Source organism: Callospermophilus lateralis, chromosome 8 (assembly GCF_048772815.1).
Source record: "Callospermophilus lateralis isolate mCalLat2 chromosome 8, mCalLat2.hap1, whole genome shotgun sequence".
Taxonomy (NCBI): domain Eukaryota; kingdom Metazoa; phylum Chordata; class Mammalia; order Rodentia; family Sciuridae; genus Callospermophilus; species Callospermophilus lateralis.
In genome coordinates this window covers 69,407,399-69,468,346 of record NC_135312.1, presented here as the reverse complement: position 1 = coordinate 69,468,346, position 60,948 = coordinate 69,407,399, and the positions used below count along the sequence as shown (strand labels likewise).

The window sequence follows — 60,948 nt, the reverse complement described above, 5'->3', positions numbered from 1 at the left end:
TAGCTCCATATTTCTTATAATACTTAATAGAATAGGAATGCTATGTATGTATTTTATACCATAGATATATAACTTATACACACTAAATAGTTTAGAGAATAATGAATAAAAAATTGTGCAGACATAGTACTTGTTTTGTAAGTTTTGTTTGTCGTCAATTGCATCTTATAATTCATAAAGTATGTATTTGAAGGGCTGACTGTACTCACTAGTCTAATTATATCTCTACCATATGTTGCCCCTAAAAATCTTAGAAATCTAGAAACATATACAGAACATTCCTGAGCAACACATATCCCTCTTTACTTCCATACATCAATAAGTGTTGTTTTTTACAAAGTTTGCATGTTGTATCCATGATGTTAATAATAATTTGGGCTTCAGAATTGCAGGTTTCAGGTTACCCAAAGCCTAGAACTGATAAACAGCAGAATGCAGTGTAGTACACAGAATACATAATGAATCTTTTCATTTTAAGCTATAAAAAAGCAGCAGTGTAATGCTGACTCAGGAAGGAATGCTGGAGATGAACTAGAGGGACTGCTAAGGAATCCACACAACACTTGTCCTAGCTTGTACAGGGTGTGCTGGGATATGCATAGCAATGATAGTGTTGGTGTACCTGCATATATCAGAATTGACCTAACATGTGCCTGATACATAACATGGCAATCCTGAGTGAAATGCAATTTCATGACTATCTTTTAAAATTATACATGGAAACCTTTAAATAAAAAAAACAATCAAGTATCAAAAAAAACAAAACATCTTTTTTTATTGAAATACATTTTTGTTACAATAGATGATATAAAAACAAGACATCACTTTTTTAATGATATTCATATTCATATTCATCTCCAAATTCAGAAACAGAAGAACACAACTTTGGCAATAGTATGTGCTCAGCTATGCTGGAATAGTTAAACCCAAATGAATCCCAATATTATGGATAACTATAACTCAATAATAAACAATTCTTTTTTTTGAGATTAAATTTATTTGCAAACCCTCAAGTAATCCAATTGGATATGAATAAAGTTTTTAATATCAAGTTTTTAAATAAGTCATTTGAATATCTGCCTTTTCCCATGGGATAACAATAATATTACTATCATATTTTTCTTATTTTTATTACAATTAGTTCTTTACAAGATTATTATTAACATCCTGATTTTTAGTACAGGTCGAGAATTCCTTATCAAAAATGCTTGAACCCACAAGTATTTTGGAGTATTTATACATATATAATGAGATATTTTAGGGATGAGATCTAAGTCTAAACATGAAATTCATTGATGTTTCCTATATTTTTACACATAACCTGAAGGTAATTTTATACATTTTTATTTTAACAAATTTTTATTTTTTGCAGTAATGGGATTTGAGCCCAGAAGCTCTCTACCACTGAAACTATATTCCCTTTATATATTTTTTATCTTGAAAATAGAATTTTGCTATTGTTTAATTGTCCTGGAACTTGCGATCCTTCTCCCTCAGTCTCCCAAGTCACTGGGATTATAGGTGTTTGCCACCACACATGGCTTATATATGTATTTAATAAAGTGGAAGAAACAAAGTTTTATGGTATGGAATTTTCCACCTCAGGTGGCATATTGGTGCTCAAAGTTTTGGATTTGGGGGCATTTTGAATTATTTTGGACTTTTGAATGAAGATGCTCAACCTGTACTTTGCTAAGGCAAAAGAGAAACATGATGCTTTAAAATTATTTTTAAATTTCCTACGAACTATTTTATAGTACAAAACTATTTGATATTAAGTATTCTTATGTTCAAATACTAAAAGTAATCTTTACTTCCCAAATTAAGTTTATACTCCAAGATTTTATTTTTAAAATATTTACATAATAAATACAATTTTAATCACTAAGTTCTTCCTCATCACTGAAATATGTACTTTTCTTTAGCCTTGGGCGTCCTGAATCATCTGATGTTGAAGGACCCCCTGCACTGGGTTGCCATTTGTTTTGTTCTTCTTCAATTTTGGCTTGCTGAAATGCAATGGCCTGACTGAGACTGTCAAGAGCAGGATCTTCCCCTTCATCTTCACTTTCTTCTACTTCCTCAATTTCTTCTTCTGGTTCAGGAATTTTCTTTTTTTTTTCCTTTCTTCTTTGGAGGCTCCTGTTTTCCAAGCATATTTTTAGTACAGGCATAACTTAAGGGTCCACTTTCCCCACATTCATAACACTTAGATTTATCAAAGTAGTTTCGCCTCCTGATGAACTCCGCTGCTCTTCCATTGTCAATAGCAATGCTTGCCTTTATCACTCTACCAAACAACTGTTTGTTGTTTATTGCCCTTGTGCAGTTTTGTGCAGAGTCTTTATCCAAAAATAAAATAAATGCAACCCCTTTACTTTTCCTGGTATCATTGTCTATCATTATAGTAACCTTCACAACTTTGCCATACTTGGAAAATATCCATTATAAATCATTGTTTGTCAGGGAAAAGGGCAAGTTGGATACATACACTGTGCTCTTACTTGGAGCTAAGCCACACTCATTTCTTCAGGTGGGGCGAGCCTGGGAGACCAGAGGACCACCAGCCTGGGCTCGGCTGGGGCTCAACCCCCGAGTTTCCTCGCTGTGGGCAGTGGATTTGACATCACCTGTTCCTGCAGGGGTCAGAGGAAAATGATAATAAACAATTCTTAAAAAGAATATGTGCTCCATAAATGTCATTGAAAGACATCGTTTCCTTCTGTAGGTTGAGCATGTCTGCATAACTGACATAGTAGTGGAGGGAATGTGATCATTTGTTCTGTTTATCTGTTGATTCATCTAAGTGAGGGCAAGATTTAGGAGCATGATAGATTAAGCAACTTTTTTTAAAAGCATAAAACAGAAATACATTATTGTAAGAGGATTCTCAGTAACCCACACAACAGGTGACCTAATACTATGGACTTTAGAATTTTCCAATAAATTTTAAAACATTTTCAAAGTGCAAGAGGCATCTGATTAGACACCCCTAATAAACTTCTCAGGGAGCTTACTTTCAGCTTGGGCAGTAGTGAATCCAACCAAACCACCTCTGCTGCTTACACAGCTGGCAGTTCTCTAACACCAGCATGAAAGGCAGGCAGAGATCTATGTTTTTTGTAAGGGAATCAGTCAATTTTTCTGGGTTTTGAAATCCCAACTTATGAAGGACAAGAAGTCCCTTTTAAAAGCTCATTAATAAGTACATGGGGCTGATGTTAAATAACTACATTAGAAACTATCAAAAAAAAAAGACTGGATAAGAGGAAGAAGAAAAGTTGCACATTCTCTAATGTAAACTGTTTCAATATATAACCTCCTTGAAACATCAGAGACCCACCCACACAATCCTCAAACCTGGTTTTACATGACAGAAGGTGAAGGGACAAACAAGGGGAAAAATTCTGTCCCAGAGAAGCACAGTTCACACTCACCAGCATAAATGTAAAATAGGTGTCCACAACATTTCCTTGTATAGAGACTTTACTATAACCTGCTGCTAGAGCCAGGGTCATGAAAATGGATGAAAAACCAAAGATAAGGAGGGTAACGGTTATGACAAAGAAAGTCTCCGTCTGTGGCTTTGATCCTTAAAGAAAAGAAGGGATGAGTCCAGCTGGTGTGTACTTGTAAATATTTATTGTGCAAATATCGGATAATATTAAGCAAACAGTAAGAGAACAAAAATAATCATCCTCTGTCCTAACGCCCTGGGTCACCAATTGCATTATTTCCCTCCATATAACTGAGAGGAAGTATCACTAAGTCCTCATAGACAAATTGCCACATGGCTCTGTGATTGCGAATAGGGCTGTTAAGTTCTTAAAGTAGTTTATAATTATCATGAGCTAATGCTTTGTGTCATATGATCTGAAGATTTGGGGACAGTTGCAAAAACACTGATAGGAGTTCAGGGCTCCAGATTCCATGAATAATTCTTATCACATACATATATTTCTAAAATGGAAAGTCTAAGCTCTATTAATGATTCAAACTCTATAGTGGGTTGTTAAAGAAACTTTTGATGTGTGTGAATGTACGTGTTTGTGTGTGTGTTCGTATGTGTGTATCAGTGAAAATTATGGAAATGATAACTCAATGAGTCTGGGGTAAACCCAGAGTATAATTCACAAATGATATTGTCTACTTCATCAAACAAGTAATTTCATTAAATCAATAAACCCCAAAGTTATCATCTTTATCTATTTAGAAAAGTAAACAGGAAGAGAATATAAGTGTATAATGATTTCTTATCTCTATATATATGTCTCTACAGATATTAGAGGTAACACTTCCTATTGATATTTTATCTCTATATTGAAATATATACAGAGAGAGAGAAAAAAACGTAGAAAAAGGCAATAAATATCCTGGCTCCTCTAACACAGTTTCAAATAATTTTATAAATTTGGACCATATTTGTGTTAAAACACATAGCATCTGTATAATTTTATAAGTGGTGATAGGTAAATTTCTATTTTATAAGTCGTTTTAATAGTTCAGTTTGGAAAAGTCTAGAAAAGAGTGTCCACATTAACCAGCTATTTATAGAGAACCCAATAGACACATGCTTTCTCCCTTATAGATTGCTTTTCCATTTGGGGAACAAAATACATGTTTGCAAACAGAAGTTAACTTCTCCACATATCCAAAAGTAAAGACATATTCTCTTTGTTGTGTTACTTACCGGCCATGAAGTATAGTGTATAAATAAATATAAAACTTGTCAATATCATCTCGAGTAGTAAATCAAGCAAAAGACTTCCAAAGAAATAAGATGACACTCTGTAATACCCACTGATGAACTCATGTCTATAGAATAAAAACATACACCACACAGGCCATGTTAGTTTAAAAAGGCACAGTCCAGATAAGATGCTGTTTAGATACCTGCTGCCACCAGGTCTAACCCTGCAGCTGCCCACAAGCTCTGTGCTCATCCCCCCATGTCCTTCCCCATCGCAGGTGCATCCTCTCTGGGACATCAGCCCCATACTATGAACCTCTCTCATGGCAGCACCCTTTCTGCTTCCATCCCCTCTGGTCCCATATCACCCCTCCAGGAACACAGAGTCTGCATTTCCTCACTCTCCTCGGATCCTCTGCTTTTCCTCTGAGGTTAGCTCACTGGAAAGGGGTAATATTAGTGGTAATAGAGGCTTGGTAAAAGAGGCTTTTCTGGCTTGGCTTGGCACGCTGGTGCATGCCTGTAATCCTAGAGGCTCTAAAGGCTGAGACAGGAGGATTGCAAGTTTAAAGCAACCCTCAGCAAAAGAGAGGTGCTAAGCAACTCAGTGAGACTTTGTCTCTAAATAAAACACAAAATAGGCATGGGGATGTGGCTCAGTGGTCAAAAGCCTCTCAATTCAATCCCCAGTACCCCTTTCCTCCAAAAAGGAAGCTTTTCTTCTTCCCACCAGTGAATATGAAGGTGAAGTTGTTATACACAAGACAAAGAAAGTCTCCATCCATAGCTTTGATCCTTAAAGAAAAGAAGGGATGAGTACAGCTGGTGTAGCTCCCTGTGTACTTGTGAATATTAATTGTGCCAATATCAGTATAATATTAAGCAAACAGTAAGAGAACAAAAAAATCATCCTCTGTCCAACATAGATGAAGATCCCAAAACCTCTTTTCAAATCTATTCTGATGTTGAAGCAAGAAAATGATCATGCCTTTCAACAAGATACCCTTGTCAGATACCAAACCTTAATCTTTGCTATTCCTAATGCCTCTCTTTCCAAATTCCAAACTCTTTCACCACTACCTTCATTCCTTCCCTCTGTGGTGATCCCACTCCTGGGCATGTAGGCATGGGCAAATCTCCTCCATCTTTGAAAACTACAATAAACAAAACCATCCTGCTCTTTCCTGTAAGGCTGCCCTCTGGCTCTCTCCATTCTTTGATCTACTCAGGGCTGTGCTTGGCCACATACTTTGTAAACTTCATATCCCATCTCCAATTTGTTACTTAACACTTAAATATCTACCAAAGCTCCTGAATTTTCCTTGAGAGGGGCTTTATGACCTATTACTTTCTCAAAACCAAAGACAATTCTCAACGTTTTTATTCCTCACTTTCTCTGCAAAATGGGGACTTGCTGACCACACCCAAACCTTGATATTTTTTTCCCTTAGTAGCAGACCTCATATGCTCTTGGTTTTCCACTCCATTGAAGACTGCTTTTCTCAAATAATGTTGGTAAACTATATATACTTCAAAAGCTTTTGATGTACAAGATAAATAGACAGAATTTAAATATGACAATTTTAAACATAAGATATGGGAAAGAAATGAGAAGAAAATAAATTTTCCAGTTATCCCCATTATGAAATCCTTGGCCCAATTCTGGATGTGAGCAGTTTGCCCACCAGGCTGCAATGCCCCTTCCCTAAACAGAGTCCAACTCACACAAACCGCTTCTTCTTGATCGTGAAGAGATCCACTGCCAATGTTCTTCTGTGACACAGGTAGACCATCAGGAAGAAGAGCATCAGTGCTCTGTCAAGAGAAAATGGGAATAAAAGCAGCTCAGTCAAATCAGAGCTCTTAGGGTGGTTTTGTCCCTCAGAACTCCTTCCAGAATTAATGTAAAATCAAAGACTTTTTTTTTACAAAGTGGAACTTTTCCATTTAAACAGACAGGAAAGCATCAGCCCATCAGGGCTCTCCCTGAGTGTCCTCAGTGGTGCCCTGGTTACTCCACACTATAGTACATATTGAAATTTCTGTGTGGACTGCTGTGCACTGACTTGTATTCACTAAAATTCATATGATAAAGAAATAACCTCCAATGCAATAGTACCGAGAGGTACATATTTAAATTTTATGTATTTATTTATTTTGTAAGGAAATGACAGTGGAATGCATTACAATTCATATTACACATATAGACCACAATTTTTCATACCTCTGGTTGTATATGAAGTATGTTCACACCAACCCGTATCTTCATACATGTACTTTGGATAATGATGTCCATCAAATTCACCATCATTTCTAACCCTATGTCCCTTCCTTTCTCCTCCCACCCCTCTGCCCTATTTAGAGTTCATCTATTCCTCCCATTCTCCCATCCCTACCCAACTATGAGTCAGTTACCTTATGTCAGAGAAAACATTTGGCACTTGTTTTTTGAGATTGGTAACTTAAGTAATGAGGTTTAGGCAAGGTCATGAGAGTGGAGCCCCCATGATGGGACCAGTGCCCTGGTAAGGGCAAGAAACCCCAAAAACTCTATGCCATGAGAGATGCAGGGTGAAGGCGCCATCTATAGGCAGAGCGGGACCCTCCCAGGAGCCTACTGCTGGAAGTGAGTTCTGAACCCAAACTCCCAGACTCTACAAATAAAACAAAACAAAGCTTTGTCCTGTAAGTCCCCAAGTCTGGTGCATTGCTATGACAGCCTGTGCTAACACTTAGGTTATAAAATACTTTCACCTTGAATTTAACTCACAAAAATCCTGAGTATCATTGCTAATGTATGAAGAGAAACTTTAAGTTAAATAGAGCTCCAAAGGGTTAAGGTATTCAATTCAATTTGGTTTTGAAGTGAAGTAACAAAAGAGTAAAGGCATGTGGAAAGAAAATGCCAGAACTACACAAGACCACCAGAAAGCCTGGACACCATCCTTGATTTGGAACAACCACCTTCCTATGGGGTTTCCAAAGTGATAAAAAAATCAAACTGATATTTATTCATAATAAAAATCAATTTGATCACCTGTGTGAAGACTATTAATATGTATATCAATAAAATAATTGAGGGTTAGCAAGAAAAGTGTTCAGCTAGTTTATATTTCAAGTGAAATAAGGATTTCATGGGAGTTTGTCAACATCCTTAAAACATGGGCTTCCCTGCCTAATCAGACAACTAAACTGATATTACTATAAACATGTAAAGAGAGGATATATGTACATCATTTAAATTACTTAAAAACAAGAGAAAGTTTTTCAAATGTAAACACAAGTGAACAATTCCAACTGCCTTAAAGAGTTTATAGAAAACTTTTTATTCATGCACATGAGAAGGTTTATTTGAAACCTATACATCATCATGCTTTCCCAGCCTATATCTATGTTATAAAAACAGCTATCCTCCCTACAAGCAGTAAGCACACTTTACTTCATTCAGATGTGTGTGTGAATGTGTACTTTCAATTTAAATAAACACTCTACATCACTTCAAATCACCCACTTAAGTCCATCCTTTTCCACAACAGCCTCTCATCAACAGAAAATTATGGTGCAGCCTGGCTTCTCTAGACAGATATTTATCACACCTAAGAAATGAAGAACTAAGAGGGCAGGCTGTTTTAAATATGAAAGTTCATCAATAATTAAAAAGAATGGAAGAGACAAACAGCCAAATAAGTTTTAGTACCTAGTAAACCTAGTATCAAGCTAAAGGTCCATGGGGAAACAACGGAATAGAAGAAAAATTCAATTAAATTTTTTCTCACATTTAACAATACAGTAATATTCATAATTCTGAAAAAGAAAACAGTAAAAACCCTTCTAAGACAGAAGATGATTTACGTCATAATAAACAGGTTTTTATTATGAAAAATGTTTAATGCACTCAATGCTTTTTAAGGGGGCAATTCATGTGCCATGTATAAATACAGATCAGATTTATTTTTATTTATAAATTGACAAACTATACTCAAACATTCGTGGGGCACAAAGTGAAGTTATCCTTCAAGAATACGATGCTAGTTGGGTATGGTGGCTTATACCTGTATTCTCAGGCACTCAGGAGGCTGCATTAGGAGGATTACAAGTTCAAGGCCAACCTCAGCTATTTAGGGAGGCTCAAATCAACTTAATGAGACTCTGTCTCACAAAATGAAAAGGACTGAGAAAAAAACATCCCTAGAGAGTAAACTGTCAAAGAATAATAAAATGAATCTATTATGGAGATCCATTGCTTTTAAAGTTCATATACTTTAATTTTCATCATTTTTATGGTGAGAACATTTGGAGTTTATGCTCAGCAATTTTGAATTCTACACTATTATGTACTGCATTCACCACCCTGTTCAATGTATCTCAATAGAAAGAAGATCCTATTCTTCCTGCCTTCCTAAGATTTGTACCTTTGACCTTCACATACTCCATTCTGGCATACACCATTCTACTCTGTCTTTAAAAGACTAAAAGTGTCAGAATTTACATATAAGCAAAGAACATGTGGCTTTTGTCTTTCTCAGTCTGGATCACTTTACATAGCATAACGTTCTCAATTTCGTCTATGGTGTCACAAATTGTAAAACTCCTTTCCTGTGGCTGAACAGCATTCTCTGGGGCATTCACCCATTTTCCTTATCTGTTTGTTAGCTGACAGACTCTTAGATTGATGTCCAAATTGACTGTTGTGCACAGGACTACAATGAACACGGGAGCGCAGATCCCTCTTCAACTAATTGACTTCAAATATTTTGTGTGAACACCCTGAAGTGGGATTAATAGATCCTTTAAAAAAAATCATTTTCCTAATTTGTTTAGCTGTCAAAACAACACATTAAGGCCCTAAAGTCAAAGTGGCTCATGCTCTACACAGGATTCAAACCCAGTTCCTCAGTTACATAGGTAAGAGGAATTGCTAAGACACCACTTGATTCCAAGAATAGTCCTAAACCAGTGGCCTTCACAGCAATGTCAAATGAAGGATGGATATTCCTGCCCAAAGAAAGTTCTAACCCCGTGGTTCCAGAGAAGAAGCTGAGACTTCATTTTCTTACCCAAACAGTCATCACTAATCACCTGATCATCCAAAGCAGAGGTAGATGAGCCACACACAGAGGCTACTCTCACATAGTCCAAATATTCTAAATAAAAGTAGCTAATGATAGTAAAAAATGCAAATTAAAATAAGGTTAATGTCCAATTTCTCCAGAAAACATCTGAAGAAATGACTACACTCATGAATTTCTCTGAAGTTTTTGACGAAAAGCTGTGGTGGTCAGCTTTTCACTTCTTTCAAACTGCAGTTGATGACAGATTCCTCAATACAGTCTTCTTGCTGCACCGTATACAGGTTTCATGGACTCAAAACCCTGTGATTCTGCTGAGCTTTGTTAAGAAATAGCATGTACACAGGGCACAGACACTAACAGTTGTAAAAAAACAAATCCAGAGATCTCTTCCTGAAGAAGGTAAAAAAGTGACTTAACTCTGGAAAACAGCTGTAATAGTCATCTTTTTGTAAGAAAACACCATATACTTCAACAAAAAGGAAAATTCACTTTAATAAATAAATTTAAAGAAAGAATTTTTATGGTTATTTTTCATTTAAAAACAATTTGCCTGTATCCAGAGTTCACTTCAGGCTTTTGGTATGCATCTTGCTTCTCAAACACAGGAGGCTTTTTAAAAAACTGAAATCTCTTCCTTTTCTTTTTCTTAGGCTTTTCCTTTCCTTTTCTTTAGTCTTTTCCTTTCCTCCTTCCCTACCTGTGGGGATCAAGATTAACACTGTTTCTCCCCCAGGACAGTTGTCATGTCCTTCAATTCTTGGGTTCAATTCCCAGTACAAAAACAAAAACAAAATAAAACAACAAACAAAACACCATCTCATTATTTGGATCAGGATCATCATCTGGGACAAAGATCAAGCTCCACTGTTCTCAACAGGAAAATGGGGATGAGACCACTCACTCCTCTGACCCTTGGGAGTTAACATTAGCCATAGCTGTCAAACATGAAGCTCAGTGCCTAGTGAGAAGTGTTTCTGTATATATGAATTGTGATGAGAACCATGAATTCTGGAATGTTGAGAATCTATGTTTAGAACATGAGCCAGCTGTTTAAAATGACACCTAGGAATAAGAGTTTTAAGGGCACATTATGACTGAAACTATAAAGGAGCAGAACACTAATGTAAGTGCTTTCCATGCAGACTTAGGAACAACTGACTCCCATCCATAAATCTTAAACTCCCAAGTCATGCAAACACCAAAATTGAGGAAACTCACAAACCACCAAAGAAAACACAGCAAAAGTATATTTGATAATCAAAAACATCTCAGCATAAAAGGCATTATGAACTGAGTGCAAAAAAACCCCACAAAATGGAATAAAGTATTTGTAAATCATATATCTGAAAATGAATGAATAACCCATAACTATAAAGAATTCCAATCATCATCAACAACAAAACATCCCAAAACCAAAGAATGCAACTTAAAAATTGGCAAAGGAATAAAAACAAACATCTCTCCAAAGATCATGTGGATCTCTGTTATTTGAAAACAAAGTAAGTTTTTGTGAGAATGAGAAGATATTGTAACTTTATGTGTTGCTGTTAAGAATGTAAAATGCAGTAGGAGAGGCTTTGGCAGGTATTCAAAAAATTACCACATGACCCAGCAATTCCACTGCTGGGTATCTGCCCCAAATGACTGTTGAAAGAAAGATTCAGACAAGTGTGTGCCCACCCATAGCAACATGACTACAATAGTTCAAAGGTGTAAGCAACCCTGATTTTCAGCAATGGATGAGTGGATAAATAAAATGTAGTTTCTACACATATATTATTTAGCTTTAAAAAAAGAATATAACACATGCTACAACTGGAAGAAACTTAAGGACTTTATGCTGAGGAAAATAAGTCAGTCATGAAAAGACAAGTATTGTATGACTTCACATTGATAAGTTTCCTAGAATGGCCACATTCAGAGACAGAAAGTTGCAGATGGTTGCAGAGGTGGCAATGATGAGTATTGGTAGTTACTCTGAGGTGGGTTGAAGATTGCACCTGAGAAGATAAAGAAATGGTCAGCAGTTGGATGGTGTTGACAGGTGACAACATAAATGGACATTTTGGCACTAAACTGTGCACTTCAAAATGGTTAGGATATGTCCATGATGTGTAATTTACACACGTACATACAAATGTGAAACCGAAAATTAACACTTCCATTCACGTTTCAATACACTATCTGATTCTACCCCATAATAAAACAGCAATGTTTACCCTGTATTTTCATAAATTCAAATTCTGAATGGATTTTCATTAGTTTCATCAAAGTAAGAGCATTTTCCCAAAACTGAGATTCAAATTTACTTACCTATTTCGGATTTCAGTACAATCATCTCTCAGCAAAAGGATAATGGTGCCTGTAACCAGTCCCAAAACCATTGTGACAATTATCTTTTCAAAGAGAAAAATGAAAATTAGAAAGAAAAAATTTCAATTACAGGTAAAACTTTTTATTACCTAATCAAATCTCTCCACTGAAATACACACTTTAAATGGATTGGCCAGAGTCACTGGGGAATTATCAGACAGTGGTTATTATTACAACATTTTCTAAATTAAATTCAGAATGTCAGGATTCTGTGTTTTGGGTACTGACAGGACAAGAGAGCAGATGACCTGATGAGATAAGTTTCTTCCCTGTGTCTACCAATCTCTGTCCACAGATACCATACAGGGTAGCTGTGTGAGGAAGGCATATGAGGGAGATGTTTTGGGAACAAAATAAGAATGCTGACTTAAACTAAAATTTCAACTTTCATGCCAGTGAACGTGTACAGCTTTAAACTTCAAGAGATTCAAATTAAAACAAGATGACTTCACTCTAATTGTGAGAAATAAAGGAAATTTGAGGGCTGTAGATGTAGCTAAGCAAAAGACTGTTGCCTACCATGTGCCAGACCTGGGGTTTGATCCCCATCACTGCAATGGAAAGAAATACATAAAATTTTAATGTCACATCCAAATTCTAAGAATGGAATTTTGAATGATAAGGAAGAAGTGGAATGCACCTAGCTAACATGTGGGGAATCCCAAACTACACAGGAAAAGTGCATTGTCACTGTCACCAAAGTACTTGGCCAGATGGGGTTACCCAAATCCTCCCATTACCATCTCTGCTCATATTTCTGGTCTTTCATTCCCAGCCAATGAGGCTTACAGATAACTTGAAACACCTGAGCTGCCAATTCTTTGCCTTTCCCACCCATCTTCACCTACTCAGTCTATATACCTCCCAGAGAAAATGGAACAATGTTACATTTCCTCTTAGAATAAAAACTCTTTTAAAGGTGCTTAAGTTGGCAAAAGATCAGGGTTACATGAAGACATATTTTATGTAAAGAATTCTTATAATTATGTGAGTTAAATATAATAATACAGGAGATAGGAATGTAAAGAAAACTAAATACCTACCAGTTATCTTGCAATAATCAAAGTTTAAGAAAAAATCTCAATATTACAACAGTATCAAGCCATGAACTAATTTGTAAATGGCAAAAATGCAGGCAACATGCAAAGAAAAGAACAAAAAAGAATTATTTGTGAAGACCAGACTCTGGAAAGAAGATTAGTGAAATGTTTCACCTATGAAATGTCCTTTGCTAATAATACAGAAATTTGGGGTGAAGGTAGGAATCCATTCCTCTGCTATAGCCCCCAAGACCCTCAGAATCTGCTCTTTATTACTAATCAAGTTTCCAAAATCTATGCTAATGGCTCTACCAACATGCAGCATGCACATATAAGCAAGAGTCTATGCTTTCCCATTGTATAACTGTCAAGATATTCGGACTTCAAATTAGACACTCTGCATCCTTCATTTCTCTTGCATTCACTCTTCATTTCTTTCACTGACTGAATATTATCATTTGGATATTCCTTAGTGATTTTTAGCCAGTTTTCAAATATAATGACAAAATGATGAATCCATGATCATTCCATGCTTTTAAGAAGCTCACATGTGTTGTATCTTCTTGCATGAATAAAAACAAAGCCATTGAGTAAACTGAATATTTCACAACAGAGTAGATGAACGTAACTATGAGCTTTTTGTATATGTACAAATGGTCTCTGTTCAAAACAGATCAAGATGAGAAATTCTTCAACTATGTCATTCTCCCTTTTTCCAGAAGTATTTAAACAACACATCTCAAGGTATGGATTGATGGATATTTGTAGCTTGCACTAAAAAAATTAAAAATTGAATGCATAATATTTAGCAAGAAGACTGAAGCCGGTGGTATTACTATTCCAGACCTTAAACTATACAGGTAGACAGAATAGAGGACACAGAGACAAACCCACATAATTATAGCTATCTCATATTAGACAAAGGTGCCAAACACTTATATTGGAGAAAAGATAGCCTCTTCAACAAATGGTGCTGGGAAAACTGGAACTCCACATGTAACACAATGAAATTAAACCCCTATCTCTCACCATGCACAAAACTCAAAGTGGATCAAGGACCTCGGAATTAAACCAGAGACCTTGTGTCTATTGGAAGAAAAACCAGGCCACATCTTCATTATGTTGTATTAGGCCCCAACTTTCTTAATAAGACTCCTATAGCACAAGAATTAAAACCACAAATCAATTATTGGGATGGATTCAAGCTAAAAAGCTTCTTCTCAGCAAAAAAAAAAAAAAAAAATCAGTGAGGTGAATAGAGAGCCTACAGAATCGGAGCAAATATTTACCACAAGCACATCAGATAGAACACTAACTCTAGGATATATAAAGCACTCAAAATCTTAACACCAAAAAAATAAATAAATAATCCAATCAATAAGTGAGCCAAGGACTTCTCAAAAGAGGGTATACAATCAATCAACAAATATATGAAAAAATATTCATCATCACTAGCAATTAGAAAAATGCAAATCAAACTACTCTAAGATTTCCACTCACTCCAGTCAGAATGGCAACTATTAAGAATACAAACAACAGTAAGTCTTGGTGAGGATGTGGGGAAAAAGGCACACTCGTACATTGGGACCTCAAATTTATGCAGCCAATATGGAAAGCAGTTTAGAGACTCCTTGGAAAACTTGGAATGTAACTACCATTTGACCCAGCTGTTCCACTCTTCTGTTTATACCCAAAGGACCTAGAAACAGCATACTACATAACCACATCAATGTTTATAGCACCACAATTCATAATAGCTAAATTGTGGAGCCAACCAGATGCCCTTCAGTAGATGAATGGATACGGAAACTTTGGTATATATACACAGTGGAACATTATTCAGCACTAAAAGAGACTAAAATCATGGCATTTGCAGGTAAATGGATGGAGTCAGAGAATACAATGCTAAGTGAAGTAAGCCAATCCCCAAAACCCAAAAGCTGAATGTATCCTTTGATATGAGGTTGCTGTCTCATAATGGCAATGGCACTCAGAGCATGGGAGGAATGGAGGAACTTTAGATAGGGGAAAGGGGCAGGGGAGGAAAGGAGGGGGTTTGGGGGTAGGAAAGATGGTGGAATGTGTTAGACATCATTACCCTAAGTACATGTATGAAGACACGAATGGTGTGAAAATATTTGGGTACAACCAGAGACTTTAAAAATTGTGTTCTATATGTGTAATATGAAATGAATTGCATTCTGGTATCATATATAACAAATTGGGATAAATAAATAATTTAATTTAAAAAATTGAATGCATAGTCAAATATTTAGTATGCAAATATAGACAATGAATCTCAGAGAGATTAAGGAGAATGTTTTCAAAGTAGACTTAAATGAACAATAAACCTTTTATTTTCAGATAATCCATTCATTCCTATACCTTCCCAACATATCTGGTTAAATGTCAAGTCTGAATCATGTCAACAAATAACTAGTTTGCAACAAAATACAAAAAATCAGGCAATAAATTAAGGAATGTCACCAGGAAAGCATTAGTTTTGATTTGAATTTTTTCTAATTGCTAGCGATAATGAATAATATTTTTTCATATATTTGTTGATTGATTGTATATCTTCTACATTTAAATAACTCCATTTCACAAAACTTACAAAAATGAAAATCATACAAGATTAAGGACTCAATGTCAGAGCCAGGCATGGTGGCACATGCCTGTACTCCTGGTGAATTGAGAGACTAAGACAAGAGGATGGCAAATTTAAAGCCAGCCTCAGAAATTTACCAAGGCCCTAATACGCATAGCATCACCCTGTCTTAAAAAAATGTGAAAAGGTGTGGGAATATGTCTCAGTGGTATAGCCCCCCACTGTTAAATCCTCAGTACCAAACAAAACAAAACAAAACAAAACCCCACTTATATCAAGGATCAGCAAACTATGGGCCAAAACCCAATAGTTTGGTTTTTCCATTTTTTTTTACTTGGGAGGTAAAAGGTCAAGAATAATATTTCTTTCAATATAAATTTCAAAATCAATGTCTTTAAATAAAGTTTCTTGGAATGCTGCAATGTTCATTTTCTCATATGTTAGCTGTGGCTGCTTTAATCATGAAATGCCAGAGTAGACTTTGTGAAACAAATGACATATGTGACCATGAAAGTCTAAAACAAATAACTTCTGAGGTTTTACCTAAATGGGTTTGCCTGCTCCTGAGCTAACATTTCAACATTTAAAATCCTGAACAAGAGTTGTTCCACTGAGCTCAGGGATCTACAAGGTTCTTCCCTTATGGTAGAGACTATTGCTTCCCTGAACATTGCTGGAATTACTTTTGGAGAACCGAGTTCAATAATGAGACAAGTAGGCTGAATGTGCTACCTGGAGGCTCTGGGCCTGCTGTTTGACTCTTAAGGAAGCCAAGGCTCAAAACACTCATAATCCTGATGTAAAAACACCTGTGTTCTAATAACATCTTGCCCAGAATACCATATGTTTCTTGGATAAGACACTTAAAAATCAGTTTTAGAGACAAGAAAAGCCTAATGAATAAATCACTCTGAAGAATCAGCTTATTATACTGCATCTTCCTGTTGAAAAATGGGCTGCCAAAGTTAATGCATCTAATTGGCCTGACATTTTTCCAAATGATGTCAAATTGATGATCTAAGAATAAAATATTGTCCTTGAACAATGGGACACAAAAGTGCTTGAGAGAAATGCCAAATCACATAGACTAAAGAAGTCTGAAACAATGAACATCATCACTGAAATGGGGATGCAGGCCCTCAGGTACAACTGGAGAGCAACAATACTTAAATATGAAAATGTGGTGCTTATGCTGAGAAGTCAATTAATTAAGCCAACAACATGCCATATCTTAATACACAGAAATGCAATGATTGACAATGAAAATGTCAATAAAATAATAACCAGCTAAATTGATTTCCCTACAAATGTTGGACAATAATAACCAGCTAAATTGATTTACCTCCAAATGTTGGACAAATTTACTGAAGGAACAGTGTTTTGTGTGACATAGGGATTAAGATTAACTAATAAATAGGCCAGAGATATAGTCCAAAAGCAGAGCACTTACCTAGCATGTGTGAAGTTCTGAGTTCAATCCTCAGTATTGCAACAAACAAACAAAATAAAATAAAAACCTGGAGGACTGAAAACACCTACCACAAAGTAGATCAAAAGGAGAAAAGAACACCATCATATCTTATTTAAGACAATGAACCCCACCATGAATATTCTTGTTGCATCTGGTTACTTCCTGTGCATAAACCACACGTACTTTGAGTTATCTATTGCTTTGCCAATATTAAAATCTCTCAATGAGGAGGTTCAGTCCTGAGGAATAGCATTCTGCCTACAGTCTCCTCCCTCAGACAGTGGACAGGAGAAACTACCTTCAGGAATATAAATGACACTGGGTTCCTTCAACACCTGATTTAATGGCAAATCAATCGTCTTCTCCCCATTTCAAGCCTTCTCTCTTCTTCATTTCTACGATTGCTCTCTTTCCTTCTGCATAGTTCATTCTACCATCTGACATAGTCTGTATTTTATTTATTCATCTATCATTTCCCCTCCCTCATATGGAAAAAAGGTCTACACAAGTAGAGATTTTTATGTTTACACATTTCATTCACTAGTGTAGTAGAGTCTCCAAATGGAACACATGATATTTCAATGTATCTTTGGAATTAATCAATAAATGACAATGGACAGCTCTCAGCAAATTCCATATGTGGTTGATGTTATCTGTCTGAGCATTTTTAATAAATAAAATTTTGACTAACATTATCCATTATAGTGTATATATATATCATCAACATTTTTGAGTTATATAGTACAGAAGCCACTTAAAGAGCTTTACATGAGTAAAAACTCAATTGCTTTTTACCTGTTGTGTTTCTCAACTTTTATCACTGTGACAAAAATAAAAAATTAAAATACCAAGAAAGAACATGTTATGGTTGGACATTAGGTGTCCCCCCAAAGCTCCTATGATAATACAGGAAAATTCACAGGTGAATGATTGAATTGTGTAATCTAATTTGTCTGTCCTAGTTTGAATGGATTGACTGTGCAGTAACTGCAGGCAGGTGGGCTGTGGCTAAAAGAGATGAGTCACTCAAAGTAAAGCAGAGGGTGCCCTGAAAGCATTGTTCTTCCTGCAGCCCTGCTCCCTCTCTCTGCTTCTTGACCCCATCATGAGCTGGACAGCATTTTATGCTGAGCCCTTCCTCCATAATGTGCTGCCTTATCATGGGCCCAGAACAATACAGTCACTTCTCTATGAATTGAAACTTCTGAAGCCATGATCCCCAAATAAATGTTTTTTTTTCTCTAAGTTGTTTTTGTCAGGATACTGGTCACAGCAACATGAAAACCAAGTATGAGAGAAATTTTATTTTGACTCACAGTTTTAGACATGTCAGTTCAGATTCTGCTGGTTTTTAAGAGTAAGGTGGGGCAAAACTTCAAGGCATGTGGGTGTGGAGGCTGAAAGCTGCTCATCTCATGGCAGTTTGGAAACAGAGCAAGGAAGATGTCAGGGACAACATAACCCTTCCAAGGCAGGCAACCTTGACCTACTTCCTCTCACTAGATCCTGATTGGTACAGTTTACATCACCTCCTATAATGTCATGAAATTATGAATCCATCAAAGGATTAGTCCATTGATGATGTCAAATGATACAGCCACTTCCAAAGAGCCCAACCTCTGAATATTGTTCCTTTGAAGACAAGCCTTAAACCATGAGTTTTGGGGGACCATTTATATCAAAGATAATACACTAGATTGATTGGCTGTTTCTAAATTCCAAACGGAGGGGGTGTGACAAATAAATGGAAGGATGGGTAGAAGAAAAAATAATCCTGCATAAGTCCATATTAGAAACAAATAGCTCTCACATGGGTATTTCACAGCATAATTGAAAGAATTTGTCACTTACCTCATTTATGCAAAGCTTTGGAATGAACGCTTGGTGAGGCTAATAAGCTGATGACCAAAGGAGGTAACATAAGGAATCTCCTTCCTGACCTCTTATTCTCACCTCTTATTCTCATTCCTTTTGAATTCATGCAGTTCAGTTTTTATGTCTTTGTAGAAAGTGAACTTGGCAAAATTATTAGCTAATTCTTTTATCTGTGAATCATCTGTCTTTGAAGGCATTTCAGTCTTGTTAGCTTTGGAATGGAAGAGGATAACAGGTCACAGATTGCTGCATAGAGTACTAACTCATTATAAACAAATTACTCCTGATTTCACAAGTTTTCTCTTGACCTTTTATTTGTACAACTCCTATATTTTGAAGCTTGAGTACAAAAAGGAATTAGCATGTACATTCACAAATAAAAATGCCCACAGCATTCACTGACAAAGTCTATTTGTTTATCACATTAATATGTAAATTCACAAGGTCATGTTTTCATGAATCACCTCTTTGCTAAACCTCTGGCAAAAAATGTGAAAATGTGAAAGGTTCACATACCTTCATGTTCTTCTGACTCTCTCTTTATTACACCATGAAAGAAGTCCAGGAATATTTCTGCAGGATTAGTGTAGAACTCACAGGGAAAACCTGCAAAATAAGACACCCCAAGAACTCAAGCTGATAGTCTTGGAAGGTAAAGAAGACATACATGCAGAGGATGCTGGAGATGAGGGGTAGGGAAGGCAGACTGAACAACTTTTTCCTCATCTTCTTGCTCTCTTCTGCCCTCTCTAATTTATCCTTTCCTCTTCTTTATTCAATCACATAACTTTTCAACAACTTTCTCGGGCAAAAAAAGAAATAAAACAAAAAAATGTATTCCAAACTATTCTTGGACTCTTTAGTACATCTTAAATTAGGTCTTACCTCTCATAAAAATTCAAAATCCAAGCAGCTATCAATATGCTCTACTGTGTATTAGTACTTCTTCAAAAATCTAAATGTAGATCCTAGAACGGATATTAATTTCTGGTGAACTGTGCTCTCTGAGTTCACCTAGAGAATACTGGAACAGCAGTAGCTATGTTAGCAGATGTTGCTTTGCAACCTACTAAATTTAGAGTTTCAAATGATCATCTCTCAAGCTGCCATAATTCCAAATAGACATCAAATTCTCAGAAAAGCATTATTGAGAGAACATGACCAGCACAGCAAACCTGACCTCTCACCTCAACATCTAAATTTGGCCTGAGCTCTGACTCTTTAGTTCATATTCCCTGGATTCCCAACTCACATGTGTTTGATGTTTTTTTAAGTGACAGATATTTAATAAAAACAAATTAAGAAGGAATGCTTATTTACAACTTCATTTGGGGTCATGGATAAACATCTATCATCATATCCACATATCCCTGAAGTGAAACAGATAGGTAAACCATTAAAGAAATCAGAGTACTCAGTCTGAAATAGAAAGAACCAGACAGACCAAAAATTTTGGCCCATTATATCAGTTTCAGGGAAAACCATTCAATACTTAAATATTTAATTTAATGTTTCTAAGAAACATTTCCATGAGCCCTGAAGAAGGCAGAGCAAGATTATGTGTCAGGGGAAACACTGCAATATCACAATCTGTTACATGTTTAAAAAGGCAATAGTTTGGAACTTTTCAAAAGAATTCAACTGACAGAATACTAAGTGTGAGTCCAACATGTTAATTACTGAACTTTCAGGGAAAGGTCAACATAACTGAAAAGGAGAAAACAGTCCCATGAACACACACACACACACACACACACACACACACACACACACACACCATGCATAGTCAAATAAGACAGGAAAAGGGGAGAGGCCTGAAAAACAAGCAAATGCTGCAAAATGAAAAAATATTCTGGCATTGAACTGACCAAAGATGTTTTAGAGTGGAGTCACCCCAGTTAAGCCTATGCAAGATCAAAGAGCATTCCCATAGCACTCCTAGGGACTCCTCTGCTTTGCCAGGAGTCTATGAATGAAGGATCTAGGGTTTAAAATGTTTAACCACACCTGCAGACTCAAAGTACTCTAAAGTTCTTTGGGCAGGACCGTGATGCATTAGTTCTCCTGAGGCCAGTATGGTAAGGCTGTCAAACAGCTGGAAGATCGAATAGCGAGGCAGATTGATGGAGAAGATGATCGTGCATCCCTGCTCAGAAATCCTAAGTGAAAAAGGAAAATAATAAATTATTAATCATCTGAACCTTGCTGGTACGGTGATGTGCGACTATAATCCCAGTGGCTCAGGCGGCTGAGACAGGAGGATCAAAGTTCAAAGCCAGCCACAGAAAAAGCAGGCACTATGCACTCAGTGAGACCCTGTCTTTATAAAAATACAAAATAGGACTGGGGTAATGGCTTAGTGGTCAAGTGTCCCTGAGTTCAATCCCCCGTATCCCCCATCCAAAATATCTGAACCTTGCAATATTTTGTAAAATAGCTATTTCTTCCAGTAGAGCTTTTTCTCTCAGTTCAACTTGATTTTCTATTACAAATTTCTTATCTCAACTCATTACATACATGGTAGTTGAGAATATTTAAATTCAATGCTTTTATTAAAAGACTAAAGAATCTTAAAGTTATTGCTTTAGCAGTCTATAATTGACTAAAAATTGGTGAAAATGCAGTTTCCTAGAGAGTTTTATGAGACAGTGAATTCAGAGAAATTGGTATACAATCTCTGGTGGTTGGAATAGAGAGTCCATATTATTAACAAGTATCTTAGATTATCTTTGAGTATACTCAATTTGAAACTAGTTATCAATGAAGTATTAAAAGGATGGTCATATACAAATTTTCATTGATCTTTTAAGTATCCTGGCTCTTTAGTAATTGCTTTTCATCCTACCTTGAATATATTAATACTGTTAAGCACTTTGAATATTATTTAGCATTAGCTATATGTTTTAGAGATAAATTGAGTTTCCACAATGTTTTCACAAGGCTATTATAATATTAGCATTTTCTTCTTTTGACATATAAAGTTCAAAGGTAAAGTAACTAACCAATGGCTCACAGTTACTAAATGGCAAGGCTGGAATCTGAGTCTGGTTTGATTTTACGGTAGAAACATTTCTCACCTACCTGTTATAGGAATTATTACTTATGGGTATAAGAAACAAAGGCAAAAAAAAAAACTTTCCCAAACTGTTTTGTAAATATTTTATGAGGAGAATCACTTCAATTTAAGAATTTGACAAGCACCTAGTATATCTAATATATCCAAAGATGATCTTCCTCAAAGAGAAACAAGAGATAAGATCTATAATTTCAATATGATTGGATTTGAAGAAGTTAATGGCTCCTTGTAAACAAAAAAGGGAAAGTGATAACCCATTCTGGAGGTAATAAAAGTAGAATATCCAAATTCCCAATGATAGTGAGCTAAGAAAAGAGATACAAGGTGAACAAAGTGTGAAGGGAACAGGTCTAAAATTCAGAACTATAAGAAGTGTTTCTGTGTAACACAACAAGCAGTGTCTATGTGTGTGCTTGTGTTGCTGTTGTTTTGGGTGAAGAAGATAACTAATAGAGAGGACCAAACAGGACCATGTTGAACCCTTCCAAAAGAAACTGGAAATTAAGTCAACACAATAAGAAGCTGAGAAAGGACTGGAAGATGGACATGGGATACCTGAGAGTTCTAACACTCAAAGTGGGGCCTGAGGACTGAATCAGTGTCAGTAATTCCTTAAAACTACTGTAGAGAACTTTGATTCCTTCCAGGAACCTAGAGAAACAGGATCTGCATTTCAACAAGTCCCCAGGTGATGAGTATGCTCAGCAGTGCTCGGGAAGGACTGACCAAAGCTCTGGGCATGAGGAAAGAGGACTGTGTGCTAAGCAGAGCAATCCACAAAGAAAGTGTCTGTGAATAAAAATATCCTACATATGTTCTGTAATGGGGCCTGAACTCCAGACCCATATCTTTGCATCTTCACTTATATGTGTAAATGACATCTTAAACTTAAGAACTTTAAATCCATACATATCTTCAATTCTTGTTGTTTCCTCTCTTGTAGCATAGAGACTTGCTCAAAGAGTCATGGGTATCAGAGGAAGCAAGGTTGTGACAGAAGGGAGGCCTTGAAAGTAGTGTGATTGGCAGCTTAAAACAATGGGACAGAGGAGTTCCTAGAGGTGGTGGACAAAGGGAGAGACCATAGCTACCAGGAGATTGGCTTCCTTAAACAAATAAATTACTGCATAAGAAAGTAAGTACATATTTTGAGATAATGGGAGTTGAATATCTCCATGTCTGAAGTCACTTACAAATGTGAAAATAGCAAAGACTAAAAGTGAGACAGAGGTGTCAGATTGGCATCAGAAATGTTGTTATGAGTTCCTGGCCTTTTCAATGTATTCAATAACAGAAATAGCAATAAATATAGATATATCTCTGCTCATGCATGTATTTTTAGGAAGCATCTATGTATACATATATGTGCACCACAATTAGATGATAAAGGCTCTGTAGGTTGCATGCCCAGGTGTGTTTCACCGAGAACTCAGCATCCTTTCATGCCTGAGTCAGCTCATACAACATGCACTGGCATAACCCTGTAGTGTGACACACCATTCATTTTCAGATTGAAAAAACACAGGAAAAATATATTTCTGTAGAGGATACCAAAAAGGCAGGAAACAGAGACAGTAGGGAGAGCTGGGGAAGTCTGAGTAGCCCTGATTGGATATTGGCAAACCAATATCTGTGGCGTGAACTGTGGAGTGCAGATGATGGCATGTCCTCCCTGATTGGAGGTTGCAGTAGCACATGATGGCAGAAAAGTCTGTGTAAGAAACAGCAGAGAAGAAAGCAGGGGCTGCATATGGAATGACATGTAACACAGGGGAATCCAGGTGAGAAGAGTAGGATTTCATCTGTATTGTTCTTAGATACTTTTTGTCAGTTTCAAATATGTTTATATTTTTAAAGATGATGTATAAATCTCAACTATTGAAAATTTTCCTATAAACATCTCTTCCCCACTTTCTTCCTTCCTTCTTTCCTTTCTTTCTTTTTTTTGTGGGGGAAGGGGGCAGAGATTGAGGATAGGGGCACTCAACCACTGAGCCACATCCCCAGTCCTATTTTGTATTTTATTTAGAGACAAAATCTCACTGAGTGCTTGGAGTCTTGCTTTTGCTGATGCTGGATTTTAAGGTGTGATCCTCCTGTCTCAGCCTCCAGAGCTGCTAGGATTATAGGTGTGTAGCACCCCACCTGGCCATTTTTCTTTCTTGATAAAGGAAATCCCATTTATTTAATTTCATTCTTCCACTTCTTCAAGCCCCAAATCTCAGCAGTCATTGTCTTAATCCTCCCATCCCAGGTGCAAATACTGACCTGATCCTATTGGTTCCCTTGAAAACAGAAACCACCTTCTGCTCACCAGGACCATTCTGGTTGAAGCTCAGCAGCTTCTTCACCGAGTCTTCTCGCATCCTTGCATAACTGCGCAGTCTTCCCCACAGCCATTACTGTGCTCTAAAACTCTCAAAATATCACTATGTCCCCTAATGACAGGAGAAGCCATACTTCTTTGATACTCTATGAGATCCATGAAATCTGCCATCAGTCCAACTTCACCTCACATGATAAACACATTTCATAGGCTGAACTGTGTTCTCCCCAAACTCAGATGTTGAAGTCCTATTCCCCAGTGCCTCAGAATGTAACCACATTGGACCTAGCACCATCAAGGTGGTCTTTAAGTTTAAATAAGATCATCAGGGGGTTCTCATCTGACTACGTCCAGTTAGGAGGAGATTAGGACACAGACACACAAGGGAGAAGGTGCCATTTACAAACTAATGAAGAAATGACCAGAAGACACAGTAGTTTCAACTTTCTGTCTCCAGAGATATAAGAAATTTTTTTGTTGTTGAGCCCCCAATCTGTAGCATTATTGTGACAGTTCATCAGGCAACCTCCACTCCCCTTAGTCTCTGGGTCTCCTTCTGGCCTTGCTGATATTCCACACATATAAGACATGCTCTATCTCAGGGCCACTGGCTGCTTCTTCCAACCAGAACACTCCTCTGATTTATAGCACATCTCACTCTCTCCCAACTCAGGTATAACATGCTTGTGGTCTTCTCTGACCTTCCTGTTTAAAACAGCTCCCTGCCCTCACCATGACCTTACTTCCCCTGTATTTTTTCATCATTCTTGATATACTTTTTGTTTATTGACTGTAACTTGCTAAAAAAGAAAGAACACTATTTTTTTTAGCTTCTGAATCTCCTGCACCAGGAATACTGGTAACTGGAAGTGATCAGATAGTAAACAGATGAAATGTGTAAATTATCAAAGTTGCTGTTAGAGTTATTTATAGTAAGCCATGCCAAGGTAAAGAACAATGATGCTGAATCTTGGTTTGGATTTCAGAGGGGTTTGGACCTGTAGCAGATGAACATCGTTCCTTGGCTGTGGATCTCTCCTGAGTTACAGTGGTGTAGGAGCCACCTTTCACCAGTTATTTTTGTTTGCTAAGTGATTGAGTCAGGTTTACTTTGGGGCTGCTATTTTTACCTGATTTTGTCTTTTTAGGAAAGCACTTTCTTTACTCTCTTATTTAGCTGCAAGCCAGCACTTCCATTAGTTGTTTGCTCAGATTTCCAGGGGAAATGTACAAAGTTTTTGGCTTCTTACAACCATAAAGTCTCATTGATTGAAATAATTCATTTTTTAGTTCTTTATGATCTGAACATAACAGAAATGTAAAAAAAATAGTTTGATTACTCTAATGATATGAATAATTACCTAATAATTAAAGTATTAATGCCACTGTATTAGTAATAATATCATTCACTTCAATTGCTCATTTTCCCCCTTTTCTCCCATACTAACATAAGAAAATAAGCACATTTCCTTACATTACCAATATCAGTATCAGTGAAAAAATGGACAAGATCTCTGTATTATCAACTGTTTTATGACTACATTTATATCCATTCACATTTCCATAATTTTTCCCAAAGGCCTTATTTATTGGTTTATAATAATTATAAAGAATAATAGATTTCATTGTGGTATATTTAGACATTTATATAATACATTGAATTAGGTACCCAAATATCTTTTGTAGTACAATTGTTAATGGAAACCAATCAAGGGCCATAAGGAACATTCAATGATGATATGTTTAGAGATTCAAAATTCTAGATGTATTTTTTACTTCCTACCTCCCCCAGAGCTTCTTTTTTTCCCTTTCCACACATATACTGATGAAAAGATTGGGCCAGATGCCCTGTGAAATATCCCCTCTTCTGGGATTTTCTGAAAAGATGAATGAGCAATTCTGAGGTATGTTAACTTGTAGAAATAATTATTGTGAAAAAATTATGAAATTGAAAATATGTAAATATGGAATGATGGGTAGCATATGTTTCTTGCTCCAAGGTGATTCTCTTTTTTTTCAATCCAATTGGGATCCTTTGTGGAGATGGTATGTCTGTAGGAAGTGGTCACAACACTCTAAAAGATCATTATAGTTAGTGTCCTTTATATTTCCTCCTATTTTATTTGTTTGTTTGTTTGTTTATTTTTGGTACCAGGGATTAAACCCAAGGGTACTTAAACATTGAGCTATATCTCCAGTCCTTTTTTGATATTCTATTTAGAGACAGGGTCTCACTAAGTTGCTTAGGGCCTCACTAAGTTGCTTAGATCCTCACTAAGTTGCTCAGGCTAGCTTTGTATTCATGTATTCCTACCTCAGCCTCCCACTGAGAACAACTCTTCTCCTATCTTAGCAGTCATTTCCCCATTTTATAGGCTTTTCTTTTTTTAGTGTTTAACTTACTCTCTTAAAAAAAAGTAAATAAATATTTGGATATTCTATCAATCCAGGGCTCTTAAGAGAAAGAAACTCACAAGTAGTCCCTCCATTAATAAAGAAGTGAGAACTATACCAATAGATGGGTAGTCATAGAAATGGTATGAAAAAGAAAGTGAACAAATCAACCCCAAACCAATAATGCTTCAACAACCGACTCCATGGACACTACCATGGAGGATATGTAGAAACATAATTTAGGAATTTCATAGTTAAAATGTTCTATTACCTAAAAAGATGTAAAAAGCAAAATTGGGGGGGTAAAATACAGGAAGTGAAAGATCACTTCAGTAAACATAAAGAAATTCTATCTAAAGATAAATAAAAAATAAATGATATTCAAGAAATCTGGGATATCATTAAAATACCAAACTTAAGATTCATTGAGATAGATAAAGGATAAAGGGATTCATGATCTTTTCAATGAATAATATTGTAAAAATTTTCAAACCTTAAGAATGAGATAGAAATTCAAATAAAAGAGACAAAAGGAATCAAATTATACAAAAATCACAATGCATCCATACCTAGAAACATTATAAAAAATGCACAACCTGTAGATTAAGGATAGAATTGTAAAAACTTCAAGGGAAAAAGGATTGGTCGCATTTAAAACTAAACCAAGGAGCAAAGATGGTGGAGTAGAGGACATACTGCTTCTGGTGGCTCTGTGCACGAATCCGAGAAAACTGTCAAAATGCTTCTCCACAGGGTCCTGCCTCAATGAAAAACTACATCTCAGAGCATATGACAGGATATCATTCAGGGAATCTTTTGCAGATTCCACTGGATCGGCGAGCGTGACACAGAATGCAGAGGCTTTGCTTGCTGGTCAGACTCCAGACTCTGGCCCCAAAGCCCACAGTCTGAACAAACACACATGTCCACTAGCAGCACTTCTACAGAACTGTAGATCACCAGACTATACTCCGCTCCCATGTGGGTCACCAGACTGAGTTCTGGCCCCAGCACAAGGTCACCCCAGCACCCCACACCTCACCAAACACCCAATGGAGGAAATAGATGGAATCCATCTTGGAAAACCTTTCTCGCCATCTCTTGGTGGGCATGGCTACCAGCATAGTTCTGTAGCTAGTCAGGTACCAGGTTTCCAATTCTACCACCCCCAGATGTAATAACTCAAAACCTTTCTCAAAATCTTTTGGGGGGCATAGCTATCAACATGGAACTGCAACTGTACAGAGAGTTGGGGGGCATGGCTATTAACATGGAACTACAACTGTACAACTTCAATTCAAGAGAAATGAAGAGCAGGGAGGCTCCAGGAAGATGCTCAAGCCCTCTCACACTGGTTACTTGAGGGAAGAAACACAAGCTTGGAATAGACAATGCCACCTACTGGAAGAAAAGAAAACAGAATTCTAAGAGTTTTTTTTTTTTTTCTCTCTTCTCATCCATTCTCATCTACCCTTCCCTCACTGGTTCTTACAATCCCAACATATGTGAATCCAAGTAGTTTGCATGAAATAGGACTTTAAGAACTGAATCATGGAAGTAACCACCACCACTCTCCGACACATTGCAACAAGAAAAGAGGTGTGTGCCCGCCCTGTGGCTACAGATGGCGGGGCCCCACCCGAGAAGCATCCAGCAAGCAGAGAGAAACATTGCTGCAGATTCTGTGGAATCCTGCCAGCTGGGCCCGCACTGAGCCCCAAGCTGAGTTCGGGATTTCAGACGGGGAAAGAAGCAGTACAGTTCTCTCCCCCACAATGGAAACTCCACCAAGGAAACCAGCTGCCACCATCTTGGAGAGCTGAAGTAACCACTGCCACTCTCCGACACATTGCAACAATAAAACAGGTGCGTGTTACTCAGCTCATCTCCCATACAGCGGGGAATTCGCATAAAATCTCTTCTAGGCTTTCTGGGGGAGGGATTATCAGAGCGAGCCTGCATAAAGATGCGGGGAAAACTAGAGACACCTGACCTTCAACTCCCCCTCCCATCAGGGCAAAAACGAAACCTGTCTTGCCAGTGCTGGGGGAGGGGCAAGCAGAAAAAATCAAAACAATAGAGTGCCGGGGTTCCCAATAGCCACCCTCCACACCCAACAAAGGGCAGGCCCAGAGTACAGTTTGAACTGCCGAGAGGCATCACTCAGGGGAAATATGGTCTAGCAGGAGAAACCAGGACTAACAGGAGAAACCAGGGGACTAGAGGCCAGGCCCTCGCAACCGGGCAGCTGGAGACAGCACGCCCGCCGACGACAGCCCACCCGCTGCCAGCGTGACTGGGTGGCTAGAGAACGCCCGCCCGCCCGCTGGTGACCGATGGCGGGACTGGGCGGCTGGAGTCCGCCCGCCCGCTGGTGGCCGATCGCCCCCTGGCTGCCAGCGCGACTGGGCAGCTGGAGACTACCTGCCTGCCTGCGACCGACGTCGTGACTGGGCAGCTAGAGATCGCCCGCCCACGAGCGACAGCCGGCCTGCTGCCCGCGAGTCTGGGCGGCTGAAGTCCACCCCCCCACCCCGCTGGCCACCGATAACCCGCAGGCTGCCCGCGCGACTGGGCGGCTGGAGACCGCCAGCCCGCCGGTGGCGGGAGCTGAAACCAACCAGAGTCAGTCCAGTCCCCCCCCCATTCGGACACCCCGGCAAGGAGCCTGGGGCCCGCCATAGCAGAGAGGTGACGTCACTGGAGCTTGGCGGTCGGAATTCCTTCCCAGGGGAATCCACTTTCCACTTTAGCAGGCATAGTCTACCAACACAAAGGAGAGACAACAGAGATATACAAAACCAAAACAAATCTATAGAAGAGAGCAGAAACACAGCAATCAAATAGAGCTGGAAAGTAACGTGAACATCATGAATAAACAAGGGGAAAAAAGGAGTACAAACAATGCAGGACAACTTAAATCTACAGGAGGACCTAGAAGCATCAGAAACATAGATAGGGAAAGAACTAAAGGCATACCTAACTCAGATGGAAAGGAATATTAGAGAAGACATGAGACAGCAAGTCCAAGCAATAAAAGTATATTTTGAAAATGAATTAAACACACAAATTCAAATGGCAAAGAACGAGCTTTACCAGGAGACAGAGATCTTAAAAAAATCAAACAGTAATCCTAGAAATGCAGGAAACTATAAACCAAATTAAAAACTCAAACGAGAATATTACAAATAGACTAGATCAAGTAAAAGTCAGAAAAACAGATAATGAAGACAAAGTTTATCAACTTGAAAAGAATATAGTCAACACAGAAAAGATGCTTAAATCCCACGAGCAATCTATTCAAGAGATATGGGATGTCATAAAAAATCCAAATTTGAGAGTCATCGGGATAGAAGAAGGCATACAGAATCAAACCAAAGAAATGGACAACCTATTAATGAAATAATTCTAGAAAACTTTCCATAAATGAAAGATGGAATGGATTGCCAAATCCAGGAAGCCTACAGCACCCTAAGCATTCAAAACCGTAATAGACCAACACCAAGACATATAATTATGAAGATAGTCAACATACAGAAAAAGGAGAGAATATTAAAAGCTACGAGAGAAAGGAGGCAGATTACATTCAGGGGTAAACCAGTTAGGTTAATGACTGATTTTTCATCACAGACTTTGAAAGCAAGAAGATCCTGGAACAATGTATTTCAAATGCTGAAAAATAATGGATTCCAACCAAGAATACTGTATCCAGCAAAATTAATCTTCAAATTTGACAATGAAATTAAAATCTTTCACGATAAACAAAAGCTAAAAGAATTCGCAGCCAGAAAACCAGCACTGCAAAGCATTTTGAGCAAAATACTACAAGAAGAGGAATTGAAAAATAGTGCCCAAAACCAACAGCGGGAGGTATCTCAGTAAAGGGGGAGGAAAATAACCAAAAAGTAAAAACTAGCCAAACTAAAATAAATAAATAAATAAACATGACTGGAAGTACAAATCATATTTCAATTGTAACCTTAAGTGTTAATGGCCTAAACTCACAAATCAAGAGACATAGGCTAGTAAACTGGATCAAAAAAACAAATCCAACAATATGCTGCCTTCAGGAGACTCATATGATAGGAAAAGATATACACAGGCTAAAGATAAATGGTTGGGAAAAATTATACCACTCACACGGCCCTCAGAAGCAAGCAGGAGTGCCCATACTCATATCGAATAAAATCAGCTTCAAACCTAAGTTAATCAAAAGGGATAAAGAAGGACACTATATACTGTTAAAAGGAACAATCCACCAACAGGACATAACAATTATCAATTTGTATGCACCAAACAATGGTGCTGCAACGTTCATAAAACAAACTCTCCTCAAGTTCAAGAGTCAAATAGACTACAACACAATAATTATGGGTGACTTCAACACACTGCTCTCGCCATTAGACAGATCCTGTACACAAAAGCTGAATAAAGAAACTATAGAACTCAATAGCACAATCAATAACCTAGACGTAACCAACATATATAGAATATATCAACCATCATCAAGTGGATACACGTTCTTCTCAGCAGCACATGGATCCTACTCAAAGATAGACCATATATTATGCTATAGGGCAACTCTTAGTAAATATAAAGGCATGGAGATAATACCATGCACCATATCAGATCATAATGGAATGAAACTGGAAATCAATGATAAAAGAAGGCAGGAAAAATCCTATATCACATAGAAAATGAACAATATGTTACTGAATGATCAATGGGTTACAGAAGACATAAAGGACAAAATAAAAAAATTCTTAGAGACACATTTGTGTCAATACAGACACAACATACTGAAATCTATGGGACACAATGAAAGCAGTTTTAAGAGGGAAATTTATTTCTTGGAGTTCTTTCCTCAAAAAAAGAAAAAAACAACAAATAAATGAACTCACACTACACCTCAAAAACCTAGAAAAGGAAGAGCAAAACAATAGCAAATGTAGTAGAAGACAAGAAATAATTAAAATGAGAGCAGAAATCAACGAAATTGAAACAAAAAAAAATTGAAAAAATTGAAAGAACTAAAAGTTGGTTCTTTGAAAAAATAAATAAGATTGACAGGCCCTTAGCCATGCTAACGAAGAGAAGAAGAGAGAGAACTCAAATTACTAACATATGGAATGAAAAAGGCAATATCACAACAGACACTAAAGAAATACAGAAGATAATTAGAAAGTATTTTGAAACCCTATATTCCAATAAAATAGAAGATAGTGAAGATATCGATAAATTTCTTAAGTCATACTATCTGCCCAGATTGAGTCAGGAAGACACACACAATTTAAACAGACCAATAACAAAGGAAGAAATAGAAGAAGCCATCAAAAAACTACCAACCAAAAAAAGCCCTGGACTGGATGGGTATACAGCGGAGTTCTACAAAACCTTCAAAGAAGAATTAATGCCAATACTTTTCAAGCTATTTCAAGAAATAGAAAAAGAAGGAGTTCTTCCAAGTTCATTCTATGAGACCAACATCACCCTGATCCCCAAACTAGACAAAGACACTTCAAAGAAAGAAAACTACAGACCAATATCTCTAATGAACTTGGATGCAAAGATTCTCAATAAAATCCTGGCGAATCGAATACAAAAGCATATCAAAAAAATTGTGCATCATGATCAAATAGGATTCATCCCTGATTTGCAAGGCTGGTTCAATATACGGAAATCAATAAATGTAATCCACCACATCAATAGACTTAAAGAACTATATGATCATCTTGATAGATGCAGAAAAAGCATTCGACAAAGTACAGCATCCCTTTATTTTCAAAACACTAGAAAAACTAGGGATAACAGTAACTTACCTCAACATGGTAAAACCTATATATGCTAAAACTCAGGCTAGCATCATCCTAAATGGAGAAAAACTGAAGGCATTTCCTCTACAATCTGGAACAAGACAGGGATGCCCTCTATCATCACTTCTATTCAATTTAGTTCTTGAAATACTAGCCAGAGCAATTAGACAGACAAAAGAAATTAAAGGCATAAAAATAGGAAAAGAAGAACTTAAATTATCGCTATTTGTGGATGACATGATAATATATTTAACAGACCCAAAGGGTCTACAAAGAAACTGCTAGAGTTAATAAATGAATTCAGCAAATGGCAGGATATAAAATCAACACGCATAAATCAAAGTCATTCCTGTATATCAGCAACAAAACTTCTGAAACAGAATTGAGGAAAACCACTCCATTCACAATATCCTCAAAGAAAATAAGATACGTGGGAATCAATCTAACAAAAGAGGTGAAATATTTATACAATGAAAACTACAGAACCCCAAAGAGAGAGATAGAAGTAGATCTTAGAAGATGGAAAAATGTACCCTGTTCATGGATAGGCAGAACTAACATCATCAAAATGGCAATATTACCCAAAGTTCTCTACAGGTATAATGTGATGCCAATCAAAATCCTAATGGCATTTCTTGTAGAAATAGATAAAGCAATCATGAAATTCATATGGAAAAACAAAAGACCCAGAATAGCAAAAGCAAATCTAAGCAGGAAGTGTGAATCTGGAGGTATAATGATACCAGAGTTCAAACTGTACTACAAAGCAATAGTAACAAAAACAGCGTGGTACTGGTACTAAAACAGGCGGGTGGACCATGGTACAGAATAGAGGACCCAGAAACCAATCCACAAAAGTAAAACTTTCTTATATTTGATAAAGGGGCTAAAAGCATGCAATGGAGGAAGGATAACATCTTCAACAAATGGTGCTGGGAAAATTGAAAATCCATTTGCAACAAAATGAAACTGAATCCCTTTCTCTCGACATGCACAAAAGTTAACTCGAAATGGATCAAGGAGCTAGATATCAAATCAGAGACACTGTGTCTGATAGAAGAAAAAGTTGGCTACAATCTACATACTGTGGGGTCGGGCTCCAAATTCCTTAATAGGATGCCCATAGCCCAAGAGTTAATAACAAGAATAAACAAATGGGACTTACTTAAACTAAAAAGTTTTTTTCTCAGCAAGAGAAACAATAAAAGAGGTAAATCGAGAGCCTATATCCTGGGAACAAATTTTTACTCCTCACACTTCAGATAGAGCCCTAAGATCCAGAGTATACAAAGAACTCAAAAAATTAGACAATAAGATAACAAATAACCCAATCAACAAATGGGCCAAGGACCTGAACAGACACTTCTCAGAGGAGGACATACAATCAATGAACAAGTACATGAAAAAATGCTCACCATCTCTAGCAGTCAGAGAAATGCAAATCAAAACCACCCTACGATACCATCTCACTCCAGTAAGATTGGCAGTCATTATGAAGTCAAACAACAATAAGTGCTGGTGAGGATTTGGGGAAAAAAGGTACACTTGTACATTGCTGGTGGGACTGCAAATTGGTGTGACCAATATGGAAAGCAGTATGGATATTCCTGGGAAGGCTGGGAATGGAACCACCATTTGACCCAGCTAACGCCCTTCTTGGACTATTCCCTGAGAACATTAAAAGAGCATACTATAAGGATACTGCCACATCAATGATCATAGCAGCACAATTTACAATAGCTAGACTCTGGAATCAACCTAGATTCCCTACAATAGATGAATGGATAAAAAAAAATGTGGCATTTATACACAATGGAGTATTATGCAGCACTAAAAAACGACAAAATCATGGAACTTGCAGGGAAATGGATAGCATTAGAGCAGATTATGCTAAGTGAAGCTAGCCAATCCTTAAAAAACAAATGCCAAATGACTTCTTTGATATAAGGAGAGCAACTAAGAACAGAGCAGGGAGGAAGAGCATGAGGAAAAGACTAACATTAAACAGAGTCGAGTGGTGGGAGGGAAAGGGAGAGAAAAGGGAAACTGTATGAAAATGGAAGGAGACCCTCATTGTTATACAAAATTACATATAAGAGTTTGTGAGGGGAAAGGGGAAAAAGAAAAAAAAACAAGGGAGAGAATGGAATAATAGCAGATGGGATAGAGAGGGAAGATGGGAGGGAAGGGGAGGGGAGATAGTAGGGGATAGGAAAGGTAGCAGAATACAACAGTCACTAATATGCCATTATGTAAAAACGTGAGTGTGTAACCGAGGTGATTCTGCCCAACATACAGAACAAGAAAAAAATTTTAAAAGCCACAAGAGGAAGAAAGAAGATTACATAGAAGGGGAAACCAACTAGGCTAATGGCTGATCTTTTCACACATATCCTGAAAGCTAGAAGATCCTGGAATAACATATTTCAAAGGCTGAAAGATATAATGGTTTTTAACCAAGAATCTTGTATCCAGCAAAATTAGGCTTCAGATATGAAGATGAAGTAAAAACCTTCCATGATAAACGAAAGTTAAAAGAATTTGCAAATAGAAAACCAGTGCTTCAAAACATCCTTGGCAAAACATTTCATGAAGAAGAAATGAAAAATAACAATAAAAACCCAACAGTGGGTGGTAGAAAACTAAAGGAAAAAAATAATCAAAGAGGAAAATCAAGTCAAGTTAAATAACAACAACAACAATAAAAAACCACAAGTATGGCTGGAAATATAAACCATATCTCATAGTAATCCTAAATGTTAATGGCTTAAACTCACCATTCAAAAGACATAGGCTACTAGACTGGGTTTAAAAAATCCAACAATATGATGCCTATAGGAGACTCATTTGATAAGAAAAGACATACACAGACTGAAGGTGAAAGTTTGGGAAAAATCAGACCATTCACATGGACCTTATAAGCAAGCAGGGGAATTCATACTCATATCAAATAAAGTAGACTTCAAGCCAAAGTTAATCAAAAGGGATAAATAAGGACACTACATATGGCTCAAGGAAACCATACAACAACAAGACATAACAATTACTGATATATATGCCCCAAACAATGGTGCAGTTATGTTCATCAAACAAACACTTCCCAAGTTCAAGAGTCAAATAGTCGCAACACAAAAATCATGGGTGACTTTAACACACCTCTCTTACCACTAGATAGATCTTCCAAACACAAGTTGAATAAAGAAACTATAGAACTCAATAACACAATTAATAACTTAGGCTTAATTAACATACATAGAAAATATCATCCAACATCAAGCAGATACACTTTTTTCTCAGCAGCACATGGAACCTTCTCAAATATAGACCATATATTTTGCCACAGGGCAAGTCTTAGCAAATAAAAAAGAGAAGAGATACTACCATAAATTATATCTGATCATAATGGAATTAAATTAGAAGTCAACAATAAAATAAGGAAGAAAAATTCCTACATCACATGGAGAATGAACAATATGCTACTCAATGAAGAATGGGTTACAGAAGACATCAAGGAGGAAATTAAAAAATTCTTTGCGGTAAATGAGAACACAGAGACAACACATCAAAATCTATGGGACACTATGAATGCAGTACTACGAGGAAAATTTATTGCATGGAGTTCGTTCCTTAAAAGAAGAAAAAGCCAACAAATAAATGACCTCACACTACATCTCAAAGCCCTAGAAAAAGAAGAACAAACCAGCAGCAAAAGCAGTAGAAGGCAAGGAATAATTAAAATCAGAGCTGAAATCAAAACAAAAGAAACAATCAAAAAATTGACAAAACTAAAATTGGTTCTTTGAAAAAAATAAATAAGATTGACAGACCCTTAGCCATGCTAACGAAGAGAAGAATATAGAGAACCCAAATTACTAGCATACGTGATGAAAGGGGCAATATCACAACAGATACTACAAAAATACAGAAGATAGTTAGAAATTATTTTTAAACCTTATACTTTAATAAATTAGAATATAGTGAAGGCATCGATAAATTCCTAAAGTCATATGACCTCCCCAGATTGAGTCAGGAGGATATACACAACTTAAACAGACCAATATCAAGTGAGGAAATAGAAAAAGTCAACAAAATATTATAAAACAAGAAAAGTCCAGAACTGAACAGATATACAGCCAAGTTTTACAAGATCTTTAAACAAAAACTAATACCAATTTTCTACAATCTATTTCAGGAAATAGAAAAAGAGGAAGTTCTTCCAAATTCATTCCATAAGGTCAATATCACCCTGATTCTAAAACCAGACAAAGACACTTCAAAGAAAGAAAACTTCAGACTAACATCTCTAATGAATACACATGAAACAATTCTCAATAAAATTCTGACAAATTGGATACAAAAATATATCAAAAATATCATGTACCATGATCAAGTGGGATTCATCCCCAGGATGCAAGGTTGGTTCAATATACAGAAATCAATAAATGTAATTCATCACATCAAAAGACTTAAAGATAAGAACCATATAATCATCTTGATAGATGCAGAAAAAGCATTTGACAAAATACAGCATTACTTTATGTTCAAAACTCTATAAAAACTAGGGATAACAGGAACTTATCTCAACATTGTAAAGGCTACTTATGCTAAGTCTCAGGCCAACATCATTCTAAACTGAGAAAAACTGAAGGCATTCTCTCTAAGATCTGAAACAAGACAAGGATGCCCTCTCTCACCACTTCTATTAAACATAGTTCTTGAAACACTGTCCAGAGCAATTAGACAGACAAAAGAAATTAAAGGAATAACTGTAGGAAAGAAGAACTTAAAGTAGCACTATTTGCTGACGATATGATTCTATACATAGAAGACCCAAAAAATTCCATCAGGAAACTTCTAGAACTAGTAAATTAACTCAGCAAATTGGCAGGATATAAAATCAACACCCATAAATAAAAGGCATTTCTGTATATCAGTGAAAAAAATTCTCTGAAAAGGAAATGAGGAAAACTACCCCATTCACAATATCTCAAAAAATAAATATCTCAATAAAACATCTCAATAAATTACTTGGGAATCAACCCAACAAAAAAGGTGAAAGATCTATACAATAAAACTATAGAACCCTAAAGAGAGAAATAGAAGAAGACCTTAGAAGATAGAAAGATCTACTTTGCTCATGTATAGGCAGAATTAATATTATTAAAATGAACGTACTAGCAAAAGCACTATGAAGGTTCAATGCAATTCTGATCAAAATCCTGATGGCATTCCTCATAGAAATAGAAAAACAATCATGAAATTCAGCTGGAAAATAAGAGACCCAGAATAGGTAAAGCAATTCTAAGCAGAAAGAGTGAAATAGGTGGTATCGCTATACCAGACCTTAAACTATACTGCAGACAATAGTAACAAAAACAGCATGGTACGGCACCAAAACAGGCTGGTAGACCAATGGTACAGAATATAGAACACAGAGACTAACCCACAAAATTACAACTATCTTATATTGGACAAAGGTGCCAGAAGTACGCACTGGAGAAAGGATAGCATCTTTAACAAATTGTGCTCAGAAAACTAGAAATCCATATGCAACAAAATGAGATTGAATCCCTATCTCTCACCATGCACAAAAGTTAACTCAAAATGTATCAAGGATCTAGGAATTAAACCAGAGACTCTGCATGTAATAGAAAAAAAAGTAGGCCCTAATCTTCATCACATGGGGCTAGGCCCCAATTTCCTTAATAAGATGCCTATAGCACAAGAATTAAAACCAAGAATCAATAAATGGGATGGATTCAAACTAAAAAGTTTTTTTCTCAACAAAAGAAATAATCTGTGAGGTGAACAGGAAGCCTACATCCTGAGAACAAATTTTACCCCTCACACATCAAACAGAGCTCTAATCTCTAGGGTATTTAAAAATCTCAAAAAGATATGCACCAAAAAAAATAATAATAATCCAATCAATAAATGAGCCAGGTACCTGAACAGACACTTCTCAGAACACGATATACAATCAATCAACAAATATACAAAAAAATGCTCATCATTTTTAGCAATCAGAGAAATGCAAATCAAAACTATTGTAAGATACCATCTCACTCCAGTAAGAATGGCAATCATTATGAAGACAAACAACAACAAGTGTTGGTGAGGATGCAGGGTTAAAGGTACACTCATACACTACTGGTGGGACTGCAAATTAGTGCAGCCATTTTGGAAAGCAGTATGGAGATTCCTTAGAAAGCTGGGAATGGAACCACCAATTGACCCAGTTATTCCCCTTTTTGGACTATACCCAAAGGACCTAAAGACAGCATACTACAGGGACACAGCCACATCAATATTTATAGCAGCACAATTCACAATAGCTAAACTGTGGAGCCAACCTAGATGTCCTTCAGTGGATGAATGGATTTAAAAATATGGCATTTATACATAATAGATTATTACTCAGCACTAAAAAAGAATAAGATCATGACATTTGCAGAGAAATAGATGGCATTAGAGAAGATTATACTGAGTGAAGTTAGCCAATCCCCGAAAAATAAATGTCAAATTTTTTTTTGATATAAGGAGGATGACTCAAAGTGGGTTAGGGAGGGAGAGCATAGGAGGAAGATTACTTTTATACAGGGAATAGAGGTAGGAGGGAAAGGGAGAGAGAAGGGGAATAACAAGGGTGGTGGAAGGAGACAGTCATCACTATACAAAATACATGTATGAAGATGTGAAAAAAAAAAAAACTAAACCAAAACAGATTTCAATTGATTTCTCAAGCTAGACCCTAAAAGCTAGAAGTCCTTGGTATAATGTATAAACTTCTAAAAGAAAATGGATATCAACAAAGAATTTCTACACCCAGCATAATTAGGCTTCAAAATTGAAAATTTTTAAAAAATTTCATAAAAAGAAAACCAAAATAATTCATAACTAATAAGCATGCACTACAAGACATACACAATAAGAGTTTTCATGAAAAAGAAATGATGAATGAAAATGAAAAGCACCATAGGAATGAAGTGCTCAAGAAGAATAGTCAATTAAAGAGGAATCAAGTCTTCTTTAAACATTAGAAATAATTCAAATGTTTAGAAATACAAACCATCTCTAAATAACAACATTGAATGTAAGTAGTCTAAAATCATCAATCAAAAGACATAGGATGAAAGGCCAGAATAGAGAACAACATCCAACTGTATGTTGTCTGCAAAAGACTCACCTCACAGGCAAAGACATCCTTAGACTCAAGGTGAAAGGAGGGAAAAAGATATACCATTAAAGTAGGACTAATGAACAATCAAGTGTAACTACTGTCATATTAGATAAAGTACAATTCAAGCCAAAATTAATCAGAAGAGAGAAAGAAAGGCACTTCATACTGCTAAAGGAAATTATATAGCAACAAGATAATGATGGCAAAGATTAATGCCTCAACCAACAGAGTATCTATGTACATGAAACAAACCCTTGTCAATATTAAGAATAAAATGGACCACAATACATTGATACTGGGCGACTTTAAATTTTCTCCCTCAACACTGGATAGATCAACCAAACAAAAACTAAGTAAAGATTCTACAGAACAAAAAGGTAAATTAATTCATAGACCTAAGAGACATTTATAGAATACTTCATTCATCAATGACTAAATTCACTTTCATCTCAATAGCACATGGAACATTTTCTGAAACAAACCATATTTTCAGTCACAAAACAAATAACTGCAAATATAGTAAAACAGAGATAATATCTTGAATTTTATCATAACATACAGGAATGAAATTGGAAATCAACAATAAGATTTTTAAAAGCACCATATAGATTTAATGCAATTCCAATTAAAATCTCAATGGCATTCCTCCTATAAATAAAAAAGGCAGTAATGAAATTCATCTGGAAAAATAAGAGACCCAGAATAGCTAAAGCAATACTGGCAGGAACAGTTAAGCCAGTGGCATCACTATACCAGACCTTAAACTATACTACAGAGCAATAGTAACAAAAACAGCATGGTATTGGCACCAAAACAGACTGGTAGACCAATGGTACAGAATAGAGGACACAGAGACTAACCCACAAAATTACAATTATCTTATATTAAACAAAGGCACTCAAAACATGCATTGGAGAAAAGATAGCCTCTACAACAAATGGTGCTGGGAAAACTAGAAATCCATATGCAACAAAATGAAATTAAACCCCTATCTCTCACCATGCAAAAAACTTAACTCAAAGTGGATCAAGGACGTAGGAATTAAACCAGAGACTCTGCTCCTAATAGAAGGAAAAGTAGGTCCTAATTTCCATCATGTGGGATTAGACCCCAACTTCCTTAATAAGACTCCTATAGTGCAAGAATTAAAACCAAGAATCAATAAATAAAATGGAATCAAACTAAAAAGTTTCTTCTCAGAAAAAGGAACAATCTGTGAGGTGAACAGAGAGCCTACATCCTGGGAGCAAATATTTATCCCTCACACATCAGATAGAGCACTAATCTCTAGGGTATATAAAGAACTCAAAAAACTAAGCACAAAAAAAACCCAAATACCCCCCATCAACAAATGGGCCAAGGACCTGAACAGATACTACTCAGAAGAGGATATACAATCAATCCAGTCAACAAATATATGAAAAAATGTTTATCATCGTTAGCAATTTGAGAAGTGCAAATTAAAACTACTCTAATATTTTATCTCACTCCAGTTAGAAAGGCAGCTATTATGAAGACAAATAATAATAAGTGTTGGTGAGGATGTAGAGAAAAAGGTACACTCATACATTGCTGGTGGGACCGCAAATTGGTGCAGCCAATATGAAAAGCAATATAGAGATTCCTTGGATAACTGGGAATTATCCATTTGACCCAGCTATCTCTATCCTTGGTCTATACCCAAAGGAGTTAAAAACAGCATACTACAGGGACACAGCCACATCGATGTTTAGAGCAGCATAATTCACAATAGCTAAACTGTGGAACCAACCTAGATGCCCTTCTGTAGATGAATGGATAAAAAAATGTGGCATTTATACACAATGGAATATTACTCACCAATAAAAGAGAATAACATCATGGCATTTTCAGGTAAATGAATGGAGATGGAGGAGATAATTTTGCTAAGTGAAGTTAGCCAATCCCCAAAAACTAAAAGCTGAATGTTTTTTTCTGATATAATGAGTCTTATTCACTCTGGGGTAGGGAGGGGAACATGGGAGGAATAGACAAACTCTAGATATGGCAGAGGGGTAGGAAAGAAAGGGAGGGGTATGACGGAAAGGGAGGGGATTGGGGTTAGAAATGATGGTGGAATGTGATGGACATTATTATCCAAAGTACATGTATAAAGACATGAATTGGTGTGAATATACTTTGTATACAACCAGAGATATGAAAAATTGTGCTCTATATGTATAATATGAATTTTAAAGTATTCCACTGTCATATATAAATTAAAAAATAATAATAAAAAATTAATAAGTAAATGAAAATTTAAATTAAATAAAAGATAAAAAACAGAAATTACTCTAACACCAGCAGATTAAATAATACTCTTCTGAGGTGAATGGATAGCAGAAGAAATAAGGGAAGAAATAAAAAAATTAAAAATAAATGAGAATAGTGATAGAACATATCAAAATCTCTTGGACAGTATGAAGACAGCTCTAAGAGTAAAGTTTGTAACATTGAGCTTGGGCAACAAGTAAGTAATCTAAAATTACATCTCAAGGCCCTAAGAAACAAGAACAAAGCAACACCAAAATCAATAAAAGATAGGAAATAATCAACATCAGAACAGAAACCAATGAAATTGAGAATGAAAAAAGATCCAAAGATCAATGAAAAAGTGGGTTTTTTGTAAGGTAAACAAAATAGATAAACTCTTAGCCAAACTAAAAAAAAGAAATAAAAAAAAAAAACTTAAAGAAAATTTAAGATGAAAAATGAACTATCACTACAAGAAATTAGAAAGACTATCTTATTCACAATAGCCTCAATAAACCCCTTATAATAAATCTAACACAGGAAGTGAAACATCACCTACAATGAACACTAAAAAAAATTGAAGTAGACTTCAGAAGATGAAAAGACATCTCTTGTTCTTGGATAGAAATAATTAATATTGTCAAAATGGCCATTCTATCTAAAGCACTGCACAGATTCACTGCTAATGAAAAGCAGGATAGCATCACAATATTGAACCTCAAATTATTCTACAGAGCTATAGAAAGAAAAACAGCATGGTACTGACACCAATGCAGATATGAAGTCTAATGGAATGGAGTAGAAGACACAGAGACAAAGTCCCATAAATACAGTTACCTCATACTAGAAAAAGATGCCAAAATCATGTTGCAAAAAAGACAGCTTCTCCAACAAATAGTGATGGGATGACTGGAAATCCATATGGAGTAGAATGACATTTAGGTTCTATCTCTCAGACTGCACAAAGCTCAACTTAAAGTGGATCAAAGACCTAGAATTTAGAAATGCTGCATCTGCTTGAAGACAATATTGGCCCAACACTCCAACATGATGGCACAGAAAACCACTTTCTTAACAAGATTCCTAAAACACAAGAAATATAATTAAAAACATCAATGAGTGGGATGGCATAAAACCCAAAAATGTTGGCACAGTAAAGAAAAGAACTAAGTGTGAAGAGAAAGCTTCAGAATGGGAGAAATTTTTCCTACCTGCTCCTCACAAAGGGCATGAATTTCAAAAAATACAAGTAACTCAAAAACTATAACACCAATTTAAAAAATGAACCAACCAGAAAATGGGCAAAAGAATTAAACAGACACTTCTCAAATGAAGAAAGACAAACAGAAAACAAGTACATGAAAAAATGTTGAATATCAGTAGCACTTAGAGAAATATATATTTTAACTACTTGGAGATTTCATCTCACTCTAGTCAGAAAGGTGACTTTCAAGACTACAAATAACAATAATTGTTGGTGAGAATGTGGGGGGAAAGGTATGCTCATACATTGTTGGTGGTATGAGACTGAAAATTTGTGTAAACACTATGGAGTATGAAGATTCCTCTAAAGCCTAAAATGAAACCACCATATAAACCAGCTATCCCATTCTTTGGTATATATCCAGGAAAATTTAAATCAACATACTACAGTGATGCACAGCAGTGTTTATAGTAGCAAAATTCACAACAGCCAAGCTAGATAAGCAAACTAAGTACCCTTCAACAGAATAATGGATAAAGAAAATGTGCTATATATACACAAAGGAGTATTGCTCAGTAATAAAGAAGAATGACATTGTGGCATTTGCCAGTAATGGAGGGAACTGCAGACTATCATACCAAGTGAAATAAGCCAATGCCAAAAAAAGGCAAAGTTTGAATGTTTTCTCTGATATGTGGAATCTAATTCAAGCTAAGGGGAGAGGGATTTTAAAAAAAAATTTAAAAAAAGAGTTGAGTAGAGTAAACAAAGGGAAATGAAGGGAAGGTAATAGGAATGAAATAAGAAAAGAGGGTGGAATGAATCTGACCAAACTTTCCTATGTACGTTTATGAATACAACAGAGTGGATCTTATCATCATATACATACACAAGGCACTAAGTTTAAAAAAAAAACTGTCAGTAAACAGAAGATCTGTAGAGGAGGAAAGGAAAAGGGGAAGTACAGGAATAAGCCAGAACAAATTATATTCCATGCTTTTATAATTAAGTCAAAATGAATCCCAGGGTTATGTATAACTAAAAAGAACCATATTAAAAAAAGGAATCCTTGGATTCTTTTGATTTATCACATCCACATGTAAACCTCAAAACAAAACAAAACAAAATTATGTAACAATGTTCCCTGGAGAAGGAAATGTAGAAAAGCAGCTAAAAGAGGAAAAAAGAAAAACAAGAATAAAACTCAATGCAAAGAATCAAATGATCTGTGTCTTGAACAATGGGGGTGGGAGGATCATGGAAAAGGCTGGGTGAGAGGCTCTCTCCACATAGACCTACTCCATCTCCAGGACAAGACAGAGTTAAGATTGTTTCTTCACATAATTTCCGCCTTCTTAGTATGTAAATAATCACTTTTCTCATCACTACAGAAAACCACCAATTTTGACAACACAATCTTTGGGAAAATTCTGATTAAGGTCACATTGCCCACGTGGGAGCCCCTCCTTCCTGGTTATGATTCTATCAGGTTTCTTACATTACCTTGGAATCTGCCACTTCCTCCAGATCTAATTCGTTAATGACCTTGTTGATCCTCTCATTTTTTTTTCCTGTTTTGATATAGTTGTTGGAATCCAAAGAGCCGCTGAGAACCATATATTTTCTCTCACTGACAGGGTGTCCATCACAACACCATCCTGAAGGCAAATGTGATTTCCTTGAGAAATAGTTCGTCTTTTCTAAGACTATCAATTCAGTGTATGTAATTTAATAAATGAAAATAACAAACCCAAAGGAAAGTTCTAGCTACTGTGAATATTCAACTCTAAGGATTTCAGAAACTCCACACTCACAACTTCAGAGCCCAAGGGAAGCATTTTCATTCCCTATTTTCATACCCAGGTGGAGCACACAAAATTATGCCTTCTAGACACTTACAAACCTTTCAATGAGGAATTGCTAAAGTCATCCTTTAGGAGAAGAAGAGAGGTGAATGAAGGGCAAAAAGGACAACAATAGATCCTTTTGGAAATGATAGGAGAGCTAGAATTGATACCACTGCCTAAAAGTTAATATTCCAGGTTCTTTCTATCTCTCCTTTTGACTCCTTCCTCAATTTTTATAAATGTGGTGTAAATAAAGTTGGTTATGAGTATGTTCAATTGGAAGCATACTAAACTATAAGCCAAGGCTCTTGCCTTATGGGAACAGGGGAAACCTAAAAGGCAAAATCACTAATACTTACCTGTACCAGATAACCTGTATTATGTGGGAAATTGGAATCCTCAGGTACTCCATGTACCCAGACATCTCCAGATAAACCACTTGGGTCTTTCCTTGCAGCTAAGATATCTAACAACCTATAAAAGGACACATATATTGTGAGATTTTTCCTTCCTACAAAGGCTACAACTCTCACATACTCAGAATCCAAATTTTGTTCATGTTAAAAATGAACTAATCAAAAAAATCTATGGTTTAACATACGGTCTGTACACACACATACACACACACTCTCTCTACCTCTCTCTCTCTCTCTCTCTCTCTCTCTCTCTCTCTCTCTCTCTCACACACACACACACACACACACACACACACAACACACACACACACACACACACACACACAGAGAGAGAGAGAGAGAGAGAGAGAGAGAGAGAGAGAGAGAGAAATTCTTACCTTCCTTTTCATCATTTACTATACAAAATCCCAAACACATTAAAGCAAGAGATGATGAGCTTGTCCAGCAGAGTCCAAATGACCTTTATGTTGATGATCCCAACCCAGGTAGTAGGACCTTTTGTCTCAGATGCATGTGCTCATTGAGAACTTCAGCTCTTTCTCTCCATTGTAATAGTATTCCCTTATCATCCTTCCTCATTTGCTGATAACATCGCAAGCTGCTATGACTTATCACCTTATCATGTTGTGTTACTCATACTGAATTTTAATAAAACTTTCTGGTCCTAGGATTCAAACCACAAGATAGTCTAAAAGCAAGTGATATACACTACTTAGGACCAGACCAGGAATGCTCAGCAAATGTCTGTGATTTTTTTTATTGGTTGTTCAAAACATTACAAAGATTGCAGAATCACATCGGTTACACATCCACATTTTTACATAATGTCATATTAGTAACTGTTGTATTCTGCTACCTTTCCTATCCTCTACTATCCCCCCTCCCCTCCCCTCCCATTTTCTCTCTCTACCCCATCTACTGTAATTCATTTCTCTCCTTGTTTTTTTCCCATTCCCCTCACAACCTCTTATATGTAATTTTGTGTAACAATGAGGGTCTCCTTCCATTTCCATGCAATTTCCCTTTTCTCTCCCATTCCCTCCCACCTCATGTCTCTGTTTAATGTTAATTTTTTCCTCCTTCTCTTCCTCCCTGCTCTGTTCTTAGATGCTCTCATTACATCAAAGAAGACATTTGGCATTTGTTTTTTAGGGACTGGCTAGCTTCACTTAGCATAATCTGCTCTAATGCCATCCATTTCCCTGCAAATTCCATGATTTTGTCATTTTTTCGTGCTGCGAATTACTCCATTGTGTATAAATGCCACATTTTTTAATCCATTCATCTATTGAAGGGCATCTGGGTTGGTTCCACAGTCTAGCTGAAAAAGCACCAAAAGGGCTTTGAATTATACTTTCTATTGTACTCACAAAGTTTTGCCTCCACCTGAGGGTCCCATGATAGGATTAATGTCAGGTTTCATGATCACACTGTAAACACAAAATATACTGACTTAGTATTTTAGTTTTTATAGTGTTCTATAGTTTTAGCGGCTGCATTGAATATGTTTAGTTGATGAAATTCCAGACAGATAACAAGCACCGAAACTTAAAGAAAATAAGTCATTCTTAATAGAAGTCTAGCATACATAGGATATCATCCAATAGTCAGGAATTAAGAAAAATCCCTCACATTCCCAAAATATCTTGAAACCATTAATGCTGTTTGGGAAATGACATATTTCCATTTGTGTTCACATATCACAAAATGAATAGTAAATTCTCATCAATTATCTGTATTACTCTTATCCCTCTTAAAACAACTTCTGAATAATGTTTGATGATCAGCCTCTTCAAATCCCCTCACCTGCTTCTCAGTCAATTCAGACACAATGAATGAACCACTGATTTGGAGACTTATAAGCAGCAATGTTCTCACTTTTAGAATCTCATCAGAACAAAAATTAATGTGTCTTCAGTAGAAATTCAAGAGTGGAATAAATCACCCCAGAATATAAGAAACCATTTTCTCTCAGAAAATGGATGCAACTATGATTCAGTCAAATCAAGTGTATGCCTGAGGGCACTGAAAAATCAGATAGCATAGAAGGGGTAATTATGGCATTATTGACTGTTCTAAGGCCCAATAATTCAAATAGGCTCAATGCTGTCCTAAATATAAGAGGTGAAACTACTAAGTAGAATGAAATGGAGGAAAAGAACTAAGGGCAGGGCTACTGCAGGGGCACAGGAGTGCACACAGCAGTCTGGCTTCATACATTCAGAACTCTGGTGTTTATGCCAGTCTCTCTTTTGAATTGCTAGGCACATCAATATGTGTTCTACTGTGGAATCCGTATCTATTCCAAATGTAGGATCCAAGCCAACAGCTATGTGTCCTCACATACTAATACCCTATGAGTGTACAACTGTTATAAAATATGAAAGTCCCCACACTACTGTCCCACAGCACTCACATCCAGAATGGTCTCACCTTTCTTGGCCTGTAGCGCCTGATCTATCACAATAAAACTAGGGTTGCTAGTGGCTGGAGTTAAATGTACCTTTCACTTTGTTCATTGACTGAAGAAACTCTAAATCACTGGACTAGTATAATGAGAGTGGGGTAAAGCAAGAGCCAGCTGTGACTCAGAAAACTCTTAATTCATTTGATATCCTTCCTTCCTCCAGTGTAAAGACACACAAATGACTGGGTAGGTCTGGGGGTATAGGTCAGTGCTAGTATGGATGTTTAGCATTCATGAAGTCTTGAGTTCAATCATTAGCCATCCCCCAAATGCAAAATGTCTGGGTAAATTCTCAAAGCTCATTTCTCTACAGTTCTTAATACATCTCCCTTATTAATATCTACCTAGCAAGTGCTTCTAAAATGACCAGGAAAACCTTATTCCCTAAGTCTTCATTACTTGAAAACCTTCCCACGTTTTAACATACTTTCCTCAAGGAATGACCAAGCCATTCTGAATGATTCAACCAGGAACAAAATGTGAATGTTAAGGCAAAGAATGTCACAGATCCTGCTATTTGGCTTTCTCTGACACTAAACCCCAGTGTTACAGAAAACAGCAGTACTGTAGAATTGCAAATCCAACCATTCCTATGTGGAGCAGTGACTGTTCCACAATTCATCAGGCAATACAATTATGACGTGTCTACTATGTGTGTACAACATACACTTCTAGGAGATGGGACACAGATGAGAACAAATCAAGTAGATAACAAATGGGAAAACAAATTCCTAGTGCCCTGGAGTTTACATTCTAGCCCAGGGATCAGCCCCCTATTTTCACAAACACTGTGATTTGACAGAGTCTTGCTCATTGGTTTAGAGCTACTTTCATTCCACCAAGACAGTTATGTCCATCAAATATGGTCCACTATTTTTTGGTTTCCCCACCCTCCCTCCACCATTCTCTTACCCCTCACAAGCCATTCCCCCTTAATTTTCCACTTTATAGCATGTGTCTGCAGAGGCCCTTTTTTTCATACTGTAAAATCTTCACGACCAGCCTGTGTCTTAATGTAACCACTTCTCCCTCCTTCATTTCCCTATTACCCACCACACACTGAATCTCAAGTACTGAGTACAAAAGATGAAAGTCACCTGAAGGATTTCTGTTGGTTCTATTGCATGTTAGTAGATAATGGTACAATCTTTGGTCTTGTTCTCTTTATAGGCAAAGGATCCAAATGTCATTCCTGGGGCATGGTCAACCTCCCCCCAATACACACACTTATCACAAGTTCAATCTCCATGCACCTGGCCCTCAATGAAGGGTGATGAGCTTTTGTTCTGTCTTTGAATACTTACTTCTGTCAATCACCACAAGAATGAGGGAAAATGCTCTAGTTTTCTGATTCATCCATCAGACTAAAAGAGGATATATCTCTGTCACCAGCATCTTGTATAACACCAGACACCTACTAGAAACCCATATTTTTTTGAATAAGTGAATCTCCACTTTAGTGTATTGAATCCCTAGTTGATTAGATGGAAAGGATAAGTGAGGTAAATGAACCCCTATGCAATGTATGCATTATATATATATTCAACCTGCTCATATTCAAAGCATGGTACTTTCTACCTCTTTCATCACAAAATATGTTAGGACAACAATTTCTTAATTATTGTGTATTTCACAAAAGACTTGTCAGCTTTTCATAAGTCAAATCTATCTAATTATGTAGCAAAAAATCAAAGCCTTCCATCCACCATTCCTTTCCTTATTCTCCTAGTCAGGATTTCTTAACCAACAGAAGAAAGAAGAAGTAGGAAAGGCAGCAGATTTTGTTGCATGGACAGAATTCCAATACATACAGAAGCTCTGGCCTCAGCCCAGGAGCCCTCAGTTCCTTGCTATTTCTCTTCTGCCTGTGCCTCAACATTTTTATGCTATCTTGTCACTTTTTTGATTTCTAATGGGAGTTGGCTAGCATTAATGGAAAAGTAGAGAGTTGCTTGAAAAATATCAAGTAAATACAACAAACACCAAATTCTGTATAGATCTTCAGCCACACTCAGTCAAAAGGTTCTTTTATAACCACTCTCCAGCCTTGGAGAACCAGGAGAAGGTGCTTGTTTTTTCTAGGAATGATTATTTCCCTTATTACACAAACAGAACTCATAGGTCATAGTATCTGAGCAAAGCCAAATTACATTGTGACACCATCAAAAGAAAAAAGAGGCTCACAAAATATCAGAAAAACACTGACACTCCTAATTCCCAGCATCTGTGAACTCATGGAGGTACCTCTTAGTGATAGGTTCTAAAGAAACACTCATCTCCCTTCCACTCTAGATCCCACTTTAACACCAAACTTTGAATTCTTATTTTCTGGTTGAATGAAAAGAATAAAAATAAAATCACAATTATTAGGTATTTTAAAAATTATGTAACTTCAATTAAATTGTAGGGATCTTATATTTAAATATGTTCTACCTGTTTTTATTAGAGTGAGTAATGAGTAAATTGTTATAGACTGTGAACAACTATAAATAGACAATTCATTTAAAGCAGGTCTATTTGAAAAGAAAAGTACTTTCACAATATACTATCATTTCAACCTCTTTACTTCTAGAACATAAAAAGGACATATACTGCAAAGGTACCCAAAACTAAAAATTGTCTGTTTCAGAAAACATGTTTGAGTAGTGAAATTGAAAAAATTCTGTTTTAGAGTTTGGAAAGATCAATTATATACTCACAATCAAAAAGCAATAAAGTAGCCAGTGTGGTAGCACATGAATGTAATCCCATCAGGCCAAGAGGATGTAACAGGAGGATCATGAGTTCAAAGTTAGCCTCAGCAACTTAATAAGGCCCTAAGCAAGACAGGGAGAACAACTGTCTGTAAATAAATCATAATAAAGGTCTGAGTAGGGGATGTGGCATAGCGGTCAAGTGCCATAGGTTCAATGCTGGTATGAAAGAAGGAAAGAAAGAAAGAAAGAGAGAGAGAGAGAGAGAGAGAGAGAGAGAGAGAGAGAGAGAGAAAGAAAGAAAGAAAGAAAGAAAGAAAGAAAGAAAGAAAGAAAGAAAGAAAGAAAGAAATGAATGACACCACCAGGCCTATTTCCGCCATGTGGCATACATAAGGGAAACCAAATTGCACATTAATTGTTCATTTTCTCAAAGATTGATTTACATGGTACAATCCCTTTAATGAATGGATTTTAGTTCAGTTCCATTCAAAGCTAAACACACACTTAACAAGTGATCCGATAATTTCTTTATTTTTTTTTTTTTGTTAAAAGAACACGTTTAATAGAGCTTAAGAACTTAGTCATGGATTTGTTGAATTTGAGGTACCTCTTGGAGATCTCGTGTCTTTGCAGAATTTCAGTCATTGTCCTTAGGAACATAACCAATGCCGCCTTCTTTTTTTGAAAATTTTGATTTGTTATGTATGACAACAGAATACATTACAATTCATGTTACACAGAAAGAGCACAATTTTTCATAGCTCTGGTTATACACAAAGTAGAGTCACATCCTTCGTGTCTTCTTACAAGTACTTAGGGTAATGATGACCATCGCATTCCACCATGTTTCCTACCCCCATGTCCCCTTCCTTTCCCTCCCTCCCCTTTTCCCTATCTAGAATTCATTTAATCCTCCCATTACTGCCCCCCCACACACTACAGCATATTATGGATCAGCATTCTTATTTTTTTTATTATTATTTTTTTAAATTATTTTTTATTGTTGGTTGTTCAAAACATTACATAGTTCTTGATATATCATATTTCACACTTTGATTCAATTGGGATATGAACTCCCATTTTTACCCCGTATGCAGATTGCAGAATCACATCAGTTGCACAACCATTGATTTACATATTGCCATTCTGGTGTCTGTTGTATTCTGCTGCCTTTCCTATCCTCTACTATCTCCCCTCGCCCCTCCCCTCCCCTCTTCTCTCTCTACCCCTCTACTGTAATTCATTTCTAGCCCTTATATTTTCCCCCTTTCCCCTCACTTCCTCTTGTATGTAATTTTGTATACCCCTGAGGGTCTCCTTCCATTTACATGCGATTTCCCTTCTCTCTCCCTTTCCCTCCCACCTCTCATCCCTGTTTAATATTAATCTTCTTCTCATGCTCTTCATCCTTACTCTGTTCTTACATACTCTCCTTATATCAAAGAAGACATTTGGCATTTGTTTTTAAGTGATTGGCTAGTTTCACTTAGCATAATCTGCTCTAATGCCATCCATTTCCCTCCAAATTCTATGATTTTGTCATTTTTTAATGCAGAGTAATACTCCATTGTGTATAAATGCCACATTTTTTTTATCCACTCGTCTATTGAAGGGCATCTAGGTTAGTTCCACAGTCTTGCTATTGTGAATTGTGCTGCTATGAACATGGATGTAGCAGTGTCCCTATAGTGTGCTCTTTTTAGGTCTTTAGGGAATAGACCGAGTAGGGGAATAGCTGGATCAAATGGTGGTTCCATTCCGAGCTTTCCAAGAAATCTCCATACTGCTTTCCAAATTGGCCACACCAATTTGCAGTCCCACCAGCAATGTACAAGAGTACCCTTTTCCCCACATCCTCGCCAGCACTTGTTGTTGTTTGACTTTCTAATGGCTGCCAATCTTACTGGAGTGAGATGGTATCTTAGGGTGGTTTTGATTTGTATTTCTCTGACTGCTAGAGATGGTGAGCATTTTTTCATATACTTGTTGATTGATTGTATGTCCTCCTCTGAGAAATGTCTGTTCAGGTCCTTGGTCCATTTGTTCATTGGGTTATTTGTTGTCTTATTGTCTAATTTTTTTAGTTCTTTGTATATTCTGGATATTACGGCTCTGTTTGAAGTGTGAGGAGTGAAGATTTGTTCCCAGGATGTAGGGTCCCTATTTACCTCTCTTATTGTTTCTTTTGCTGAGAAAAAACTTTTTAGTTTGAGTAAGTTCCATTTGTTGATTCTAGTTATTAACACTTGTGCTATGGGTGTCCTTTTGAGGAATTTGGATCCCAACCCCACAGTATGTAGATCATAGCCAACTATTTCTTCTATCAGACGCCATGTCTCTGATTTGATATCAAGTTCCTTGATCCACTTTGAGTTAACTTTTGTGCATGGCGAGAGAAAGGGATTCAGTTTCATTTTGTTGCATATGGATTTCCAGTTTTCCCAACACCATTTGTTGAAGATGCTATCCTTCCTCCATTGCATGCTTTTAGCCCCTTTATCAAATATAAGATAGTTGTAATTTTGTGGATTGGTTTCTGTGTCCTCTATTCTGTACCATTGGTCCACCCACCTGTTTTGGTACCAGTACCATGCTGTTTTTGTTACTATTGCTCTGTAGTATAGTTTGAAGTCTGGTATAGCTATACCGCCTGATCCACACTTCCTGCTTAGCATTGTGTTTGCTATTCTGGGTCTTTTATTTTTCCATATGAATTTCATGATTGCTTTCTCTATTTCTACAAGAAATGCCGTTGGGATTTTGATTGGCATTGCATTAAACCTATAGAGAACTTTTGGTAATATCGCCATTTTGATGATGTTAGTTCTACCTATCCATGAACAGGGTATATTTTTCCATCTTCTAAGATCTTCTATTTCTCTCTTTAGGGTTCTGTAGTTTTCATTGTATAAGTCTTTCACCTCTTTTGTTAGGTTGATTCCCAATTATTTTATTTTTTTTGAGGATATTGTGAATGGGGTGGTTGTCCTCATTTCCATTTCAGAGGATTTGTTGCTGATATACAGGAATACCTTTGATTTATGCGTGTTGATTTTTATATCCTGCCACTTTGCTGAATTCATTTATTAGCTCTTATAGTTTCTTTGTAGACCCTTTTGGGTCTGCTAGGTATAGAATCATGTCATCTGCAAATAGTGATAATTTGAGTTCTTCTTTTCCTATTTTTATGCCTTTAATTTGTTTCATCTGTCTAATTGCTCTGGCCAGTGATTCGAGAACTATGTTGAACAGAAGTGGTGAGAGAGGGCATCCCTGTCTTGTTCCAGATTTTAGAGGGAATGCCTTCAGTTTTTCACCATTCAGTATGATGCTAGCCTGAGGCTTAGCATAGATTGCTTTTACAATATTGAGGTATGTTCCTGTTATCCCTAGTTTTTCTAGAGTTTTGAACATAAAGGGATGCTGTACTTTGTCGAATGCTTTTTCCGCATCTATCGAGATGATCATATGGTTCTTATTTTTAAGCCTATTGATGTGGTGAATAACATTTATTGATTTCCGTATATTGAACCAACCTTGCATCCCAGGGATAAATCCTACCTGATCATGGTGCACAATTTTTTTGGTATGTTTTTGTATCCGGTTCGCCAGAAGTTTATTGAGGATTTTTGCATCTAGGTTCATTAGAGATATTGGTCTGTAGTTTTCTTTCTTTGAAGTGTGTTTGTCTGGTTTAGGAATTAGGGTGATGTTGGCCTCATAGAATGAATTTGGAAGTTCTCCCTCTTTTTCTATTTCCTGAAATAGCTTGAAAAGTATTGGTATTAGTTGCTCTTTAAAGGTTTTGTAAAACTCTGCTGTAAACCCATCCGGTCTTGGGCTTTTCTTAGTTGGTAGTCTTTTGATGGTTTCTTCTATTTCCTCAATTGATATTGGTCTGTTTAGGTTGTCAATATCCTCCTAACTCAATCTGGGCAGATCATATGACTTAAGAAATTTATCGATGCCTTCATTATCTTCTATTTTATTGGAGTATAAGGATTCAAAATAATTTCTGAAAATCTTCTGTATTTCTGAAGTATCTGTTGTGATATTGCCTTTTTCATCCCATATGCTAGTAATTTGAGTTCTCTCTCTTCTTCTCTTCATTAGCATGGCTAAGGGTCTGTCGATTTTATTTATTTTTTTCAAAGAACCAACTTTTAGTTTTGTCAATTTTTTCAATTGTTTCTTTTGTTTTGATTTCATTAATTTCAGCTCTTATTTTAATTATTTCTTGTCTTCTACTTCTTTTGCTGTTGTTTTGCTCTTCTTTTTCTAGGATTTTGAGTTGAAGTGTTAGATCACTTATTTGTTGGTTTTTTCTTTTTTTAAGGAATGAACTCCAAGCAATAAATTTTCCTCTTAGAACTGCTTTCAATGTGTCCCATAGATTCTGACATGTTGTGTCTGTGTTTTCATTTATCTCTAAGAATTTTTTAATTTCCTCCTTGATGTCTTCTATAACCCATTGATCATTCAGTAACCTATTGTTCATTCTCCAAGTGATGCATGATGTTTCCTTACTTCTTTTATCACTGATTTTCAATTTCATTCCATTATGATCAGATAAGATGCATGGTATTATCTCTACTCCTTTATATTTTCTAAGAGTTGCCCTGTGACATAATATATGATCTATTTTTGAGAAGGATTCATGTGCTGCTGAGAAAAAAGTGTAACTGCTTGATCTTGTTTGGTATATTCTATATATGTCAATTAAGTCTAGGTTATTAATTATGTTATTGAGTTCTATAGTTTCCTTATTCAACTTTTGTTTGGAAGATCTGTCCAGTGGTGAGAGAGGGGTGTTGAAGTCTCCCATGATTATTATATGGTGGTCTATTAGACTCTTGAACTTGAGAAGAGTTTGTTTGATGAACATAGCTGCACCATTGTTTGGGGCATATATATTTATGATTGTTATGTCTTGTTGGTGTATGGTTCCCTTGAGCAGTATGTAGTGTCCCTCTTTATCCCTTTTGATTAACTTTGGCTTGAAATCTATTTTATTTGATATGAGTATGGACACTCCTGCTTGTTTCCGAAGTCCATATGAGTGATATGATTTTTCCCAACCTTTCACCTTCAGTCCATGTATGTCTTTTCCTATCAAATGCGTCTCCTGAAGGCAGCATATTGTTGGGTCTTGTTTTGTGATCCATTCTACTAGCCTGTGTCTCTTAATTGGTGAGTTTAAGCCATTAACATTTAGGGTTATTATTGAGATATGGGTTGTTCTTCCAGCCATATTTGTTTATTTATGTTACTAAACATGGTTTGTTTTCCTCTTTGTTTATTCCCCCCCTTTACTGTACTACCTCCCACTGTTGGTTTTCATTGATATTTTCCATTTCCTCTTCCTGTAATATTTTGCCGAGGATGTTTTGAAGAGATGGCATTCTAGCTGCAAATTCTTTTAACTTTTGTTTATCATGGAAGGTTTTAATTTCATCTTCCATCCTGAAGCTTAATTTCACTGAATACACAATTCTTGGTTGGAACCCATTTTCTTTCAGTGTTTGAAATATGTTATTCCAGGATCTTCTAGCTTCCAGAGTCTGTGTTGAAAGATCAGCTGTTATCCTGATTGGTTTACCCCTAAATGTAATCTGCTTCCTTTCTCTTGTAGCTTTTAAAATTCTCTCCTTATTCTGTATGTTCGGCATGTTCATTATAATGTGTCTTGGTGTGGATCTCTTATGATTTTGCACATTCGGCATCCTGTAGGCTTCTAGGATTTGGGATTTTGTCTCATTCTTCAAGTCTGGGAAGTTTTCTCATATTATTTCATTGAATAGATTGCTCATTCCTTTGGTTTGGACCTCTATACCTTCCTGTATCCCAATGACTCTTAAGTTTGGTCTCTTTATGTTATCCCATATTTCTTGAATGTTCTGTTCATGGTTTCTTAACAGCTTTGCTGAGCTGTCTATGTTCTTCTCCAGTTGAAATACTTTGTCTTCATTGTCTGATGTTCTATCTCCTAAGTGTTCTACTCTGCTGGTAGTATTCTCAATTGAGTTTTTAAGTTGGTTTATTGCTTCCTGCATTTCAAGGATTTCTTTTTGTTTGTTTTTTATAACCTCTATCTCCCTGTATAATTGATCTTTTGCTTCTTGGATTTGTTTATGAAATTCATTGTCAAAGTGGTCGAAGTGGTCTTTCATTGTCTGATTTTGCTGTCTAATGTCTTCCTTGAGACTCCAGATCATCTGAAGCATGTATATCCTGAATTCTTTATCTGACATCCCATCTGCTGCAGATATTACCTCTTCTAATGTTGAGTTGACGTGCATTGCTTGTGGTCCTTTTTTTCCTTGTCTTTTCATACTGATCGCGTTTCTTTCTGCTTGGTGAAACTGTTGTGTTATTGATTTTTCCCCCTATATATTTATATTGCTCTTTTATAGTTGCAAAGTCTCCCTCACAGGCTTTGGCAGTGGTTCTGCCCCTCCTCCAATTGGGGAAATGTGCCTACCACGGCAGGCCACTGGGCCTGTACTTTTGGTGGGCCTGTTCTTTCGGTGGTCACAGGTCCGCCTACCTTGCAGGCATGAGCAGCAGCTCTGCCCCTCCGCTGGCCGCTAGGCCTGTTCTGTCTGTTGGCTGCAGTTCTGTTTACCTAGCAGGCGCTGGTGGCGGCTCTGCCCCTCCCCCAACCGGGAAGATGTGTCTGGTGGGCCACTGGGCTTGTTTTGTTGGTGGTCACGGTTCCGCCTACCTTGCAGGCATGTGGAGCAGCTGTGCCCCTCCTCGGGTTGCTGGGCCTGACCTGCCGGTGGGTGTCAGGTGCACCTACCTTGCAGGTGTCGGGGGTGGCTCTGCCACTCTGCGGGTCACTGGGCCTGATCTGCTGGTGAGTCGCAGGTCTGCCTACCTTGCAGGCGCCCGGCAGCTCTGCCCCTCCCCCAACCGGGGCGGGGCGATGTGTCTGCCCGGCCGCTGGGCCTGTTCTGTTGGTGGTCACAGTTCTGCCTACCTAGCAGGCGCGTGGGGCAGCTGTGCCCCTCCGCAGGTTTCTGGGCCTGACCTGCTGGTGGGTCGCAGGTCTGCCTACCTTGCAGGCTCGGGGGTTGGATCTGCCACTCTGCGGATTACTGTGCCTGTTCTGCTGGTTGTTCGTGGGTCCGCCTACCTTGCAGGCGCCCGGCGGCTCTGCTCCTCCCCCAACCGGGGCGATGTGTCTGGCGGGCCACTGGGCCTGTTTTGTCAGTGGTCACGGTTCCACCTACCTTGCATGCGCGTGAAGCAGCTGTGTTCCTCTGAGAGTTGCTGGGCCTGACCTGCCGGTGGGTGGCAGGTGCGCCTACCTTGCAGATGCGGGGGTGGCTCTGCCTCTCTGTGGATTGCTGTGCCTGTTCTGCTGGTGGGTTGCGGGTCCACCAATCTTGTAGGCGCCCGGCGACTCTGCCCCTCCCCCAACCGGGGCGATGTGTCTGGCGTGCCACTGGGTTTGTTTTGTTGGTGGTCACGGTTCCGCCTACCTTGCAGGCGCGTGAAGCAGCTGTGCCCCTCCTCGGGTTGCTGGGCCTGACCTGCCGGTGGGTGTCAGGTGCGCCTACCTTGCAGGCGTGGGGGGTGGTTCTGCCGCTCCGCGGGTCGCTGGGACTGATCTCTGATCCAATCATTTCTGTCCTAATTTAGCAAAAAAGAAAAATGCTCAATATGTCTAATTAGATATTTGAATGCAAATATCCATAGCAGTTTATTGGTAATAGCTAAAACCTGAAGTTCATTCTAAGTCAATAAGGTGATCCTTTTGAAGCTTTATGCACCTACTTGATATCTGATAGTTTCTTTTTCTCAGTTGTTTTTCAGTTAAATAGAAAGCCTCTCTTCTCTTTTACATGATAACAGATGTTGTGAAAACTTAGCACAGGCCCTTTCTGGTCCCTGGAGGTTGTCCCAGGGAGGACATCAGAGTCACCAGGACATGAGGTCATTGTTGGAAGACATTTGGAGAGTTCTGTTTTTCTGTAGAGGGAAATGCAATAGTAAGTTGGCAGTCCAGGTAAATGAAATTTGTAAACACGATATAACAAAACATGAACACATTTAAACCAATCTTTTTAAAAACTGTGCTGCAATGAGTAGGTTCCTTTCCAAAGAACAGCCCAAATTACTGTGATAAGAAAACTTGAAAACCTATAATGAGAGGAGGATACAAATTAAAACACCTGCACTCCAATTAGATGTCATATTTCCAAATTGAGAGGTCTTAAAAGGGACAACCAAACAGAGGATTTCTAAATGTTCTTTATGAACTTCTTCCAAACCATCCCAAAGTTCATCCTCTCCCAACCAATGACCAATCAGGTGAATAAAAAGAGTACAATACATAATAATGGTTAACAATATACCCCTTTGAAACTAGAGAAGAACTCATGTAAATTTAAGAGAGATTCTACTGAGAAACTCCTGTGAATTTAAATAAGACAAGTAGGTAACAAGTCTTGGGGGAGGGGTGTCTGTGGGAGTCAGGGGGCAACACTGGCAGATGAGAAGTCCTTACCCTTTGTGTCCTCTCTGCATCAAGCTGACCCCACCCTACTGACACACCATTTAGATCTTCTGTGAGAGGGTAGATAAACTTGGCACCTCTCGATGGTGCTTTGTACAACTTTATAAAACTCACCTCCAGTGACTTCAGGCAAAGATCACAGACTCATTACCTTCTAGAAAAGTAAATATATAATGACATAAATTGATGTGAACATACTTTATATACAGAGATATGAAAAATTGTGTTCTATATGTGTAATAAGGATTGTATGCATTCCACTGTTGTTGTAGATTTAAAACAATTAATTTTTTTTTTAAAAAAAAAAAAAGAAACTTCAATTTCACCCTCTGGATAAATTGAAGTGGATTTCCTAATGCTAGCTGGACCTAAGAACTAAATTCCAGCAAGACCATGCTCTAAATAGCAGCAAGGCCTTTCCAGTCACAAACAAAAGATATTAAGGTAGCGATCAATATAGGAATATTGGTTCAGCAGGGTCTCCAGACAAGTACAGAGTTGATTTTCTTCTTCTGAAAACAAACTTATTCATAGACACCAGGATGGGAACAGAAGGTTGGATAGCAACTTTTCTCTGTATTTATCACCCATTCCTCTCTTAAACAACTGCTACCCTACTGACTTTAAATAAGATGACACTGAATATTTTCTCTATGTAAATCAACTAAATGTATGACTTAAATGTGGTATTCACTCTTCTCAGCTTCCTAGTGAATAGGGAGAATGATTACTCATCAGTATGGATTTTGTGGGATCATGATGCATGAATAGCTTTGAATATATATATTTGAATATATATATATATATATATATATATATATATATATATATATTAATATAAATGTCAATATATATTGATAACCACAGAAGTGTACTTTAAGTAGCAGAGATATGTGGTATGAGAATAAAATTATACAATACATTATTGTAAAGGAAAAAAGTTATGAGGACCAAATCAACTAGACTATCAACTTTTGGTTCACATTCTGATGTGAACTCAGCATTGATAATTTTAAAGAACATATGAGGTTCTCATAGGTCTATAGAACCTATAGATACAGGTAAGGAGGCCATTTGGGCCCTTTAATTTTCATTAAAACATTTCAATCCTAACTACCTACCCCAGAGTATATGGTTCATTCTTAACACTGAGTAAACTTCCTCCTTGGTAATGTCTTCAAATGCTACCAAACTCATATCAAAAAGTGTCAGCACGATGTTTGAGGTGACATATAAACAATTACCCTCATCTGATCATTGCACAATATAGATGTATAAGGAAATGTTGCACCAAACACTTACCTATATTAAATTAGTGTGTGTCCATTGAAAGACATATACATATATTTTTAAAGCAAAGGACAATATATTTACATGTTATTTAAAGAACATGAGGGTTACCTATGCCTCTATAAAATGTAGGTTTATCCCCAATTAAGTTCCAGCCATCAACAGTAGCATATGAGACTACAGGGTCTCAGTGTCCAAGTGTGTCTTGTTACAGCTAAAACAATCTTCCTTAGGAAGTACACTTAGACCATGCACTACTGCATGCATATGGGCAGCATTGAGGGTGCTCTCCATTGCCATTCCTCAATTTCTTCT

The 60,948-nt window shown here is 37.0% G+C and overlaps 2 pseudogenes; both read right to left on the bottom strand.

Moving 5' to 3' along the window:
• Positions 1 to 1,821: 1,821 nt before the first annotated feature.
• On the bottom strand, positions 1,822 to 24,571 carry LOC143405706 (zinc finger CCHC-type and RNA-binding motif-containing protein 1-like; annotated as a pseudogene).
• Positions 24,572 to 43,187: 18,616 nt separating this feature from the next.
• On the bottom strand, positions 43,188 to 58,765 carry LOC143405705 (broad substrate specificity ATP-binding cassette transporter ABCG2-like; annotated as a pseudogene).
• Positions 58,766 to 60,948: the final 2,183 nt, after the last annotated feature.